Below are 60,948 nucleotides of genomic sequence, written 5' to 3'. Positions count from 1 at the left end.
AAATTTCCTTCCTCTTCTGATCTATGAGATGGCCTCACGATTGAGTGGTGCTGCCATCTATCCGGGAGGTTCTGAGCTAAAACGTACTTTCACCCTTGCAGTACTGTCTTATCAAATAATTCCTGACTATTAATTCGCAAAGGACCAATAACTGAGAAGCTTGACTTGTCCAAGTGTCATTAGAAACAACAACATGAATGACGAAGAGAAGACGTTTAAAAGAAAATAAATTATTTACTATTTTACATAAGATTTATTACATAGATTGAAAAATTGTATTTATACATCACAAATAGAAAAAATCATTAAAAAGTCGAAACATGATTTAACCGAACTACGCATATATTTCAATTTGTGTATTTCCAGAGCAATACAAAGTTTAAATAACTTCAAAGGACCCTAAAATTAATCAATGGACATTTAAATTAATAATAAACTAACTTCCTAGCCATTCGCATTTTATGTTTATCCATAACTATACTAAGTCGTTGTTACACTAATCATTTAAAAGTAAGTTTGTGAAACATGAAAAATTGAATATATTCTGAACTACTGATAAAATAAATATTTATCATAATTAATAAATATATTTAGTAATTTGATGCATACAAAAAGAATTAATAGCTTTTTATGAAATAATATGACTTAAACAGGTTGAGAGTATAATGATAACACAAAAATAATAATAAAAAAGCACTTTGTTTATATATTTCTCATTATTAAGCTTTTAAGATATCTGCGTCGATGCTTGTCACAGGTTTTACTCAATTAATCTAATGTAAGGACTGTGAAATACTTTGTTTATACGAAGCTGTTATCAGAAAGCACGCGAGGAAGCAGATGTGATGAGTTAACTAAAAAATAAACTGATAAATGCGGAAAAGAAAGATAATAAATTATTCTACTTTCGCTTTCAAAAGACACTTTGAATTTGATATTTGCCAGAGTAATTGTAGTAACGAATTGAACAATCGTAATTACTATTCATAATTTCTCACACACAATCATTAAAGATTTTTATTTTTTAAAGAAACGTTTATATTTGCAAGATGGGAAGTAGCATAAAATAAAAATCTATTCGGGGTATGCAATTCATTTATAAGCATTTGAGAATTTTGATTAATTCTAAAATTTACTTCTATTTTTTTTTACTACAAATGTAGTAATATACGAGCATCCCTATATTAATATGTATGTAAAACAATTTTTAAATTGAAAAAAGAAACACAATTTTAGGAATATTACATTGACGCATTTTGGAATTTTTTTCTGTAGGTTTTATTAAATTAAATAAGCTTCTTTAGCTCTAAAAAACATCAAATTATTAAAAATTGAAAAATTATTTTGTGTTAAAATTAGGAGGAAAACGTGTTGCTAAATCTTTTATTAAGGTTTCTTTGAAATTATTACACTTGTGTTTTAGACACTGAGGAGGATTCTAATTCATAGAACCGATAATATGGTGAGCCGATAATATGGTGCGTCCATTAATGCACCCTTATTCATGTTTTATTCACGTGACGCCTTAAATGTCCATGGGATAATTGTTACAACGTAGTTAACCATATGACACAGTAGATGAAAAACTATGCTACTTTATCTTTCAAATTCATTTTAAGAATCAAGGAATATCTAACGTTATTATTGCGTTTTTGTTAACGCTTATTTTCAAAGCTCAGTCGCCAAGGGAAAAAAAAGACATAGTTTAAGTGCCTTATACTTGAAGCAATGCTATGATTTTAAACTATCTATATAATCTTGCCGTGAAGAATTATCTGGGCTTTAGAACAGACAAATAACTTAAATTAATATTTTTTAAAAACCGCCAAGTTTGCAACATTTTCTCTCCTAGATGAAAATTATCAAAATCACTGCATTATTCTCAATTTTTGCAAATTCTTGGAGTAAGTTTTTAAATTTCAAAAAATTGGGCCATAAATGCCTTTTATGAGTGCTGTGGATTTTATCCATTTTGAAGTTTTGTGCCATTTTCAAAATAAGCGTAGACAGCGCTGGTTTATATAAGGCTAATCCTGACCATTCCAGAACCCAAACCCAATTCAGAACACAAGGGAACTTCTGAATCAAGTATTGGGAGATTTTAGCCTTCGTGGTGAACTTTTTGATGGAACTACAGTGATCTCTCACTTATGCACCACCTCTTTTATGCGCCTTTTTCATTTATACGACGATTTTTATAGGTCCCAGTACATTACATAGGAAAATTATGATAAACGTCCTTCGTTTATGCGTCGCTCTAAAAATAAATTTTTCAATTATGCGCCGAAATTTTAGGCTAGCATTTTAATTCTTTAATCCTTTAAATACTTTTTCTTTTTAAAAATTTTTTTTTTAAATTAAAAATGAAGAAAATGAGTAATCCTTGTTACAGATAAAAAGAAATATATGTTGTTAGATCCTATTGAATTTGCTTCCCCCTTGACCTTTTCATTTTTGCTGTTTCTTTAAAGACATTCTTTCTAAAATTTTGAATAGGGTGTCTTATCTGTTACACCAACAACAATGAAAGCCCATTGATCTTTTAGAAAATGACCATTCCTCTTGTCCAGAGGTTGGTTTTTCTCCCATGCTGTTTTCTAGAAAAAGAAGACACCTGGAATACGAAAGATGAAAGAGACCGCGATCACTTACTTGCAGTCAGAAGGACATTATGAGTACATAAAAGGAGGGGATCTGTTTAGTGAGGGAAGTACTTGAACAACTTATTGTGCAGCATATTATGACGTCAAGTATTTTTCTTAGAAATTTATCATGTGATGTTTCACCCCCTCCCACAAAACTCACATTTTTTGTGAAGAACTGTTCATTTATATCTAACTAAAACTTGTGAATGATGAGAACGTGGTGGATGATACTGACGAGATGCTAAAGTTCCTCCAAATCACACAGCAGTATTGGAAGCTTTGGACACTATTCCTGATTATTTACACTTTAATTTTGCTTCTGAAGCTCCCCCTTATCCCATCTATATGAACTGGAAAAAACTGCTATTGAATAACGTTGGCAAAAACAAATACAAACATGTATTAAGATTATTTTGTAAGAAAATAAATTGTCTTAAGGTATGTTAAATTTTTTCTTTGTTTAATTATAGAAAATACCAAAACAGTATAAATATTAACATTTTATCTTTAGAAACATATTTATTCATATTGTCACCGCAATTTACGTTGCGTTTTAGAATTTTGAAGTTTTTCACTTATGCGCCTCTTTCACTTATGCGCCTCTTTCACTTATGCGCTTTTTTCTCTTGGCCCCTTACACCGGTGCATAAGTGAGAGTTCACAGGCATTTGCGTAACATGAAGAGTAAAATCACGAAAACCTTCCACGGTTAACCTGAGTTGTCATTGTGATGGACTAGGGTTTGGTCCTTAGCGGTGGATTGAAGCTCACCCAGCTTCAGATCGATGGGCATCAGCCTGTCTAGGAAGTAAAATTGGCCTGTGTACAATGTTGACCTCGTAATTGCCACAATCATGCTGTTGGTCAGGAATAATAAAATTCACTATTCCCCTGTCGTCTCAAAGGAAATGCTTTATTTTTTATATTTATTTAAAATATGATTCTCTTAGGCTCAAACACAAGATTGTTTAAGTTTTAATTATAGTTATTTCAGACAAAATGTCTTCAGGTAAATCTTTTAAGGATTAATTTGTTATTGAACCCTTTGTTTTATTATACATATAATATAATATAATATAATATAATACATACAATTATTTTAATTCCTAAAACTCATTTTCATTGTTATCACGTGTTTATTAATTGAATTACGTGATTACAATACATATCTTAAGAGCGTCTTTACAATTTAAAAAAAATCTTAATCTGAGTCAGATTAACTGTTAATAACTCCTTGATACAATAACTTATGTTTTGGAATAAAATGTTTCGACAAATACATGAGGTACTTTGTATTTCTGGAGCCTGCGTTAATTTCTTTTAATCTGTTTTATTTTATTTTTCAAATTAATCTTGCATTGATAGAATTTTTTTTAAAGAAAATATTGATGAAAACAAACTTATAAATAAAAACATAGAAAAAATTAATATCAATAAACACGATCTCAATGTCGCAGAAAAATAAATATTAAAATTTGCATGATGATTATTATTTGTAATCATTTAATATTTTTTTTCTTCTTTTATTAGAAAAAAATTAAATTAATACTTTTTTTTCCACTCTTTTATGAGAAAAAAATTAATTAAATTACTTTTTACTGATCAAGATATTATCAAGAGATAATCATACAAGGTTCTTAATAATTTTAATTTCTAATCTGCGTTGGCAAAAATACTGTTGAAAAAGCGTGAGTAGATTATTCCGTAACGCCTTTCAGAAGAACGCGACTGACGAATCGCCCTTCTGAAGAAAATAATATAACAAATAAAACACCACGACTTTATGAATGAAAGGAGTATTGCGTCATTTTACGCTACCACGTGGCTACTCAGAAAGCGGGAAACGTAGAAAACAGGTAACTCGGCGTTCTTGGTTGTCTTGGGAACAAGCCAGGGATGATGTCATATCCGGCGCCTTTAGAAAGACCAAACAAAATGTCTAATCACGACTGCAAAGTTGCTTAAAACAAATAGTGCGACTTTGAAAAGTATCTTTTTCACCATTGTTACTTCATGCTCTTTGTTTAACAATATTGATATGTTTCTAATTATTAAACAATGCCTTTTTCACTCAGATCGTTAAATAAAAGAACATCTTTTTGAGAGGCTCTGAATGCTCTTCCGCCGCATTTAAGTAGTTCGCGGAAGAATACTAATGGAGTTTGCTTCACAGAACCGGCTTGAAGATGATAACAGGAGAGCGTGCAATATTTCTCAGTATTTTGTCATTGCGTAATATTTGACTACCTCCAAGCGCTTTTTATCTACGTTATATTCAGCATGCCTTCAAATCAAAACTGAATTTTGCGGATGCTAGGTGACAAATTTGAATCGTCTGCGGTTTCATATAAGAATTCGAATTTATTAGTTGATCATCGATACGATTTTATTCGAATTTTATAGCGTGTCAACTTAAATTATTTATTTTAATTTATTTTATAAAATTTAAATACCTTTAAATAAAAAAATAAACAAAAACCGTGGTTAAGAATAAAAATTACAGCAGACGATTTGTGTTTTTAACCGATATTTCCTGAAGGAGTTTGTTTACTTTTTTATAAAGTAACTCTGTGTGACAACTGTCACCAAGCAAATATTTTTTATACATTTATTTAGAGAGCACCGGAAGTGTAAACAGAAAAAGTCACGTGCCACCTTTGTATGAGTGGGTTGGCACACGGCGCCTGATCCCTCCTCGAACAAAACCACAAAACAAAACGAGCATCAAATTCGTCTGCCGTGATTTTTCTTCGAGCTGTGTGTAGTTTGTGGTGAGATTTTACAACTCGAATGCTACCGGCTTGAGCCGTGTGTGTGACCACAATGCATCTGCCCGCCGAGCCGGTCAGTACTTGCGGATACGGACTCATGAGCGGCGGCGACTCGAGCCGTCCCACCGCTGTGAAATCATCTCTGGCTTCTGTTGCCGAGACTGTTACAAGCGGCGAGGAACTTGTGAAAACGGGCAGTCCGTGTTTCATGTGTACAGCTCTACCGTCCCACTGGAGATCGAACAAGACCTTACCGGTAGCCTTCAAAGTTGTTTGTTTGGGAGATATACCGGACGGAACGGTGGTGACTGTGTTTGCGGGGAATGATGAGAACTTTTGCGGTGAACTCCGTAACTCCACGGCGACTTTCAAGAACAGGGTCGCCAAATTCAATGATCTGAGATTTGTTGGCAGAAGTGGAAGAGGTAAGCAAAAATCTCTATTATAAGAATGATTACTAATAATTAATTTTATGTATTTGTTATATTTTTAATGATGTATTAATAACAGGGAACCCTTATATTTTTAATACAATTAATTATCCTTATTAATTACTATATAAACAGCCACGTAGCTGAGTAGTAATATTTGTGATCCAAATATTTTTTTTATGAAAGTTCTAATTATTTATATATACATATAATAATAATATTATTTGGGGGGAGGGAACCCCTCAAACCCCCCTCAGCTACGTTCTATATATAACTATTATATTAATTCACTATAAATTTTTTTTTATTATTATATTGATTCTCTTATAGTTTTATGTATTAGAATTATGAGTGATGTAATAACTGTTACAATTAATGATTTTAATCATTAATTATGTAATTAATTTCTATGTATTGATATTGTTATTAGTAATTCTATGAGTAAGAACTATTTTTTGCGATGCAATGTCAACAAGGCGTACTTATGCTTTTAAGAATTTTTTATTCATTTTTTTTATTTTATTACAATTATGAATTATTTAATGCATAGAAATGAGATAATGTATCCATTTAGTGATATTATTTTAACGAAATATATAACTTCTATAAATTTAATTTTACATAAATGTATAATTTTTCAATTCCATTAAGTACCATTAAATATCTGTTTCACTCAGTTCGATAAAGTTTGAAAAATATTATTAAATTTACAATAATCTTTTTATTAATCAAATCTGTGATGGAATTTATATAAATAAAATTAAATATATGCTATATTTTTCACTCAGTTTGTAACATGTAAATATAAATTAAAATAATTAATAAAATTTTAAAATATTAACATAAATATTGAATTTAAAATGTGTTTAGTTCTTACTGTTTTGTTATATTTTTTATTATTATTGTTTTTTCGAGCATTAGAAGCTTTACTATTATCAGCTTTTTTTGCAATCATAATTAAACATTTTGCAACTGTTTATTGAAATATAGATATTAGGATTATACATAATTAAAATAATGGGTTAATTTTTTTTAACAAATGCAATATATTTAAAAAAAATTGTAGTAAGGTTTTTGTAAAAATTGTTTGGAAGATATTGCTAAGTCTTTATGAACACCCTGTATATCAAAAAAACGTTTTCAGATATATGTGGCTGTTCTCAACTTACTTGAAACTCTTGTTGAAAGAAGTTATAGTTAATCTGATAATGAACATAAAATGAATAAAGCATATTATGTAATCTATATATTTTTCTAGTCACTTAAAGCCATTTTATCTCCCCAAATAAAGAAATTCAAAATGGAATCATTTGTTACAAGAGAGATATCAATTATCAGTGATTCACTATTTAGTTCTACTCTCTTTATATCAAGTAATTCGATTAAGTTTATTAAGTTATTGTTGAGAACTAAACTATAATTATGAATTTTGCCTCTACCTAATGTTAAAGTATCTTAAACAAAATTTTTCCTTGATGTTAAAACAATGCAATTTTATCCTTTAATATTGTAATAATTTATATATTTTTTTAATGTTTAAATAACTCATATACTTTCTTTAACGTTAAAGTATGTGTAATATGTTAGATAGAAAAGCATGTTAAAATTAGCTCTTAAGTTTTGCTTAATTTATGCAATTTAAAGCAATTATGGCAATTATTTATTTAGCCAGAAAAGATTAATATTTGAAATTAGTAAATGATTTTTTGTTTGTGATTATATTTATTAACATACCCATATTTATATATTAAAATCCCGAAGGATGACAGCTGACAAATACATTGCAATTATTAATACAACTACTATTTCTATAGGTTGCCCACGGAATAAGAAAATAATCAGGAAATTTTTTCAACCTAGAAAAAATCAGAGAAATGTCGGGGTATTAAATTAAAATTCCCTAAAAATCAGGGGAAATGAATTAATTTGAGTTTGAGATGTATATAATATCAATCCAATATTTTTTTTAAAAAATAAATATAATAAATAAAAAATAATTAAATAATATTTTAAACTCTTATAGCAAATATAAGTGTTTCGTAATAAAATTAATATTTTATTACGAAAATATTAAGAATAAAATTAATATTAACATTTATTACCTGATAAAAATTGAAGAAATTTGATAAAAATCAGTCCGGAAAAGGCAGGTTTACTACTAATTATTTGTGACCAACCTGTTGTAACAAAATAGCCAAAATTTAATTAACCAAATCTTATATTTAACTTAATAGTCGTATGAGCTTCACCACTTCATGATCCAGATATCAACACGATGGTATTCCTTAGGCCGATAAAGATTTTGTTTCATGACCTCGTATATGGACTCAATGTTTTAATGTTGAAATATACTGTAAAAAAAATCTATACTTCTGCACTGTTGAAATATACTCCTGCTTAATTCAATTAATTTCCATTATTTAAACTGCATTTAAAAGGCAGCTATGGTTTACTAGTTCGGGGAGTGTTATTTCATATTTTTATTTATTTATATTTATTTATTTTTCCATACAAAAACGAAAAAAAAACTTGCCTTGAATTGTGTGTTACAATTTGCACACAGAGTGCCAGATACCAAGTTTTACAATGCAAAACAAGATTCTTCTTAGATCAAAAACAAGATCTATCTGTCAAATACCACACATAATGAGGGGGAAAATCTTTACTTAACATCAATCATAATTTGAAAACTAAAATTTTTACTTTATCACTAAGTTAGTTTTAAGTTGAGCTTTGTTAGTATATCATTACGACCACTATTATTACTTAAAAACTGCATTGTTTGCACCGTTTTGCAGTATAAAGTTTCTGCAACCTTAATTGGGGCTAAATTTAATGATCGTACTTCTTAAAATAGATTACTATATATATTCTGGTTTAATTTGAACGAAAATATGATTCAATTTCGCACCTTATTAAGGTCTCAGCAAATTTGCATTGTACGAATATAACGGTATAGGTTAATTTGAGTTTTCTGAGAGTATTAGTAACGAATTACAATATCTGGGAAAATAAAGTTATTGCTCCTCACAGGTTAAAAAGGTGCAAGTCTATAGTCTACTCCAAAACGACAAACCCTCAATAGCATGACTGGAAAGTAAACAAATACGAGGTTTTTAATTAAAACACCTAATATAACTTTATGAATGAAACTATGATTTCAAATCTTTAATTTTATGTAATTTGTAAATTTAAATATCCCTCTAATGTATTCTTTTTCCTTTCTTAAAAAATTATACCCTTTAAAATTTCTCTGCTTAATTTTAAGTTATTTTTTATGCTATTCATGTAATTTTTTTAAATAAATTATCCTAAATTAGTGAAATATTATACGAATAATTTTAATTAAATTAACGATACCAACTATTAAATAATGAAGTTATAATCGCAATATTTCACTCTTTGAAAATTCGGTTAATCAAAATATCGTTCATTCGGGATTTGTTGAAACAACGATAAAGTGTTATGTTTATTCACTCTATCCAATTTAAAAAGGATTACTTTCAATAATAATATAATTAAACAGGCTCCAATAATTTTAACAATATAGATTCAGTAGATCAACAATTAAATTGAGAGTTTTACTTTTTACAATTTTATTATTATTATAATATTTAAATTTTGAACCAAACAGACTAACAAAGTGTTATAAGTTCTATTAGAGTTATTAGACAACATATCATGATTACTAATTATTTTTTATCAGACAATTTTAAACCTGCTTATGTCACTCATTTTCTCAAAGTTATTTGGTTTTAGAAGCAGTATTCTATATCATATGATTCATACTTTTTGATTTATTGTTAATAAATAAATAATATTTCAGTATTCTCATTATTACTTTATAGATATTCTAATAAGACCTTGATGTGAAAATTATATTAATAAATCACACACTTTATTAAAATTATTATATAATATATAATTAATTGATAATAATATAAATAAAAATTACATTAATAACTATAATTAATTATTAATTGAATCGTCATTTGTTATATTTAGTAGCCTTGTGACCGGTGGTGATCGTTAATTTTGCCCTGTACATTTTCAATAAAAAATATTTTGCGATTAGTTTTCAAATTTCGCATAACATACAAAAAAATGCTATGGACTAATTTCTTACCCCAAAAAATACATTCTTATGCGATATTTTATTTTATATCTGAAATTAAAATTTAAAACAGTTCTAAATTCGCCAAGTATAAAATTTAGAAATTAATGCATTGAAGTTTCAAAACTATTTGAATACGTTTAATTTAAAATGAAATTTTTTGTATTAATTTTTGTATAAGTTTCTTGAATTACTATTAAAAACTAATTAAAATGTGTATGAATTAAAATTATTATTAATTTGATGCTCAAATTGTAAATATCATATTAACTAAATAGAAGACACTAGTTGCTGTTTAGTTTTCATAAAAACTTTTGTTTCAATTAAACTCAAAGAATTACAAGTTAGGAAGATGGGGATCATTCTTTCAAGTTCTGTAATTACTTAAAAATACTCAAGCAGAACTGTCTTTATTCTTTTATTCTTTATATCTGTTAAAATTGCTGATTGTCAATGAAATACAATTTCCTAGAAGCGTGCTAACAATTTTATAAAAAAAAGTAATATTGCAGCTGATAAACTATAATAAAGTGTCATAAGATTCATTTTAAAATGCTGCATTAAAAGTTCAAAAGGTATATCACGAATGAAATTGAATAATTATATTTAAAACTATTATTTTTGAACGAGAATAATTAATAATAAGCTATTTGTAAACATCTGGGTTATATTGTTCACTGATGATAAAACTAATGATAAAACTAATAAATGATAAAACAAATTATATTAAAACTACTAATTTTGTTTTGTTTCTAATCTGGCATATATTATTAGTTGAGTGCGGTGATTCTAGTTCTAAACCTTATTCCAATTTTTCTTTTGAACTAGATAGAAAAACTTTTGATTTATTATACAGATTTTAAAAGAATGCAATTTAAGATAAATTTAGAAAATGTATTTAAAAAAAAAATTAAAATCAGTAAATTTTGAATTATGGAGATTATTGAGAAATGCGTATAGGTTTTCAACTTAGCTGGAGATTTGAATGTGTTTGTTCTGGAAAAATTTTGAATAATAGTTTTATATGTTAATTATAAATTTTTTGTTCACTAAGTCAAAATTTTACTATAATGTAAATTTTAATATTACTGTTTATTTTTCTATTAGTTTAAAAATAAATTTAGAAATGCTTCCTTTCTGTGGGAATGCTTCTTTCCTTCGTTTAACGATAATAAATGTTGTTTATAAAATTGTAATTATTTTACCTTCCAAGTATATCCTATTTTTTAAAAACATAATAAGTATCGAAATCGGATTTCAAAAATCATTATGATGGGCTCAACATCAAGTGCAGTAGACTAAACCTTAGAAGGAGCAAGAATTTTAAACAATTTAAATATTTCTATGCAATACCCTTCAAATTACAAAATAAATAATAAAATAAAATACATTTGAGTAGAAAACAACGACAAACTATAATAAATAAAAAATAGGATTTTTTTTCTTACAATTTGTAAATAACAAATGATTATTTGCAAAACAACAAAAGATTATTCACAAAATAGCAAATGATAAGTCTCAAAATAACAAATGATGATTGCCATTGATGAATTTCGTAAAATACTTGTGTGCCAATTTTTGATTATAGCTTTGAGAATATTATAAGCATCTTTAATTTTCAAAAAAAATTTACTACTTAAAATGTAACAGAAGAAGTATTATTAATACCTCTATTATATAGTTATAAATAGAAGTATAATTATTAATACCCAGTAAAAGATACATTTTTGGGGTTCATTATTGTATTTAAAACATAACGCTTTTGTATAGTTTAATATGATCAGGTAAGCAATAAATAGAAATATATGATATTCAAAGTTAGATAATCTTACAGAAGAACCAACTTTTTCATTTCACTTATTTTACAAGTTTGTTCATTAAAACTTAATTTTTGAATCAAAATGAATGTTTTATTTAAATATCTAATTTTAAAATGAAATTTACTATCATTTAACTTTTTCATTTAAATCAAATTTACTTATTTAATACTGAAATAATGAGCAACAACATTTATACCAAATTTGCCGTCTGTTAGTTTAAAAAATTTATTAAAAATCAGTCGATAATTGTTATACATAGTCTTTTGTGCATTGATTCAATTTCCTTAAAAAAATAAACCAATAATTTTAATTTTAGTAATCAATATTTTTTTGAAATTTTGAACTTTCAAATATGGTGTAAGAAGCCTTGAATTATATAAATCTATTTTGAATTTAGTAAATTAGTTTTCAAACTTTGTGCAAAAGGCTGACCGAATACAAATAAAAAGTATAAATGAATGATTATACAAGTGGTGGTAGTTATTAATTAAAAACATTAACTTATGTTTATTTCTATTTTAGTTACGGTATTCAATTTTAATTAAATAGTTGTATACATTAAAGTATCTTGCAAGTCTGTGAGATAAATACACATTGTTATAGGCAAATAAAACAGTTCATGAGTCTACAGAGTTAAGTTATGTCAATACAATGGTTAATATGAGTACAATATGAAATAATTGAGTTATATAACCGGAAAAGTTTATATTTAAATATGCTGAAACTAAGCTTAATTAGTATTGTGCTTATTTGTGTGCAAATTATGCTGGAGAAAGCTTATGAATACTAAATATATAAAGTATTATTTATGAATTCTATTTGCAAAAACATAATTTCTTTTCAATTTATGAATTATGTGTATTCAATTTTCAAAAAATTTAAATATTTTTTTACATTTTTTACATTAAATTTGAATTTTCTTAAAAACTAATCATCGCATAAAAAAGTTGTGTTTAACATTATGAATTAAAATGTAGTTATAAATAAAAAAAGATTTTTTTTTAATTCTTAAAAAATGGTTATTTTTAAGTCCAAATATATTGCACATTATTAAAACTTATAAAAAAGAAATTAAACTTGAAGCTGGCATACATTTTTTACACCTTTAAAAAATCATACAAGCGTTAATTTCTATTTTTACAATAAATAGTTATTACAGTATAATAACTTAAAAATGGATAAACGAAAAGTTTTATTGTGCGTGCTAAACTTTCTAAAAAGAAAAAACTTCTTACAACATTATTAAATTCCATTTTTAAAAATACCCAGTTGGCAAATTTTCCTAGTTTGTTTGCTAGTTTAAAATGTATGCAGAAAATAAATGTCTCAAAATGTAACTATATAAAATAAAATTTAGAATTATGAACAGGAATAGGAATTTATTTGAAACTAAATCATTTTCGAAAAGAAAATTAAAGAAACAATGATTTATTTTAATTAACAATGATTTATTTAATATTTTGCTTGATTTAATATCAAATAATGAATTATCAACAAAGCAAATTCAGTCTGTTGTCGATGTATTCAAAACCTACTTCCATTTTAAATTTATATAATATTGTAAAATTTAAAGGAAAAATATAACCATTGAAACTTCATTTCGATTTATAAATACCGAGATATTTATGAATTTTTGGTGTTTTCCCAAATTTATAAATATCCAAAAAGTTAAACTTATAAAAATGAATGCCTTTAAAGCATTTCTATGATACTCGTGGCTTTGTTTTTAGTTGCAATGTTTATGTGTACTTCCTCAAAATATTTCAATGCTTCTACAAATTTTCAAATAACAATGTAGTAAAAGGTTTCAATTTTGTTGTTGCAAATGTTGAATTTTTTTTTAAATGTTAAAAAATTTTCTACAATTTTGCAAACTTACAAACTAAAACGTGGCGGAAATAACTCTTTTAAAAAGATTTGAAGCTTATCAAAGCCAAAATACTGTAGTCCTATATAATAGAAACATTTGGATATTATTAAAACTGACTTTAGAGATAATATGAAAACTGACTTTAAACCTCATTGTAAAATTTAGGTTATATGCATATTAATACACAGAGAAAATAAATTCTGGTACAAACACAGTACTGGTATGGTAAAAATATTTCTGGTGAGAAAAAAATATTTTGCGAATCAAACCAAAATATACGGTGTTTAAACCATTCATTTTGTAATTTTTCCTTTCCTATGGCAGCGATTTATCGGTAATTCTTATTTTCAAAATTATAGTTCTTATACCACACATTTAGTAAAATATAGAAAACTGAGAAGTAAATTTAACCGAATGAATAAATTTTTTATGCCATGCTCTAAAATTTGATAAAATTATCAAACTTTACCAGTTGCCAAATTGTTTCACTCTTCATGAAACCATATTTAATTAATTTTACCATAATCATTACTAAAGCGTTTCGGTAAGAAATAATAGGTTGTTTGGTGTTCCCATAGAGCCAGAAATACGGTAAAATTTACCATATTCTAGTAATTTGAGCATATCTTTTTTCTCAATGCACAAAACAAAAAGTTGAAATAAAATCCAATTCTGTTTTAAAATAGTAGTATGGAGCAATTCATATTTTGTATTGACTTGAAGCTAATATGTTCCTAATTAGCTTCCTTTGATAAATTTTCGTTATGTTTTATTCCTATTGAGTCGGTGCCTATGAGTTAATAATTAAATTAATTTTTTTTAATCTTTTTCGATAAAGTTTAAGACACTGGTATACTATACAAACAAATCAATAAAAATGAGTCTCAAATACAAATTAGCTTTAAAAACTTAGATTCTAATTATTATTAATTTATTTGTCTAATCTAAAATTGTTCATAATGTATCAATGTTAAATTAAAATAATTGAAAAGATATAGATTTAGTGTTGGAGTTAAATATTTTTTTCTGAAATGAACACTCCTAAACTAAATGAATTTTCAAAACTTTTCATAAAGCATCGCCTAAATCAGTAATAACTAGGAAACATCATATTTATTCAAATATATTTTAATTAAAATTGAAGTATAATTTAATATTTCAATGAGTAAAACATCCTAAAATAATTAGTCGAAAGAGCAATTTAGCAGTTGAAATTGTAATTACAAGTCTTGTTATGTCTTGTTCAGTCTATGTCTCTTATTTTATAGCATAACGCATTTAAAATTACGCAACTCAATTTTCGCAGGTTTTTTTATCTTTTTTCATTATATATTTTAATAAAAATATTTTTGTATTAATATATTCGACGCATTATTAATTGTGACCTATGCTCTCTCATTAACTTCGTATCTTTAATGTTTATTTGCAATTTTAATGCTAAGGCAATTATTTTGGATGAGTAACGCAACATATGTTGTGTAAAATATAAATGTCGCTATTAGAATCGTTTATTATTATTAATCTTAGAACTGAAAAATACTCTAAACATTTTTAGGTGTTGATAATTTATCAATGTATTTTAGAAAAAAAAATTGTTATCTATTTACAGTTTTAATAATTCTAATTGGAAGTCGAAGACACGAATATAATTAGAAATATTATAGTATAGTACGAATACTTTATTATCAATTCATGCCGATAAGATATGTTTTAAATAAGTCATAATGAACATAATTTGTTATGAATTACTCAAAGGAATTTCAGTAAATGCATTTTGTATTTATTAAAAGTTTTGTAAAGTTCTTCACTATTGTTAAAGAGTTTGTCCGTTAAAATACTGTTGTACTTAAAAAAAAAATTTTTTTTTTCATTAGTATTTTCTTATAAGTATGTAACTTCTTGTAAGAATGTAACTTCTTGCATATGTTCATAATAGTAACCAAGTTTTGCTCCTTATATTCATTGTTAAAAAAATTTGTTTTTTAAATTTAAAGCTGCTATATTTTTAAATTCCATCAAATATTCCTCCGCGAAGGATAGTTTGTTTCAATGCTTGATCCAAGAGTTCCCTCTTGTCCTCTGGTTCAGGTTCAAAATTACAAGGCTAGGGATTTAAGTATTGATAGCATAAAACTCAAAGATTGCTCAACGCCGGTAATGAAATAAAAAAGCTTTATAGTATGAAATTATCCATCTTTTCTATCCACTAAAATTGATAAAAGACAGATAATCATCTAAATTGTTGTGGAAGATATCAATTGATGGCATGATATAAGCATATACATGCAATAGTTACACACGCATATTCACATATTTGTAAGAATAAATCTTTCAAATATTAACTTTTAAATATTTAAAAAGAGTAAAATTGACGAAAATGAAAAGTTATTTTCTTATAACCGCAAATTAAAAGGCATACTGATTACTCGTGTAGAAAACCACCGATTTTTTTCAATTTTGTCGCTGCATTGAGACCTTTTTTTTTTTTTTGTTCATCATGTGTGGTTTCAAAACACACGCTTCGTAAAATACAGTAGTATTTACTTTAAAAACCCAAACTGAAAATGTGATTGTTGGAACCGCATACAAATCTATTATGCTCACTTACTCTATTTACCCTAACAAAACCGAGATAATACAATGTGTTTGTATACTCACACTTTCATTTAAACTGAACCACTGCTCACGGCTTCTTCGGTTTTCAAAAGGGTTTCGCATGTGTATATATAAGGCGGATTATATGCGTAATGTAAATCATTTAAACATGTTTGTTGGTGAATGAAGTAATCTTACCCGGTAAGTGTAAATATAATAAAGTAATGCAAATTAATTCTTATCCGTGTGTTTAGTAAGCAAGTGAACAAGTAAAAGTGAAATACCAACTTTAGTGCAGAATATTGCAATTTCATTTCACCTGAATTTGTTTCGATTTAATGTAAATTGTAAAAAATATAATTTGCTAATGACTGCTCGGAAAAAAATTCTGGTAAAATTACCTTATTTTATGGTAATTATATTTCTGTTAAAAAATATTTCAATGCTTCTGTAACGTTCAAATGACAATGTGGCAAAATGTTTCAATTTTGTTGACGCAAATGTTAATATTTTTTTTTCAAATATTAAAATTTTTTCACAATTTTGCAAACTGAAACGCTGTTGAAATACCTTTAAAAAAATATTTGAAGCTTATCAAAGATAAAATATAGTAGAAATACATAATAAAAGACCTGCAAATAATTAAAGAAAATCACTAATTTTAACAATACAAATAATATAAAAACTGACCTTTAACTTTATTGTAAAATTAAGGTTTTTATGCATTATTATACACACAGAAAAAAATCTTGTACTATCACCGTACGGTATGGCAATAACATATCGAGTTAAAAAAATCATAATTATGACTAATGAAACCAAAATACACGGATTTTAAAGCATTCATTTGGTAGTTTTACCGTTCACCAAAAATTCTGTTTTTCAAAATTATTGTTCTTATTACCACACATTTAGTAAAAAACACAAATTAAAGTTAACCAAATTTTAAAAGTAAATTTAACTGAATAAATGGTTTTTGTGCCTTGCTTTCGGGTGTTGTGATAAAATTACCAAATTTTATTACGTTTACAACATTTTATCACACATTATAAACCATATTTTTTGTTCATTATGCCAAAATCATTACCAAAGCGCTTTGGTAAAAAATTCCAAGCTTTTTAATGTTCCCATATAACCGGAAACACGGTTAATTTCACAATTCTCTAATATTTTTTAACATATTTTTTTCCTCGATGTGGAGATTTGATAAATGCTTTTAGATATTTTTACAATATAATTCAGATTTTTTTCATTTATATTTACTTTGTGTGTTATCTAAAATAAATATGTAAAGTATTCAGCTATTGATTAAAACCATATTTATTAGCATATTATTATGTAATTATATATTTATTAAAAATAGACATGTAAAGTATTCAGCTATTTTAACTGTTAAAAAAATTAATTACTACTTAAGTTATATAAGACGAATTTAATTTTCTTCTAGAGATAGATTTTAAATTCGACCAGATTAATAAATTTTTGGCTTTGAATAGATAGAAACTTTTTTTTTAAATAATATTTTGGAAAGTGATGTTCTACGAGCATAAATTGTGTACTCAAAAGGTTTGTTTAATTTTTTTAATATTTATTTTATTAACTAGCTTATAAAATGACTGTACAAAATCGGATCTTGTTGTCCGACAGAATAATGCAGCTCAGCCGCAATTAAATCAGCCGCACTTAAATCATCGTGGTCCCGACTCTAAAGTTCCCCAGCATGTGCGGTTGTAATCAAAAATCAAGCCACATTTTCGTCCTTTTCTTAAAGTTGTGGAAACTGTTAATAAACTAAAATCTAAATTTGTTAATTGGTTAAAATTTTATAGATTTTGAAAAATATATATTCATTCAAACATTCTACGAAATATTCAACAAGAAAAACAGTATTTTTCAAAGTTCATTGTTGGCAAAAATCATGAGTTTAACGAATGAATACAAAAAATCGAACCAAAATTTACCAAACAAAGCTGTGATGAAATGTATTAATAATACTTAATATTATTCAAAAACAATATTATAGTTAAAATATTTTTTACTTACTGCTAAAATGGTTAAAATTATTATTTATTTACAGCAAACTAACCACTGTATAAATAAAATCGTGTTAATTGTTATTCAAGCTAAGCACCCCTATGAATTGTAATTAAATTTCATTACTTATAAACACTAACTGCATATTTATAAGTTTGAAAGTCACTTAAATAAACTTTACGTGTTATTAAATGTATTTAAATTAACTTAAAACTAAATGGGTAAAATTGAAACGTGTTAATCAAATGGTCAATGAAAATTAAATGAAAAAATTCTAGTTTCAAGCTACTTTTATCCACTTTTATATCTTTTATTTATGAGTTTAATATGAACATCAAATAATAATTTGTATACACCTCTTTTTATTATTTCTGAAGATAAAAGGTTCATTATAAATAAAATCAAACTAAAAAAATTGGAAAAAAATTATAACCTTAAGAATACACTAATAAATTATGTTGTCTACAAAATATTTTCCACTTAAATTAATGCTATAAAAAGATATGTTACTTGAATCAAAACATTTTTTTAAAAAAAATAAATCCAGTGATTTAAATTATACCCACCGTGACTATGATTCTCCCAAAATGTACTTGGCTAAACTGTTTTTTCTTTTATTATTTTATTTAAATTAATTGAATTTACTTAAAAAAATCAAATCTAATTTTAAATCTAAATGCTAAAATTTTCATTAATATTATTAAAATTATTTCAATGTCTTACCCTGTTAAAAATTTTAAATTTAGAGGACCGTGTCATGAACATTAAAAATTTGAAGGGTTTTAAAAATTCTTCTTATTTGTCCGCGTTTAATTTTGATTTTTCCAGGAAATAATTTTTGTAATTACCTTAGCTTTATTTACTTTTTTATTATTATTTATTTATTTTGTTATTTATATTTTCTTTTATAAACAATTCTATTTACTTCCCTTGGTAATTTCAGTAAGCAAATGCTCAATCGTATTATTTGTTTCGAACTGAATCCGTCATTTTATAAAATTGTATCTGTAATAATTCTTGTATATTATTTATTTTCAGGAAAGAGCTTTAATCTGACCATTCACGTTGCAACTAACCCACCACAAGTAGCTACTTACAACAAAGCAATTAAAATCACAGTAGATGGTCCCAGAGAGCCTAGAACAAAATTACGTAAGTGATAATTTTAAAAATTTTTTTAAACACAAACTATACTATGTTTAAAAGGAAGTTATCAAAATAACATCGTTACAATATTTAAATCTCATCCCTTTTTTACATAAAATAATCTATATAAAATATTTAAAATTTATTAAAAATTTAAATCAAAGCTTTCTGATGAAGACTGGTTATCATGGACCACATTATGTTGAATATTATAAGTGAGAAATTATTAAATTTGAAAGTAATCAAAATAGACTGATCTAATGCAGGGCTAAATTTTATAAAAACATCTCTATACAGGTTTGTTTTTAGGTAGTTTGTAAGAAGTATAAACACTTTTTGGAAATAAAAAATTCAATTTATAATATTTGGCAAAGACTTTATTTTACTTTTTTTAGATTTATAGATTGTTTGTTAACCAATATTCTATAATTTTATTGCTAAAGAATTGTCTAAGTTTTATTTTTACAAAAGCAAAAACGCACACGTATATAATCAAGTTAAGTTTAAATCTTTTCTATAATATAATAAGTACTATTATATAATAAGATGTTTTATGTATATAAGATGTTATTTAGCTATTGCAAAATTGCTAATAAATCTAAAAAACCTCACTCAGGGAATTTTGTACATTAATTTTTCCGTTTGTGTATTTAAACTTTTCATCTGTTAAAAACAAGAAATTATTAACTTTATTACGTTTTACAGAAATCTTATTTTACGATTAATTTTGAAATGTTATTCAACTAATTTTTAATGTAATTCAACTTTCTTTTGTTTTATTCTGAGACTTTTGATTAAAGTGTATATCAATTATTGAGTTTAAGTTCATCCATTTACATGATTTTTATTTATATTCGATGATTTTTATATGTAATCAGAAGTTCATCTATCTCTGCTAAATTCAGAAAATTTATGAAAAAGTTAGATGAGAGATATAAAAGTTTCATGTTTCTAACTCAGTTTATAACAGCTGAATTCGGAAAACTTTTGAAAATAATTTCCTTGGAAATTATTTTAAAACTGAATTTTGTAAGGCCTTAGAACTTTTCAAGAATCTCTTAATGTGTTTGTATTGAGCTTTCTCAAAGGAGCATCTACGTGTGTAAAAGGAATCTTTTTCGCCCATTTCCTAGAAAAGAACTTTGAGTTCTTAACTTGTGTTTGTACATGCTGTTTTTCATGCCGGAAGCCATTTGGCATAAAAATGCTGGTACTTCTTCTTTTTTGGAAAGGTCAAATTAATGAGAAAAGTTAAGTTTATACAGTTGAACAACTATTAAAAATCTCACCAAAATTTATAGGTAATTGGAAAAAATGTATTTTCTCTCTGAATTTAGTGTGTAATATTAATAAGTAGTTTAAGTTGAAAAATATGAAATTATATTTTTGGACAAACCCTTTTGTTAGAAATTTCCGTGAGTTCCATGATTCAGATATAAACATAATAATAATTATAAAAACAAAAAATTTTAATGAGATAATCTATTTTGCTTTTCTTGTTTTTAGTTTTACTTTCCTATTTATTTTGTTAAATTTAACTCTGATTAAGTATTGATATCGTAACCAAATATTTCAAAACAAATTATCATAATTAAAATAGACATAAATTTATATCAGAAATAAAGCGTAAATATATTTTTTATTATTGTAAATGAGCTTGAGAATAAAATTATTATTTGAAACTGAAGCCAATCACTAATATAAATTTTAAAATAAATTCAATAAAATAAATATCTTTAAAATTAACTTTATAAATTATTTGTATTTGCTGAAGTTTCTATAAGACTTCTCAAGTATATGTATTATAAATAAGCAAAAGTAAGTTACCTTTTTGAAATCCCTTCTCGTTTTAGCTTCTAAGTAAAAATATTAGAAAATAATTTTAAAAACTAAATTTTTAATAATTTAAGATCAAGGCATTCCATAGTACTTATATAAATAGAATATTGCTATATTAAGTAAATTGTTATTCTTTTTAATTTTATGTATTTATTTTTCTTCGCCAATTAATGTATGCATTTTTTAACTCGCAATTATTTTATCAAAAATATTTAATTAAGACAATGTAATAAATTTAAAATCGACTTTTTCATAAGGCAAAAATGTAGGCTTAACTTAACAAAATTCATATTTTAGCACCATTTTTATTGTATAAACCAAATTTATATAATCATATGCTTATGATGTTCCTATGCTAGGGCAAAATTTTGCCTCTGGCCAGTAACCTGTTGTAACATTTTTACGTGTGACCACTTTTTCAAAAATTAAAAATTTTAAACAATTAAAAAAAGTGTTGATGTTAATAATGTAAGACATTTTTTGAAGCATTTTTCAAAATATGGTAAACAATTATAAGATTCTAAGCAAAGAAAATTTTTAAGAAATAATCGTGAAATTTAAGTAATTTTTAGAACATTATAAAATATTTATGATAATTCCTTATATTTTTAAAAAATAATAATAATAAAATGAACTCGGGATGGGGTGTATTTTCTATGAAAAAATGGCCCTCGGGTAGCACTGGCAGACAAATTTTTAATCACTACCGTAAAACGGGGCGAGTCTACCCATTTTTTCAGTTTGTCAACTTTCAAGTGGTCAAACTTTTGTAAATATTAAAGAAAAAGGGCTTTTAATAGGTGTTTTGGAATCGCTATTTATCCCTCTTTAAAGCTGTGAAATCGATTTTAGAAAATATTAACAGTTACGCTGTTACTGTATATTTTTATAGAACTGCTGACAAATCTCTCGTATGGGGCGAGTCTACCCATTCTACTGAAATGAATGTTAACATTGTAAATAATCAAATTTTACTATTAAATTGTTATTTTAGTTACTGTATAGGATATTTATGAAGTAAAATTCATAACTTTATTATATATTTTATTTTTTTATTCATGAAATAACACAAATTGAGTATTTGATCGATTATCACATTTTGATCACAGTTTTGTTTTAATAATCATTAACATTATAAAATAACATTTTTTTCTGATTATTGTTGATAAAAATAATTTAAAATTAATATAAATTTACAATTAAATAATTTCTTAATAATAATAATTAAAGATTATTAACAAAATCAAAATTCAAACATTGGGAATCATGAAAAATCCTTTTCCCATTCTTTTGGGAGGTAATAATAATTTATAAATAATAATTTATTTAACTTGCATTAAATAAAAAAAGTTAATTTTTTAATATAAAAATTGAAAAAATAGGTAAAATAAACATATTTTATATTTACATTTATATTTAACCTATAAATTTTCTTATTAATGATAAATTTATCAATGCAGAATTAAAATAATATACTCAAATTCATTTAAAATGACTTAATTTTAATATAAACAAAGTTCTAAATTATATTATTATGCTTTATTAAAACTAAATACGAATGGGTAGACTCGCCCCGCGAATTCTGGCTTTTTGTTTACAACAGCAAAACTTGCTTTCTTTTTGTTTTTTTTTCATATAAAATTAATGTAATCTTAGTCTTAGATAAGTTTATCACTTAACCAAAGTGAAAATAGTAATAATAATAATGTACTTACGGAGCACCAACTAAAAGTTTGCTGATTTTCAATACAAATCTCTGAAAAGACGTTTGAACAGGTCGGTTAAAAAGACACCAAATAAATAAAAACGGATCAAACTACTACAGCGCCATCTTCCTTAGAGTCTGAACTAAGTCCTCGGCCGGTTAAAAAAATTTTATTTGCAATTTAAAATAGTGAAAATTAAATAAAACTAAAATGGGTAGACTCGCCCCTGGATGGGTAGACTTGCCCCGGTTTACGGTACTTGTTATATTTAATCGTCCTGAGGCTGATGGCAACCATTAATTTCGTCTTATAGTATTAAAATGTTATATTAAATTTCATGTTATTGCATTCTGCAATATTTATAGTTATAATAACTTATATGACGCAGTCACTATAAAATCAGTTTAAGTTGGGTTTTTTTAATGTTTCACACAAAACTATAATTTAGAATGGGATTAAATCGTATAATATACTACTTATCTAAATGAATTCGATTGAATTATTTTTCTATGATGTTATTATATATTTTTTCTTCCGCTTAATTATTTTTCGAGGCTGAGTTGAACCATTATTTTCAAGAAAGAATTAGAGATCTTGCACTTCCACATGTGTGTTGTCGCCTTGTTGGCGCGGAGTGTCGAAAATAAACTCCGTCAACTTTTCCGCATGACTCAAATCTCATTCACAGCTTCAAGAGTGTTTTTATTTCTCTCTCTCTTAATTTTGTATTTGTTCTTTCTTTTGCATGATTCGGGGTTGAATGTTCTTTATCGGTAGCAACAAAAAGGTGCTGAAAAACAGCTAACTTGTAATCTCTAGGTGATAAAAATAAAATATAATTTCAATATACCGGGGATAAATCTTATATGCTGCATTTATGCGTTCGTATTTTCATTCGTAAAATTCCCAAGATACAAACTTTTATGTATGATTTTAGATTTGGTACTCCTTGGGCTCCTAATTATGAAAAAATAAAGCCGGCAAATAAACGAGCAGAATTTGCCTTTTCTTTAATTCCTCTCAGTGAATGATTTTTTTCCATCATTTTTTTTGGGGGGGGGGGGAGCGTTTAGCGAAATGTGCAAACATCTTGTTTACGTGGTAGCTTAGAGAATAGAGCTCTCACCTCCCAATGAAGTGACACGGGTTCGAATCCCATAGATGGCTAGTTGATAAGAATACCTCGTGCTGCTCGCACCAATCACAGTGTTAACGTAAAATATCCTCAGTGGCTCCTATTGCTGTCTGGCTAACCGTGGGATGTTTTCGTGATTTTCCTTTTCATGCAACGCAAATGCGATTTAATTCCAACAGAAAGTCCTCTACAAGAGCCTAATTTCTCCCAATACTTGATCCAGGGGTTCCCTTGTCTTCTGGATTGGGTTCAAAATTGCATAGGTGTGGAAATGAGCATTGATAATCGTAAACTCAAAATTGGGTCTGGGTCGGCTGTTCAACGACGGTTATAAAATAAAACGTCTTGTGCACTTGATAGTCTTACAATTACTCGCCATATTTATAATTTAAAATAATGATCATTGTGATGGTTCAGTTAGGAGTTTATGTAAAAAAAGTTTTTTGCTGAATGAAAACGTATTCGTCAAGTTATAACTGTTTCACACGAATGCTATTACGACGTTGTCAGACGATAATGTTTATTTTTCTAGAAAACTTAATTTTGTACTAATATCTTAATCAGAAATAAATATATTTTTACGTTTCTTTTACATATTCTTTTTACATATATTAAAGAGTTGCTCTGTAAAATTTATACATTTGAGAAATTATATACAGGTTTACCAACTCTGCTGGAAATTTATTTATAAAATACTGATTTTTATAGAAATAAAGAAATACTCCGTAAAGTTTCTGTCATATTTATTATGTATTACGAGATTCTAATTTTCCTATACCGCCTATAACAATTTCTTATTTCTTCATAATTCTCTACATTTTTTTCTTGTTCTTTTTTTCTTTTAATTCTTTTTCAGTTATATTTTAGCTTATAAAATAATGTTCTATTTGAATGACCATCGGGTTATTTATTTTTTATTATATCGTTAGACATTTTTTTTTCAAGAAGTTTTTAAAATTTGTTATTTTCGAAAATAGAAAAAAAATCTGATTCAGATAATCCATAGTGTTACTGATTATTCCGTTTCGATTCCAAGGCAGATAACTATTATATAAGTAACAGTTATGCGAAGAATACAATGTTAATCAGGAAAGTTTAAAACGTACTCTAATGGAATGCAGATAGGCAAAACAATTGAAAGAGGTTTACATATTGAAATAACTTCTGAATCGATAATTTCGCAGAAATGCTTATCCTTTGTATACTCTAACAACTTCTTTGCGCAACCTGATTAAATATCTATAAAAAAAATCTCCCTTTATAGTTGAAAACGTGATAAAATTTATCTAATTCCCATTCTCATCAAATGTCTTAAAAAAATATTAATTTTCTACTAAGTCCAGCGATTTCCAAAAGAGACTGCTGTTTAATATTAGCAGCAACAATATCAAACATAGTGTTCATATTGTTGCTGCTAGTTATAGTGTTCAGCGGAACCTTAGGGTTCCGTTTAAGAGTTAATAATTTAATTAATAATTTTCTTGAGTTAATAATTTAATAATCAGTTTTAAGTTTTGGTACCTCGGATTATATTAAGATCCAACCTATGATTCGTAATTTATTTAATCTTTCGATTGCCTTGCTGAAATTATTTCAAGTAAAATGCCAAAGGAGCATAAATGGCATTTTTGAAAGAAAATATAATACTATAATAACAATATATTTAAGAAATTATTTAATGAACAAGCATTTATAAAATATTGCATTAGTATTTCTCATTACGCTTTTTAAATCAAAATAAAATAACTAATACCTTTAATAAAGATATATGTTTCCCTAATAACTATTTTCAACGTTTATCGCAGTTATTTTAAGTTTTCTTTTCGAAGTAAACCATAATTTGTCTTATTTTGTTCATTTCAACTTATGTATATACATCAAACACAAATTTATAATTAGTCTAGATATAGTATAAGGACTGCATATTCAACTGACGTATATAACATAAAACATAATTTAAGATTATTAATAATAGAAACAATTAAACATCTACATACTTCTAATTATATATTTAAAAATAGTCTTTTACTGGTTATAACGTTCAAAATTATCTTAATAAACTTTATTTATTAAGTCAAATTTCACCGAAAGAAAGGTTGATTATTTATAGTTCTGTAGCCGAAAAAATTCGAGAACCACTGCACTACAGACCGATTGAAACACCACTTAATTGAGAATACAGACATTAATATCGTTTTATTAAATTATATAGAATAATATATTTATATGGATATGTTACCGGCAAAGTTTGAAATCCGGCATTCTATAGAATGCCTAGGCATTGTATATAACTAGCAGGTAATGAATGAAACTATTTTTATTTCACACATTTCCTAGGCATTCTATAGAATGCCAAATGAGAAATCGGCAAAGTATAAAATGCATCATCTCCAATTCGTTTCGTAATGTAATGAAATGTAATTCAAAATGTCATTCAATTCAATCATGTTGCAACAAGTAGGTTAATTTCTTATTTTTTTGTATGAAAATTTTGTTTCCCTTAATAAGAAGGGCATAAATTATGTTTTGTACAACTTTCATTTTTCTTTACGGATTTTGAATAAACTTTTTTTAATGGCACTCTCATTTTTTTTTTTTTTTAGAATAACATTTTTGTTTTTGAGAAATGCACACCATTTACATAAAAACCTCATCAAGACGTTTTTTTCATACTTTGCCTAAATATCATTTGCCATTCTATAGAATGCCTAGATATTATATACAATGCCTAGAGAAAGTATGTAATACTTCTCATATTTCATACCTTGCCTAAAAACATCCGGCATTATATACAATGCCTAGGCCAGTGATTCTCAACCTTTTTTTTTGTTGCGGCACACTTTTAACGATTTCGAAATTTGACGGCACACAATGAAAAAAATTAGATTAAAATTTGTTTAATTACCTATTTTACACTGTGTTAAACAGTTTGTGATAATAATTTTGAATGTGAAATAAAATAATATGTACTACAAAAGCACGTTTATTAGGGGATTAATTATTTCTTTCGACCAATTTTTTATTAGTTAGTAACAGTTATTTATTTTTTTGCTAGTTATTAATTGTTAGCTTGTTTTCTGTAGTTATTAACTGTTATTTTTTTTTACATTAACTGTTATTTTTTTGTGATTTCTTGTTAAGTAGTTTTTTTTGCTAATTATTAATTGTTAGCTTAATTTTTGTTAGTTATCCTTTGTTAATTTGTTTTTGATAGATTTGTTTTTTTTTGGTTATCCTTTCTTAATTTGTTTATTAATTGTATAGCTTACTTTAATGATTAGTTCTTACAACATTTTTTTAAAATTATGTGTCATATACAATTTAAACACTTCCATCTTATTTTAAGATTGTCAGAGACAATACAATCGCCGACAAAGATGTTCACGTGGTTAAAGCGTGGAAAAATTATAAAAAGTATATATATATATATATATATATATATATATATATAATATACACTTTTCTTTAATTTAAACTTTACTCATAATTAAAAGAAGCATTATAATTTTTACTGTATCATTTCTAATATTTGACGGCACATTTTAAGAATTTGGCGGCACACAAAAGTGCCGCGGCACAGTGGTTGAGAATCACTGGCCTAGGCATTCTATAGAATGCCGGCGGTTCATACTTTGCCGGTAACAGTTATATAAGTATGGCAGATTTTTTGAAAATATTTTTTGATGAATAAAATTCGATTAAATAAAATCATACTAAGACTTTTCGAGAAAACAAAACGGATGGAAAAAACAATATCGTGATACTAAATTTTATACTAGTTTCCCATTCATCAATGAAAATCTTCTTCACCCCGTGTGTACTAACCGTGTCATGAAGAATATTTTACAGGCGCCAATGTCTCTTCATCAAAAAATCACAGGATCCACTTTATTACATTGTTATTCATTTTTGCTGACTCAACTGACTAATCTCATTATGTTTTTAACGTACGATTAGGCATTTCACACGCCTCATCTATTGTCAGTTATAGTCTAAAGTCGCGATTTACTCCCAATGTTTGCATGATTGCCGAACTAGGCTGAGAGAAACGCGTTCTTGCAGCGTCGACGCGCAATCGTTTTGTCTTGTCCGACGACTCGCAGTCGCGCTTTTTTCTGGGATCCTCCCCGGGTTAATCGACTTAAAAGTGATATTTAGATTTTTTTTATCCTTTCATGTTTAATTATGTTCTTGTTTTTAAAATCGGCGGAAAGATTTGAGGAAAGATCGCTTCGGGGTGGCGTTGACATTTCTATTTGGCGATTGCGGTGGATGTGTTATAAAGGGTGCAATACTTTTGTTTGCTCTTGTGTTGAATGAAAGATATTTATACGTTTTCCTCTTTTCTTAAAGAGTTTATATAAATTGTATTTGACAAGAGGGAATTTTCTTTTACTTTAGTAATCTGTATCTTTCTTTTTACAGTTTGTCTGAATTTAAGCTCGTGCAGGAAATGTTTGCTTAATGGGAACATTTATTAAAATGAGATTTTAATTTAAGTAGATAATAAATATTTAGATTATTATATTAATAAATGTAAAATTAAATATTTATACAAAAAATATTGAAATTACAATAGTTTTGCTTTGAATAAATGTTTGTATTATTATTAAATTTTAATAATCTTATTATTTAAATTTTTTATTTCATTATTAAATGTTTTATTTATTAAATTACTTTCTTATCTATTAATTTAAAATTATAATGAAATCAGATTAAACTCGTTTCATATTGATTCATATTTTTTAAATATTAGCGATCAGAACTCTAAAATTGTTATTTTTTTTATTATCTTAAATATTTTTTTATTAGTTATCTTTCTAAGTTTTTTAATGTACAAAAAATCTCAGAATATTATTATTTCTTTTTCTTTGTGTGAATTTTTTCTTTTAATACGCGGACCAAAGAGTACACTATAATTGAGTAGATAGCAATTGAGGACTAACAAAAAAAAAAATTTTTTTTTAATTCTTTCGTAAGTGAAAGTGAAAACGTGATCTAGATTTAGCAGTTCTTGCTCTTAAAAATTCAGTTGATTGCTTAGATGTTTAACATGGGATTTAGAGATATTTTTAACTCTGTTAACAAGCGTATTTCACGCATTGAAAATCAAAAATATATATATTTTTTTTAATGCGCGCACCAAAGAGTATACTACAATTGAGTAGATAGCAATTGAGGACTAATAAAATATTTTTTTTTTTATTCTTTCGCGAAGTGAAAGTGAAAACATGATCTAGATTTAGCAGTTCTTGCTCTTAAAAATTCAGTTGATTGCTTAGATGTTTAACATGGGATTTAGAGATATTTTTAACTCTGTTAACAAGCGTATTTCACGCATTGAAAATCAAAAATATATATATTTTTTTTAATGCGCGCACCAAAGAGTATACTACAATTGAATAAATAGCAATTGAGGACTAATAAAATATTTTTTTTTTTATTCTTTCGCGAAGTGAAAGTGAAAACGTGATCTAGATTTAGCAGTTCTTGCTTTTAAAAATTCAGTTAATTGCTTAGAAGTTTAACGTAGTCAAAAATATTCCTTACGAAATATTCAGTCATGTTTTCATGAATTTTTTCCCATCCCAAAACACCAACAGATCAATCTTAAGTAATATAAAAACTAATAAAAGAAACATAATAAAAAACTGTTAGAAATATCAGAGCAAGGACCTGAATTTAAAGATCAAAATCTAAATGTTGTGTGAAATTAAAAATTTGATAATGCTGCAAAGTTATGAATAGTGGAAAAAAAAGATGCTATAGAAATTTTAAGAAAATTATTTTATTTTATTTTTTATTTAATTTTTCTTTTTACAAAATATGGCTAATATGATAAATGCAAAAAATAATAATTTTACAAAATTCTATTTTTGCAATTTTACAGTTCATTCATAAGAGTTGGTCTATTTTTTACGGAATTGATTTCTGTAATTTATAATGTTATTTATGATTTTACTTTTCTCATATTTTACTCATTCTAAATGAACTTCACTTAACTGAAGCATGTTTAATAGTATTTTCTTTCCATGAAAAAAAAAATTTCTCAGTTATATCTCTGCATTGATCGTATATTTACGAAACGTCTTAGTGGACTTAATTTTACAAATTTAAAATTATATTTCATTGAAGATTGCAGCTTTTTACCTGTCGAAATTTATATTTTGTAGTTTTTTTACATTAATATTTTGTAATCTTCACTACATTCACATTTAATTACGTATAGAACACTTCAAGTTTCATAAATTTAAGGACTTACACCAGATTTCAATTCTGATATCTATCAAGTTTAAACCAAAATTCTAAAAATTTGAGAAAATGTAGTGGAATTTGATTTGATATTTTAGCAATTTATGCAATATTTCAAATCCCTATAGAATACGCGAAATTTTAATTACAAAAATTCTATGCATTTATTTTTCTTTGTCAAAATTTATTCATTTAAAAATTCCATGACTTTCTTACTTTGGAAGGTAAAGAGCCATGATTTGATATCGCTAATTTGGATAAAGATTTCTCTTATTATAGCATTAGAAAATTCAGTAGTAATTTTGTTGAAGATATTGATAAAAAAACAATGTGATTTTTCTATGGAATGGTTCTGAAATTGTTTTATTCTACTCTTAATTTGATAAAATAAGTAAGAATATTGCCTAGGTATTTCGTGATTTAGATCAATAAGGATACAGTGATTATAACACTATCGTTATATTTTTTTCAGCTTTTACCTAATACGTACTTATCTGTTCCATGGTTCTAATTTCATTGTTTCTTTAGAAAAAACATTTAACGAACACATCTGGCAGAAAGATTTATCTGAAACCGCAGCTCACTCTACTGGCGAATCCAAAATATACTTCATCCCAACGATCAAAATGAAATCCTTTATCTCTTTACCCAAAGCTAAAGGTATCCTCCTCAAAAGTCGCCGCCGAGTCTTTAATTAACCTGGCGCATGCGCATTTCTCCCTTCCTTTATTATAAATCATTCCCCTCACGATCTAATAATTTGCCGATCAACATCTTGCTTTTCTTGGAACAAATATGTTGCTTACAAATCGTGCAAACTTGCTTCTTCTGTTTCTTCCAATTTCTTCGCTATGCATCCTTTCATAATCTTCCGTTAAAATTGTCCTCTATTATTTTAATGACGCCAAGTCGCCAATAAGACTGTAAACTTGCTTGAGAAGAGTTTTGACGATTCTTGAAACTCTTCTAGATATAGTAAAGAGGATCATCCTCGGGTGGGGAAAATGATAATTCAACCTTAATTAGCTTTACCCGTGATTTGCTTCCCGTGAAGGGTGTTTTTCAATGCTTTTTCACCGAAACTTTTAACTATTTCCGCTACCTTGTTAAAAGATTTGACTAGACTTCGAAATTTACAATTACTTTATTTTTTTTTAAGAAATAAATCGCCAATTTGGCAATACTTCCAAATATTTCTACCTGAATGAAATTTTTTAAAATCGATAACAGATTCTAAAATTTTTTTTTTTTTTCTTTTTTTTTCTTTTTTTTTTTTTTTTTTTCTTTTTTGTATTTTAAGAAGAACTCTAACAATGCAGTAATGGATTTTCTATTCAAATTTTTTTAACCAAAAAAAGAAAAAGAACAAAGACGCTTTTATTTTTAAAATACTAAGGTTTTATATAACCGACATTTTAATCCGTTTCATGATTAGCATAAATAACGCAAAGGAAAAAGGTGAAATTATAATTCAAACATTGGTTCAATGCATTTTTAACTAAAAATGCTTTAAGCCAATGTTTGAATTATAATTTCACCTTTTTTTTACCTATGTGAAAGTGAAACTGCTATTTGCTTTCACTTATTCTAAAAGAAATGTGTAAACGAAAATTGTAAAAGTTTACTAATATAGGTAATAATAATTGTTTAAATAATAATTTAAATTAAAAAAATTAAAACGTATTTAAGTAATGATTTTAGTCTCTGTTCGAAATCAGTTATTCGTTATATATTATTTATTTTAAGTTTGTTACAATTGATTACTTACTTTAAAGGATTTTTTTTAATGTATTTATTTATTTTTTGTCAAAATACGAATGTACGAGTTGTTAAATTTTGCTGTTTATACACATTATATTTGAAAATGTTTCTAGAAAGCCATGACTGTTGTAATAAAAAAATACTATATTTAAGCGTTTTTTTTTTCTTTTTTAAAGAAAAATTGTATTAACATTAAGCGCATAAGCTAGCTGAAGCTATCTTTTTCGCATTTCTCATATTTAAGCAAAAAAAAGAAAGTTTCCTTTCTTGTTTAGAATTACTTTCCTCTTTTTAAAAATGAATAGAAAACTTATTTCAGCTACTCTATTAATAAAAATATTTGCTAACATTGGTTTCTTTCTAATACATTTTATGCAAACTATTTGCGCACTGATTAGTTCATCAACAAGAGATTAATCATAATTAAATTAATATTATTTTACCGTCATTGCCATAAATTAATTATCATATGAGGCAACGTGTTTTAATATCGCGAGCGAAACAGTAAAGCAATGATTTGCGCGGAAAACAATCTCATACTTCTAATTTCCCGCTTATGAGTTAAGTTGCGGAAATTTCGTGTCATCACTTAAACATTTCGGGGACCATATCCAAAATTCCAATTTGCATTTTCGTTTCCTTATGCCACTAAAGCTGTTGTATTAATTCTTCCTTATTTAAAAAAGCTCCGCTCCTTTTTTTGTGGTCGATTCATCGTCCTTGTTACATGACAAAGGGCGGAAGCTTATTGACTCATTTTTTTTTGTTGTAAGTTTATTTTTTTTAAAGGAGAGAAATGCTCTTGAACAATATTACCTTTCAAGAAAATTAGCTTACCCGATCAACTTGATGGAAAATTAGATAAAAAGACTGACTAAGCTGCAAAATATGTTCGTGTGCATTTTTTTTTCATTATTTATTTTATTTATACTAATAATTGCTTACATTTTTTCTGAAATGTTTTTGTGGCTTTTTTTTTCTTTTAAGAAAAACTTATGGGAGATAATTTAAAATTGTTATTTCCATATCCGAATCTTTAATCAGAGAAAGCAGCATTTATTTTTTGTTGCTGTTTTTAATATATTAAGTATATATTGATTAATTTATTTTTGCTTGATTTTATTTATCTTTTTAATTTATTTTAGTTTAAACTTTGAGTAACAAATATGATCATGCCGCACACCATAAACTAATCATATACTTCATCATCTCTAATTTTTATTTCATAATCACGTGATTTATTTCAAATGTAAAAATTTTAACTTGGATGCAAGTGAACCTTTTTTTAAAACGATGATTGGATTGGATTTTATAAAGATTTTTCGAAATTTGCTTTTTGAATTGACTGTTACTAACATGTATTATTATTATATTGATTTTAAAAAATCGGCTTAGTTTTTTATGAATTCTCTAAATTTAAAAGCACACATTATTTTAATAGTTGGTCCTTAAAATGTTTAAATCCTTTGATGCAAATGAGACACTGGTGTACCTTATATATATATTTTTCCTAACTCTCTAATTACAAGTAAAAATATCTTTTGTTATTTTTTAATTATAAAAGTCAGTCTAATTGTCTCTAAAAAAATCTGTTAGATTATCAGAATTAAATTTAATCTAAAATATTAAATCCGAAAAAGTAGTTTGAAAAAACTTTATTTTCATTGTTGTTGTCATCAGTGAGCCGTGTTTTCAAGATTTTATTAAAATATATTTTTCTTGTTTTTTTCATTATTTTGTATTAATTTAGATCAAAATAAGTTAAAAATATTATATTCAGCATTTTAATAATTTATAATTATGAAATATAGCATGAAACACAGATGTCTTTTTTTCGTGTTTAAGATAAAACTTTCTAAGCACGGCATACTTCCAACAAAAAAAAATTTCAAATTCGCACTTATTTGCAGTTATTTAGATCTAAGAGAAACAATTACTCATTATTGAAATATCTTAAATTTTCAAAATAAATTATTGATACATTTTTGAATACGAATGAAAAAAAAATTTCAAACTACTTTTTTTTTTAGATTTCATATTTTAGTACAAATATTAATCCGATAATCTAATAGATTTTTTTAATAACTTTAAGACTATTTTTTAAGATTAAAAAAGCACTAACAAAAAACCCATCAAAATAAACTTTTTCTTGTAATTAGAACCCTAGAAAAAAATATATTTAAGAAGGGGGGCGATGTCCCATCGGCGTCCCTGGAGTAAGAATATATTTTCTTCACCTCCCATGTCAACATATGAATTCCTTATCTATAAAGTCACTTATTTATATTTTTGAATAGTTTGTGTTCCCTTTTAGTGTCTAAAATCTATTTTATTGAACTTAATTATGAAATTAAAATTTTCAACACTCTAAATATTCCTGAATTTATTAAATTCTAATATCATAGCTTTATTGAAAATTTGAGAACGTTAAGAATCACTTAAAGCTCTAAATACAAAAAATTAGTAACGTAACTCCATAAAATATATATTTATCAATAAAATAATATAAAAACTACTCCAAAAGTATTTGTTAGTGATATAGACTGAAATTGACTTTCATACAGTTCTTAAAGATAAACGTTGGACATAAGAGTTAAAGAGGATATCATTTGTATATGACCATAACGGAAAACACTTAACGCTTTTCAGTTAATTTATCGTTTGTTTGACAACACACAAAATATGCTACCCCCTGCGCTGTCCTTTCCGCGAAAACCTTACCAAAAATTCACCCAAGTGCAAGGCCACCTTACCTTCAAAAATTTTCCTCCACACCTTTACCGCTAACCGGTAAAACTGCCCTTCACATTCACTTTCATGCAATCCCCCACTACCTGAATTAAGGTGAAATTCGGCTCAAACGACCCGCAAATTTCTTAATGTAAAAAAGTGGGCTGGAATCCTAAGCATCTTGCTCGCCGGAAATGACTTCATAACAGCCTTGCCTTTAACGTCCTTTTATAGAGAGGCCGCCTCGCTGTGGATGTTGCAGTTTTGTCGCCTTAGGCTACATGTGTTGATTGTTTAAAACTACCTTCTTGGCATTCCCAATAGAATTTTATTTATGCATGCATTGCAATGTAGATACTAATTCAAGTCATCTTCCGGGAATCGTTCTTTGGCTTGTAAGACTTGGCGCGGTGTCTTCCTGTCTTTAGTGCCATCTTTGTTGAATATTCGTGGTCTTATGGACTGTGATTAGTCTATCATTTAAATTATGTCTAATATAAGAAGAAATGTTTAATAAAGTTCACCTGACCACAAGCAAATGCAATGATTTCTATGTTTGATGAAATTTTGAAATCACTTTTGAAATGTTTGGGATTTTTACTTCCTCTGGAAGTTGAGCAATATTAATTTGAGTTGAATTAAATTTAAATCGTTTGTCAGATCTTAATATTTATTTCTATACCAAAAGTATTTTCAAATTCAACACTTGTATTTTAGGGAATAATGTGTGAATTGTTTATTTCATTTTCTGTCTCAATTTACATATTTTCTTTTGGGGAGTTTAAATTTTAGATTTTTAACTACAGTTAAAAAGCATGACTAGAATTTTTAGTTTTTTTTTTCAGGTAATGTTGTTTTTTTAAACACATTTTAAAAATTACAAGCTACGGAAATGGCTATCTTAACTCTTCGTTTACGGAATCAAATTTTGACATAATCAGATTTTTTTACTTTAAAATAATATTTTTCTCAAAATTAAGACGTAGTACTTTTTTTTGACGAAAAATGTTTTTTATTTTATTATTATCAATTAAAATTATTTTTTTATTTTTTTTATGATTCAAAATTTAAAGCTAAAATTCATTTTAAAAAATTCATTTCAATTTTACTGAAATAATTCTCTTTTTTTCAAACTAAGATTTTAACTAAAAATATTAAGGTCTTAATTAAATAAACAGTATAATTCCTGTAAAAATACTTTATATTTTAAAAAACTGCATAAATAAATCTTTTTAAATAACACCTTCACCCTGTTCTTTTCTTAAAAATTAAATAACATAAATCATGCCAAAGTATTTCATTTCTTAGAAAAACACGTAACTCTCTCTAATAACTATTTTTATCCCATTCTTTTACCAAAAATGAATGGCAATAAATTAATATAATTATTTACTATAATTCTCAGTTAGATGCGTGTATGGGAATAATGTAAATAGATTTACATAATATCCACTTTGGGGAGAGGAAGATGTAAGCGTAACAGACTAAATTACAAGGATGTAAGCAAAACAGACGAAAAGAATATTACCGATTTTCCTCACCGTGTGCTTTTTGGTTAAATAAATGTTTTTTTTTTTTTTTCTTCTCATAATTTTTTCATTTTTTACAACTCTTTTAAGAAAACTTCTATTGTGAAAATGATGCTTCGAAATAATCTTTGTGTTATTTCGAATTGAAAAGTTAAGGGGATCCGTGAGTCCATAAACTGTGTATGTTTTTGCTTTTGACTATCTCGATTACTTTATCCTTTTCAAAATCCACCTGCCTCGGTGTTTTTAACCTTGAACAGCTGGTCTTTGTAAAACGCTTTCTAAACACCTAACCTTTCTTCTCTTTCAGTTCTCTCTATTACCTAAAATTCTTTTTGTGTTGGACAATTCGAAGCACAAGAGAACAATAATTATTTTAATTTCATTTTTCTGAGTTCCTTTTGCAATTGAGATAAGATTACATTAGTCATTTTGCTGTCACGTGGCTGGTCTCACTTTCAATTTAAAATCTGAATTGTTGTTCTAAAACTAAACTTTACGAAATTCTTCATTTGTAATTTTAACAAAAATTTTAAATTTTGCACAAAACTCAAACTATTAACTTAAAATAATTAATTGTCAGGATGTCCCATTTGTCCTTTCTCGCTTTTTCAAATCCCTTATATTATTTAAAAATATCTTATTATTAATTATGAACACGTTACTATAATTTCGAATTTGTCTCGTTTTATTTTAAAAAGAAAACATTATTTAATTGTGTGTGAGCTATAAGCTAGAATTTGTCTCGTTTCATTTTAAAAAGAAAACGATGTGAATTTCAAATTGCTATTACGATCTCATACATAGAACAAGTGGTGTAAATGAAAAGCGTTCTGTTTTCTTTTACAAAATGGAATTAGAATTTTTAATTAAAATAAAAAATGACAGAATATTGAACTTTTTGATAGTCTCGCAATAGTTATAACTTCATGCATGGTATTGCTGCAGCATTTTATTATTTTTAATATATTTATTGTAACACCAATTAAGAATTTGCAAATCTTTGTAATAAAGAAGTGTTAATGTAATTTGTAATGCAATTAAACCGATTCGGTTTAATAATGAAAGAACTGTTGTGTAAGAATTATTTAGTTAATTAATGTAGGTTTTTAATTATTAACTTTTTGTTTTAAGAGATTCATTCAGCAAATAATCCCTTTTCTCTAATTCAGTAGTTTAAATTTTTTATAATGGGTAGATTTCCTTTCAATGTTTTTTTTTTCTAAAATTTTTTTAGGTTTTCCACATGTACAGATGAAAAGTGTGTCTTCTCGCAGTAGTCGAAGTCGAAGTAGTTCTCCAAACGTCGATTCACTCTTTAGAGGTGGCTCTGAACCACCCCCGCTCCCTATGCTTCTACCCGAATCTTCTTGGAGGGATCCTTATCCTAAAAAAGAAAAAGAGCGACAGTGGAATCCTGTCGAACTCCCACCTCAGGTGACGACAACACCCACTACAACTACAACAGGTAAGATCCATTATTTATTATGTATAAGTTAAATCATATTTTGAATAATTATTATAATGGTGTGATTGCTTCTCCAAAATGCTCTGCAATCTTTTCCAAAACTGGATTTTGATGAGAACTTAATTTATTTTAACAAGCGTTAAAAGAAAAATTTTTTGTAAATTTTGCCTAGCATACTCTAGAATATACATTTTAACAAAATCACTTCGAATATTACAGTAAAATAATAATTCCCACCCCAAAAGTAGTTAAAATAAATTATCTTTGTTAAGTTTGTTAAACAGTATATCCAAAACAGGATTTCAATCTGTCACCAAATTATTTTAGCTGTTTTTCTATGTGCTGTGCGGTGCCTCTATGATTGTAGTCTATTACAACTAATAATAATTTATATAACAGAGGTGATTAAAATGAATAATTTGTAAGTTTTCAACATTAAAAGTGGCACAATTAGCACGACACTAAGTAACTTTTATGTTAAACTCATTTCTGCTTTGTTAATTTCCAACATATTTAAATAAATTTTTGAAAGTTGAAAAAGACGCAATAATAGAAATAAAAGAAGTATGATAAACAAAAATGCCTAAGAAATTTAACTTTTTTGCAATTGGCGAAACTCTTTTTAAATAAATATTCGTCAAATATTAAAACATAAGATTAATGTTTTTCTAATTATTTTCTAGTTTTCTTCTTTTTTAGTTATTTTCATAACTAAAGAAATGATTTATGAAATTTATTTATTCATTTAAAAAACCACATCTCCAATGCTTAGTACCTCATAGTAGTGTTCCGTATAATATTTATCTAGCTATTACGTCTTATAAATGTCATTTTACAACTCTATCAGTTTTTTCTCCGAAATCATAAAATAAAACATTGCTAAAATGAAAAAGAGAACTAAACAAATTCCCCTTTCTTTTGTTTTTTTCAAATGTTGGCGACTTTTTATCTGTATTGTTCCTATTTGGCGAGATAACACAATCTCGTTAAAGACCAAACAAACTCTTATGAAGATAACAGGAAAATGAGAAAAACAAACGATGATCAAAACGAGAGAGAAGAGCGGAACGCGGTATGTCATATCCGGCATGCAAACTTTTGTGGGCCGTGGGTCAGCGATGCATTGTAATGTCAGCCCACGCATTTAATACTTGAATCATCCACCGATCGCAACCTTCAGAAGGACTTGATTGATAAGGGGTGGAGCAAAAATTGACAGATAATTTCATTGTTTAAAGTCACTGTTATTTTTAAAAGAATCTTGTTCATTTTTTACTTTGTTAGTGTCGAATATATTCTAAAAAACTTGCTTCTTTTTCTTTTTTTTTAATTTCTTACACTAACTTTTTTACTTTAAAATGCTGTTGAAACTTTTACTTTATCATCCTAATTTTCATAAATATTTATGTTTTGACTTCGCATTTAGATATATTTTTTTACTATGTGTTACCTGCACTGCTTTCTGTCACTTCATTGAAAAATACTGTTGTTCAATTCTTTTAATTTAATATTTAAATATTCAAAAATATGCTGTGTAATTAGTTTTTTTCTTTTCTTTTTTTTTTTTTTTTTTTTTTGTTCTGGAGAAGGAGTTCTTTTTGTCAATTTTGCAAAATCCTCTTTACTAAAAAGAAAAAGAAAAAAAAAATTCATTTTCTTTTAAATTAATATTCTAATTTTCAAAAACACACTGTGTAATTTTTTTTTTTTTTTTTTTTTGTTATAGAAAAAGGTTTTTTTTTCTTTTTTAATATTTTTATGTTTTGATTAAGGTCGAAACTAGATATTTATATATCTATGAAGCTGTATATTTAGTGAATCTTTTACAATATTGATTTCTTTTATCTACATGTACTATTACAATTTACTATCGTTCTAATACATGTATTTCAAATAGATTGCCTAAGGTAATAAAGATTTATAACAATTAAATCACATAAAATTATTTGCTCTATATTGTAAATTAATATTTTTTTTTGTTTTTTATTTTATTTAATATTTCAAATAATCTTAAATTATTACACAAATCAATTTCCACAACGATTGAAACATTCTAATTTTATTTTTACGATTCTTAATTAAACTTATTATTTGTTGCTTGCGTTAAATTTTAAATATTCTCTTGATTGAGACCAAATTTCATACCAACTTTCCCATTGGAGTAAGAAATTCGGGAGGATTTTTATCATCAATTTATGCAATTGGTGAGCAGGATATTAGTTTATAAAAATAGTGGCAGAAGTATTAATTTAAAATTTTAAATTATTATACAAATTCAAATTAGACATAAATTTTAATTTAAACTATATAAACTAAACTGTATGACGATTAGACCTAAGTCTAAATTTTAACTTAAAATTTGAAATTACTTTATAAATCCATTTAAACAACGATTGAGACATAATAAATTTATTTTATTCTCAATAAGGCTTATTATTTGCATCTTGCATTAAATTTTAAATGCTCTGTTGACTTGAGACCAAATTTTATACCAACTTTTCCATTGTAGTAAGAAATTCGGGAAGATTTTAGTCATCAATTTATACAATTTATGCGCAGGGTATTAGTTTAAAAAAATAGTGGCAGAAATATTAATTTAAAATAAAAATATTGGGTTTAAAATCTTCTCTTTCATTTTTTCTACCGTTAAATTGTAATTTTAAACCCAACTGAGATGAAGAGGAATCTCTTAAAATAAATATTAATATGATTTCCTAATTTATGAAATTAACTGCATTTGCATTATTCAGAAAGGATCGGTAACGTTTCATGATTTTTTGGAGCAGTTGTCTTAAAATTATTCTTTTAATCACTTTTAAATAACAAAAGCTGTAATTCTTTAAAACATTATATGCCTGACTTCATTTTTTTATTTTTTTTATTATTTTTTGAAATCTAAATAAATTATAAATTGAACTCGATCGTCTGTGAGAAATAACCATCATGTGACTCTTCATTCAGAATCTGATATGGTATATCCTGGTGTGATGTGAACTTATGAATAAAAATTGTGTAGATTAGATCGTTTACTCTGCGAAAATAATAAAATAAAGCAATCACATGTATAAAACAATTAGCAGCTAAATTCGTCGTAAGAGTTAAAAAAAATGCTAATGAACTACTTGAAAGGAATCAAATCAATCTTAAAATAAAACTTGTTGAGTCATATCCATTTATTATTAAGGATTCGTTAGGAATCATTTATATTTTCCTTCTTTCACTGAATAATAAGCCGTACTCATAATCCATGCAATTTCTCTCGCAGTCCGGGAGTAAAAAACCCACCTGCTTGACCTAGATATCTCAAAATGGAAAGTAATCTCTTGCCAATCAAGCAAGCAAATTCCAAGAAACTTTTTCGCCACTGGACTTATTGCCACTTGTTATCCTCATTCCCTTGGTGATTTTCCTCACCTGTAACCCAAAAGTGAGTCAGCTGTCCAGTATAGAAATCATCTTGCTCTTGGCGACCTTTTTTCTTGGGTGTGTCAATTACCCCTTTTTTTATTTTATTCTTTTGGCGAAAGGTCGATCATCGTATGCTAACGGAGTGGAATAATTTCTCTGAAATGCAGATGACCGCTTCCACACTGAGAATTGACTAAGATTTCTTCTATTGGTTCAACATACCGGAAATAGCAGTTGAAAACACGGATGTACTCGTTTAATAGACGGTTATCTTTCTGTATTTTCGGTAAATGTGTATATGATGATGAGAAAGATATCTTAGCAGAAGTTTAAAAAATTTTGGAAAAAATATAGCTTTTCTTATAATTTTTTATCTGAAGTTTTCTTATTAAATTGTATTATTTATAATAAGATGCTAAAGAACAACTATTTCTTTAATGAAACTATTACATCAGAGGATTAATTATTAGAGAATTGGAATTATTAATTAGAATGTTATTACTCATTTTCCCCCTTCTGATTCAGTTGCTTTGAATTTGGTTTTCACGTGATAGTTTTCACTATATTTTTTTATTTCCCTTTTCGCTAGATATATGAATAGGCATAACATTTAAAATTTGCTTGTAATTTTATGCGATAATAAACTCAACAATTATTAAAAAGTTAAATTACTCTATTACGCATTACTTCAGGTTAGGTTGTCTTAAATCTTTGTTTAAAAGTAATCAAAAATCAACCCTTTAGTTAAATTTTTTAATATTTTTTCTTTTTTGAAAAAAATAGTTAATTATTTCTGAAATTCAAAAACAAATATTTAATTAATTTAATGGATGTTAATAATTTTTTTAAAAGTTTAGGTTTAATATAGCATATTTAATTTTTAAATAATTGTTCTCCGGCAAGATATTTTTTTTCTTTTTATTAAACTTGATAATGGTATATGTAATTTTACATATCGAACATTTTTGATATTATCATTCGAAATCCAAATATTAATCAATAAGTTTTTTTCTCTCCCAAATCTGATCAAATACTAAGAATTGGAGGTTTCTAATTTTTCAACATATTATTTTATGTAAACGCTTTTTTTCCTATTATTATTATTTATTATATTAATATTATTATTATATATTATATTAATATTATTTATTATAGGTATTTTTTAATCTATTAATAGAGATACTAGGGTAATTAAATTTAGGTAAACTAAATACGAGAGTTTTTAAATTTTATTTCTTGTTGAACATTAAATGGATTAGAGCATTAAATGGATTAGAGCATTAAATACATACATACATACAGAACATAATAGAACATTAAAGTAAACGCATATATTTTTCTTTCTTTTTTTAAAATGTTAGTATTCTTAGTTGGTTTTTTTTTTTTTAATTTTACTATGTGATACAGAAAGAAAAACAATGTAAACTGGTAACTGTGTTCCTGATATATCTGTTTTTGACGAAAAATTAATTTACTTCACTTTTCAAATAATTTTTAATTTATAACGTTGTATTATATTCCATTTCTCCATCTTTAAGCATAACATTATCAACTACATTATTAAATTGCATGCTTTTAAGTATTTTCATTTGTGTACAACAAATTGTAATATTTCATCCTTTGTTACCCCCCCTTTTTTTTTTAATGCAATTTCTTTAGTTACCCATGAGCAAGTTACTTAATTTGACCCATTCCTTCTTACCCAGAAATTTCTAAAAATGAAAAAAAAAAAAAAAAAGCATGTTTTAGAACATTAGGGCTCAAGATTATTATCGTTTGATACTGATCATACGAAAATAGCATTCGCTTTCCAGATGTTGCTTCTGTGAAAAAGTTGGAAATAGATAAAATTTGACTTAACATAGGGCACGCGAGCTCAATTTTCAACCGCAAGCCACTGACCACTCCTTTATGCTCAGCTTTTGAAGCTTTGTCTCTTATTTTTTTTTTCTCACTTGAACAATAAATATGTCCTTGCGCCTGACGCGTGCCGTTTCATCCTTTTTGCCAATCAGGCACACAGTGTCGCGACAGGTGCGGACCCAGCATCTGCGTTAACGAGGGACCGGTTTTTGTTTTATTTGTCTTTGTAGTTCATAGAAAATATTAAAAAGGACATTCGAATGACCTTTTGATATTACCAATAACTAAGTTTTTTTTATTTATTTTTAGAGTAGTAATGATGTTATGGTAGATAAGTTTTATCGCTGCGACAGCTGATCATTGAGCATCCATGTATCTTTAGAAACAATATTTTAGGATTTTTTTTTTTAGAAATTCGAAGAAAAAGGAACATTAGTATTTTTTTTAGATTGGTTAGTGATGAACTGCTCTTAGTACTTGCTTCAGTTACTATCCCCATTTATAACAGTATATGAATTACACTTCTAGAAGGCGTGCGATAGTTTTGCAAAGAGTTCAATATGCAATGGACAGAATTACATCTCGGTGACTAGTGAGGGTGCAATTAATAACAATCAAGCATCCTGGCTATGGGCTTCTACCTGGTTAAGAATAATATAATGAAACTTATTATGCCAAGATTAAATTTGAGATATTGGAATCTGGATTAGATTCACAACTAGAATATATTTATTACATAAATAAATTATGCATGGCACTTAACTACGTAGGGTATCCCGGACAGTGGCTCTTAATCTTAAAAAAAAAACATCAGTGATACTTGGGCATTTGCAATACTGAGCAATGGCACTTACATTAATCCATACATAACATTAATCCAATGGGAATTTAAATTAAGTACGATCCCTTGTCACCTTACGAAGAACGAAAACAATTTTATAGTTTAAGTTTGATTTTTATTTTAAAATTACGGACATGAAGGAAAAAATTACGATAAATAAAAATTGCTGTTAATTGGAAATGTCATAATTGACGAAAAAATGGGGTATCACTAATTGACCTATCCCCTCTACTACACCTTTGCTTCCAGTAAGCATTGCTGGTGATATCAGAAAATGTTTTACTGCATGGTTTAAACTTTAAAGGAAGCGGGATTGTCTCAAGGGTTGTTTTGGGCACTGTTGCCCAACATAACACACATAAGTAAAATATGCTTTTATCCTATTTTAAATATTATTACAATTTTCGCATCTTCTTTAGAAGCTCGAGAAAAAAAGAATTACTAATAAACTAAATAGGTGAAGAACAAAAAGTATTGTTACTGGTAATAATTTTTTTCGTCAACTTATCTCTTAATTTATTCTCTATGCAATATGGTGCATTAAACTTTTGAATTAAATTTTTGTGCTTCGTTTTGACACATTTTATTTCAGAATGCAATATGGTTCAAAGTTATTACATTGTAAGTTGTTATCGAGCTACCACAATAGTTATGAATGCAATACAATAGCTGTAACTGATTTGTTTCTTTTTTAAAAAAAAAATGGGGGATAATTAAAGTTACTTTAAGATATCCCTTTTCATGAACTTCCTTCGAATTTTTTTCGTCAGTCAAATCTTAAACACAGAATTCGGATTTGAATTCAGGACTTTCATTGTTAATAAAAAAAGTAAAATTCTTTGGAGGTATAAAATAAAATTCTTTTGAAGGCATTAACATAAAAAATTAATGCTGTAAAAATATATTAGAGTCCATACCTATTCCTGCACAAATTTTAATTTATTTTCCACGAATCCTATATCTTGCATAGAACTTTTCTAGTTATTACGTTAATGATGAGTGACAACAAATATTAGAACCAGAAACTACGAAGTAATTCTTTAAAAAAAATATATTTTACCGAAATTTACAGCTTTACTGAGCCACTAGTTGATAGGTTCCATGTTAGAGTTGTTAGCCACATGTTAGCTGATAGTCATTAGGTCTTAAAGTTAGCTCATTATTTCTGGAATAGAAGTAAGTAAATGAAAATGTGTGTTATTACCTGTGGTCAGTTTATTTTTCAAGTATTTAGAGAAATGGTTATTAAAAGTATTCTTATAACTCATCCTAGAGCCTAGATTGCTACAAGTTAATGAATGATTTCCCGATCTAGTTCAGCCATCATTGAAAATGCTGGCAGTCGTTATTACAATGTTGTAGGAATATCCGGGTACATCCCTTAATACCTAAAAATAAACCCATCTCTTTGAAGATCAAGGTTCCCTGGGCACTTCCTTTTGGGAGAACTAAAGGGTGCATAATAATCTTACTGAGCCAACTCTGCTACTTGCTTACAAGTGAACCGTTTCATGTTTCAGCCCCCACGGATAAAACAACGCCTATTTAAGTGAGGCTCCAAACTGGCCGATGGAATACGGAGAAAAACAATCGCAAAAAAGCCATTTCCGTTTCTATTTTTTTTTTTCTTTTCCCGCCACTGCCCTACCGCACGAAACCGCAAAAATCGCTAAAGAAAACGAGCTTCGAAGTCGAGGAAGAAAATATATATAAATGATAGACAGGTGGGGATATTGTGAAAAAGAAAGAAAAAAATGCATCTTCTAAGGGTGTATCTACAAATGATACTTCAAATATGATTTTACAAAAACAAAAAGTGGCGTGCGGTTGGTATGTTCCGAAAAGGTTACTTAATTGCAGGAAAAACGACGCCACTGAAGAAAGGGTTCGGCATTAAATGCAAAAAAGAACGATTTTTCCTGATTCAACCTCCGTGACGCATAGTAAGGTTGATACTTCATATCAATGTGTCAACATCTTGCTACTAAATTACAGGATACTGAACCGACTCTAAATGATACCTCCATAGGGCGGATGTGATTGCTTGGGCTTTTGCTACAAGTTGCTACGCTTTGTTTACTAATTTTTGTTACAGAGTAGATAGGAATCGTATTACCTAAATTGATGTAGGAATTAGCTAATAAAGTTTTTATTCAAATGAAAGAAAAAAAATAATATTAACAAAATTAGAACTAATCTTAACAAAATATGTTTAAAAGACAGTTCAAGCTGATGTCTTAATTTTTCGTCAAACTTCTGTTTCAGTTTTTTTTTTTTAAATAAATTATGTTTGTATAGGTTTTTTTAAGTTGTTCTTGTCATGTATATTGTATGTTCTGCCTATCTTTATTGTATATTTGCTTAATCAATAACGAGTGCATCTCATCAATTCAGTGCATTTCTCTTTACACATCTCTCTCTTCACAAGTCTGTATATGAGCTGAAGAAAGATACCTGATTACCTATTGCTTTCTAATGACACTTGAACTTATTACTTTATAATGACATTTTATTCATTATCTTATACGAAATATAATCTTATATTACTTACTTTCTCTTTGGTACTACAGTTATATGATTAACCATGTCCTCCCTAACAATTCTACTCTAAAGAAAATCTGTCTCGTACCTTCGCTTTTCAATTTCGTATTTTCAAGATCTCGAGGTCTCTTTTAACTTCATATATCCATCTCCTCCTCAGTCTTCCCTATTTTCTTTTACTTTCGCGTTGTTCATTAAAGATTTTTTTTTTTTTTGCATTGGTTATCATCTATTCTCTTAGAAAACAGGTAAATTGACTTAAAGGTGAGATTAGGAATAAGAAATGTGTCCTGACCATTGGATTTGAACCATTGATCACAACTATTGAATCTAATCTATTTAAGATAAATTCGGGGCATTATATATTGCGTCATTATTTTATAACATTTGTGAAAATTGCATTTTCACAATTTTTAAGATCCTTACCTTTCTATCAAACAACTCATTGGGTTGAATAACTTAGTCTGCCTGTAGAAGTTGATAGTTTAAATGCACTATATTTTAAACAATACTAAGTAACGGACTTTTAAAATACCATCCAACTTATGTAAAGAAACTTTTGATAAAAAATGACTTGATTTTTCATGGATCTTGTATTTTTCAGGAGCTTCAATTAGTACCACATCTGAACCCACAAGTCTTCCTGAAATTCCATGGAATGATTTACCTGTTCCACTTTTTCCAACGCAATTGACACCGTCTTCCGTATCGGGAGGCAGCTACACATCGCAATCAGAAGCCGATTTGCATGCTCTTGTTACATCATCTAGCACAGGTAAATTTCAAATTTCTGTTTACACGCACTACGCCCTTGCTATTTCTCTTATGAGCATACTTGACTAATTTTTTTCATGTCTATTCTAGTATCTACCAGTCCATTTGGCTCGAGTTCATTTACAACTCCATCTACAACTCCTCAACAGCTGGTGAGCAATATGTCGCTAATGGATTTGTACTATGACCCTCTTTCAACTGTATCTGGATCTGAAGACGTGAAGCCGTCTTTAAAGTTGGATTTAGAACCACAGAAACCTTTCCATTACAGTCTCCCACCTGTTATTAGTAGTGTGACGTCATTGTCCACAGCAGACTTTAAATCTCCATATCCAATACCAAGTTCCTCCAACATGTCTTCAGATTTCCCTGTTACCATTTCAAATCTCAGTTCTTCAACAGAATACCAGAGTTTATATTACTCAAGCACCCCATCTTTCGATTTAGACACTAGTGAATCTGGTACAGCTGCATTAGTGTCTTCTAGTGTGATGAATCGGACTGCTTCAGCAATGACAACCCTACCATCGTACTCGTCCTCGTCAAGCTTTACTGCAACTTCTTCATCGGGTTTTCAGATGCCTTGTTTAGAATTATTATCACCCACAGACTATAGCCCTGGTCCTCTATCCATGGCTACTAATATCCTGTCTTCGCCTTCATCAAATATGCTCACATCGTTTTCGTTGGACAACTTGGATGCTGATTTATCAACGCCACCTGTGACGCCTATTTCATTATCTTCGTCTTTTTCATCGCCAACCTCATCCAATATGCTGCGTGATCAAACTTACAGTTCTATGTTGCAAGTTACGACTGCAAGTTCGAGCATATTTGATTCTTCTGTACCTGTAACTACGATTCCGTCGTCGTTGCAGTCTGATGTATGGAGACCGTACTGAGAAAGTATTAGTGCCTTTGTTTAAAATAAAAAATCATTTTTATTTTTTGAGCTTTTACTTATCAGGTCGAATTTCAAACCTGATACTTTTTTAACTAGCATTTAAAGAAGGTACTAGTGACTGATGTATTTCTTAACCTCAGCACATTATAACATGAAGCATTTAATTGCAAAATGTGAGATAAACATTTTCATGGAAATAAAGTATCCTTTTTACAGATAAAAAAAATATTTGTACTCATTTTTTGAACAAAAAGAACTCATCTGACTTAACGGGCTATGTTGCAGATGCAAGTAACTGTTTTCCAAAAGCAGTAATTTCAGCAATGTTATTGACTGTGATTTGGAGCAGCTTTGCGAACGTGTTCCCGGTGAACAGTGCTGACTTTGTTAGTTTGAGTTGCATAACACGTACAAAGAAAACGCGATGCCAAAGCAAGTACAATTTCTGTGAAAATAGATCTGACTCATTAGGAATTTTTAGTTGAAAATGAGATTCCTTTTTTTAGATTTTAGGCTTTTATTATTCAAGAGCCTCTTGTTACATATCGCAGTTTCACTTACAAGCTTTAGTAAAGCTTTGGAAATTTTTGAATTGTATCATAAATAAAATGAAAGCTTAATAGATTATCGATGCCTTGATATTCTTAAAAAATATTCAATGCAGATCATGAAAATACTCATGACAGTAGATATGATTTCATAGTTTCAAAATATAATTGAAATATTTCATGTTGTTAATCAAATACGAAAGTTTTAAAAAAAACTATTAAAAACTGTTTTTGTTTTAAATATTTTACAAATTTGGTAGCAGGTGATAAGAAAATATGAATTTTTTTTTTATTTTGTTCCAGAAACAAAATTATTTATATACCTTTAAAAATATTAATTGGGTAATTTATTTTGTTACACGATGATTATTAGTGAGATCATAAATTTTTTATGCTGGGAAAATAGTAATTTTTCTTATTTTCTGTACTTAGAATTTAAAGAAAGACAAAAAATTAGTTCTATACATTGTTTCTAATTATTGCAACATTATAGTAACACTTATTAAAATTTTTTAATCATTATGTACCCACGAGTTTATATTGACAAATTTATAAAGTTGCTATAATAAAAAAATTAATAAGCTACTCTAATGAAAATTAACGGTTTAAATCGTTACTACAGGAGCAAATTACTGGACCAACTTCAACTAAATTTGACGATCTTTCTATGTAGAATACGACAGTTAAATTAACAGGACACTCCCAGAATAAAAAATAAAAACAGTTATTTCTAGAAATGAAAAGTTTTAAAAATTAGAGCTCTAAAGTAACTTTCTAAAAGATAAATATTAAAAAAAAATTGAAAAACTGCTATCGTTAAAAATTGAAAGTGTTTTACATCAGCATTAATTTTCTTTTATGAGTTAATTTTAATTTTTCATGACTTGTCTATGGCGCTCATATGAATTTGTTATAATATCCTATACATATTGAAACAAAATATTATTTTTAACAGAATTTTAACTGTGCAATCACGTAATTTATTAATGAGTATTCATCAATCAATGCTCTATTCGCAGTGTTTCCCAAACTGTGGTACGCGTACCCCTAGGGGTACGGGAACAGTTTACCGGGGGTACGCGTTATTATGCAAAATATCTTGCAATAAGCGAAAATTTCACTTAAAAACAAAGATAGCCAAGAAAATTTACGATTACGTATTTTTCTATTGGCTATTTTGTGCAGAGTTAGCAAATAATAATTGGTGGTGTCAACAGCCAGTTGTGATTTTTAACTTTTGTGCTATTTTTGATAGTAAAAAATACAAAATTTTTTTTTATTAGTGGTACACAGCGTTACGAAAAATGTAGAAAGGGCACACAAAAGTCATAAATTTGGGAAACACTGCTGTAATGGAAATCCCAGATGTTCTTCGTTTGATTAAATAAATCGTTTTTACAGAAAAAGAACATTTACCACTGCTGGGGTCGTATCTTATGTAATGCCGATATATTGTGAACATCGTGGTAAAGATATTTGAAAAATTATTCTGACTATATATCGTGAATTCATGTCCCATATCTTTGCAACAATAAATAAAAACTATAATATCGCAAAGATTATTGATAACGATAGTTTTACCCTAAGATATAATCGTGAATGTTGGTAAATTTCATTAGAGAAACGAATATTTTTACCAATGTAAAAATATTATAAATAGGTTAAATTTAAAATATATTTGTAACTATCAATATTTTCGGATGCTATTTAGATATTTCGTTACAACACATTAAACAATTTTAAAAGTTTTTTTTTTGTTTTGTTTTATTCATATAATGAACGTCAAATTCTTTGTATTTGATCCAGTAACAATGCCAATGTGTTTTGATATAGTATAGCAATCTAAACACTTGAACTTGAATTTCAACTTAGTGATTGCTAGTTCACGCCGCATGATTTAAAAAAAATCATATGATCGATTGATATAAAAAGGTCAATTATAGAAACTAGCTTATGTAGGTGATAGATAAATTTTATAGTCATGAAAAATGTGTTTCCCAGTAATAAATTTTGAGAATGCAGGCGTTCTCAAGTTCAGAGATAAAATCTCGAAAGATTTTTGTTAAACGTTTTAAAAACTGGAAAGAAATATCATTCAGATTTATTCTTTGCAATCTAAAGCTTTCATTTTAATCTTTATCTTCAAAGTACGATAACATTTATCAAAGTATTTGGAAAATAGGATCTGTGATGAATTTTTATCGAGTTAAATAAATATTAACAATTGCTTTAGTCAAAGAAATCTTGTGATATTTTTATTTCATTTTGAAGTGCTGTTATTTGCTTTCTTTTTTTTTCTTTATTGCTGCGTCATGTTACATTTGTGAAACACTTTACAGTCGGCAATATGTAAATTGTTTTTGTGTGTATACAGCACTTATGAGTTTCAGGAGGTCCGTTGCAGTTCTAAGAAAAAATACTTTTGGACAATTTAACAAATTTATTGTGTTGTATCTATCAAGTGCAATTATCTTGAAACTTGTGTTTACACGGATACAAGAAATCAATATTCTTGGATTTAGAATGCAAATTTTTTGTAAACATTCGTATAATTTCACAAGAATATTAAAATGAAAAATACGCATTGCTCTTGTTTTATGTTATGATGGTTATATCATTATTTTTGATGGTAATTACATAAAACGTAAACTATTTGAAAATTACTGTTGTTAATTATTCGTAGTACAACAGAGCCTTTCTATTTCAAATGTATTGTTTTGTATCCCAGAAGTGCAATTATTTTGGAACTTATATATACAAGAAATCCACATTCTTTAGTTTAAAATGAAAATTCTTTGTTAAAATTCTTACAATTTACCTAGGAATCAGCAACTTAAATGGAAAATTGGAGTTGTTTCTGTATTGTGCTATAATGAACAACTTAATTTTGATGTTGGATGGATAATTAATTTATAAGTTTAAATTATTTAAATAATGCCTACAAACACTTTAAAATGATTTTACTTTAAAAAATTTCTTGTATTTTATCTACCGAGTACAATTAATTTTAAACTTACATTTATACGGATACATGAAGTCAGTATTTCGAATGCAAATTTTGTGTTAAAATTTCACAAGAAAAATAAAAATTTTGTGCTATAAAATTATTGTAGTTGATGAATCGTAATATTTTGAAATCAGTCTATTTTAAATGTATTACGTTGTATCAGCGAAGTGCAATTATTTCGGGAAAAAATATACAAGAAATCTATATTTTTTCATTTAAAATGTAAATTCTTCGTTAAAATTCTTATAATTTACTAAGAAATAGACAATTAAAATGAAAAATAGGAGTTGCTAATGTATTGTGTTATGATGAATAGCTTAATTTTAATGTTACTTCGATAATTAACGTGGAAATTTGAAATATTTAAATATTCTCATTAAATGATGCTTACTTTAACAAATTTATTGTATTTTATGTAGCAACAATTATTTTGGAACTTTCATCTATACGAATACAATAAATAAATATTCTTACATTTAGAAGGGAATTTCATTGTTAAAACTCATGTAATTTCTTAAGAACTTAAACTTTTAATGAAAATAGGAGTTGCTTTCGTCTTTATAAACAGTTTATTTTTTTAGTGTCATACTGAAAACAAATATTGAAATTAGTTTAAATCTATCAAGTACAATGATGTAAGAACTTGAACAAATATTAAAAATAAACTTTTAGAACTCAAATTATTAGTTAAAATTCGCATAAATTCATACTTTTTAATGTTAATTAATTATTTTAGTTAATGTTAATGTTAATTAGTAATTATTTTAATTATTTAAGAATTAATTCTGTTAAAAAAAATTGGAATAAATAATTGTTGGTTAGATTGAATATATATTATAATTATTTGATTAAATATTTGCTGCATGTTTTTATTATTGATTATCATTAAAAATAAATAAAAATGTTAATTAAAATGAAATTACGACTTCTATGGTATCTAAAATTGCAAGTTACTGTTTTTTTTCCCCTTTCATTTTATTGTGATCTACATTAATTTCGCTTTTTATCGTATTTAAGCAATGCAAATTTTCCAACAGATTAAAATGAAGATTCTTATTTCTGTTATATATATATATTAAATATTTAAAATGGTGAAATCTGTATAAATCCGCAAACATTTTTAAATAACAAAAATAAAAAGAACTGAATTCATTATTGATTGATTGAAAAAAAACTTTATTATAAATTTTTCAACTTAAAAAATGATTCATTTTGTTTTAATTTGTTGTAACAGTAAAACTGACGATATTGATGAAAAAATATTTCATTTTATTTGAGTTTATTATACATTTCCTTGTAAACAATTTTACTAATTTTAATTTCACTAATTGTCTTTAAATTTTTAATTTTTAATCAACTGAACTATTATCGATTTTACAAAGATTTTTTATTTTTATATTATGCATAATTATAAATGATCAAAACTAATACAAATTCATAGCACATTGCATTTTGGCATGTTTGCTTAAACGAACTTTCAGTTTTGTTTTCAACATTAAAATTAATAGTATTTGCTGACATCTTGCAAATATGTTTAAAGAGTGAGCATTAAAATGCATAATTAAAGCATAATTTCTGTATTATACATTTCATGGTCTTGTTATTTAAATTTCATTATGATATGTGTTGTTATCAATGGACATCATTTTATGGAAATTTTAGTTGTTGTTTTATTGTATTATTTTTGTTTTATGAAATTTATTATATGTATTGTCTCTTTTGACAAGTTAAAAGAAAAGCTTATGTTGTAGCTGTTTTGTCAGCCTTAAAATGTATTTATAGTGACACTTATTGTCACAATTAAGTTAATGGCATGAGTAACAACTTTGTGTTTCTTCTTTGCCAAAACATTTGTGGATTTTTGTAAGTTTATTTTTGTAGAGAATGAAACAAATGAGGAGAGAATAAATTTTTTTAAATAAGTAAACGAGTTTGTCTGATTTTTAACCTCAAAACTCAGCTTTTATATAAAGTTTTCTGAAGACCAGTTTATTTCACAAAGTTCTTAATGCTAGGCAGAAAAACATCGGTCAACCTTTTTTTCTTTATTGTTCGCGTTTTTGTAATGGACTGTTCACATATTTTCAACATAACCTGGTGAGGGTTTGAAATTTGCTTGCAGACGTGGTAGAAAGCTGTTAATGGTAATTTCATTTTTTGCATATTTCGACATATCTTCAGAGCTAATGAAACGAATAATTTTTTTTTTTGCAATAAATAATAATGCGTGTCTATCCTAATATAATATCTAGCAAAAAATTACTTTTTGTAAATGTTGCCAATGGTCGAATTTTGAGGTATACAAATTATTTCACTAATTCAATGAGAGTATAGTTTTAAATGTCAAAACCAAAAATTTGAAGAGAATCGGTTGTATAGTTCTTGAGAAATAAATTTTAAAAATGCGACGTTTTTGCGGTGGCGCATTATGCACAAGCTGAAGAGGTCCAAACATTAATCCGCTCATCTGCCTAATTTTTCAAATTGCGATTGACCCTACTCCCATTTGGGGGAGGGGGGGGGGTAACCCTACTCCCATCGTAATCCGTTGAGGAAAAAATGCTATTCCAGAGATAATACGTTTTTATCTAAAATTTCATAACTTAATTATCTTCACAAATTACCCAACATACTTAAGGTTAGACCCAAGAACGAAGAAAAATGAGTCCTAGTTTGTAAAAATCCGATTATTGGATCGAAAGTTATTCAAGTTGTTCGAATTTTTATTTTTCTCTTTGTATAATCGTCCATTTCTAAAGTTCATCTTTGCGTATTGAATTGGGCACACTTTAATTCCTTTAAATTAACAAAAATAAAAATATAATTACTAAAACCTTATACACCCATAGCAACCTAGAGATTTTCGTGGGCAACAATTTTAGTAGTTAAATAATATTTTATCAGAAGCTATGTATAAACAGAAATTCTGAAAGAAAAAAAAATAACTCTTTACAGAAGAAACTTGAATAATAATTAACATTATTAATATCATGTTAAAAAAAATTATACTGATCAGGAAATTATATGCTATATTTCCCTTGATGTATCTGGGGATTCAAACCTGGGTTGATAAATCTTTTCACAATCAAAAATTTTTTTAAAAATAAATAAATAGAAAGTTAAGGCTACAAACTATTAAATTAAAAATAAGCGCAGAAAAGCGAATTAGGAGCCGTTAGTGAAGGTTTTGACTGATTCCAAATTTTGTTGTTGTAGTTAATTTACGTCGCACTAGAGCTGCACAATGGGCTATTGGCGACGGTCTGGGAAACATCCCGGAGGATGATCCGAAGGCATGCCATCACAATTTCGATCCTCTGCGGAGGGGATGGCACCCACGCTTCGGTAGTCCGACGACCTGCACGCGAAATCGAGCACTTTACGGTAGCACAGTTTAACGAGGACCCATACCGCACACCCTCGGTCCCTACGCAGACTGATCCAAGTGGTCACCCACCCGCACACTGACCGTAGTCAATGATGCTTGACTTCAATGATCTGCTGGGAACCGTGTCTTAACGATCAGTCCACTGCGGGACGATTCCAAATTTTGATCGCATTGACTCTGAATATGCGAAATTGATAATGATGATTGGTTTTTCAAAGACTCCGTGTTTACGCATACCCATACCCGGGCACTACCCCAGGCTCATAGGAGGTCCTTGAGAATCCTACTTCCGAAAAATTTAAACTTAAAAAAAAAATTCCTTATAATTTTATTAAAAGAAATACGTTTTATGGAACAAAGTGTCTATTTGCTTTTTCTTTCTACAAATAGCGATTGATTATCATAATTGAAATAGCATGCTATCAGGAAAGATTAAGAAGTAGCCCGAAATTAACTTTTCTACATTTCAATAATGAAGTTTTTTACATACTTAACTCTAATTTCCTTTCCGATTATTTTCTGTCTTTTTTTTTATCATTGTTCTAATCTAAATGTAAATTTAGATTAGAACAGCAACAAATTAATGTAAATTTTAGGTTAACTCATATCCTTGTCCATAAAAATGCGTCACCAGCGCTAAAAAGACAATGAAAGTTCGCAAAGTTTATTTAAAATAATTTATTAAAATTTTGCATTTCGCCTGATTATACCTTTTATTTATTTAATAAATTTAATTAACTTCTAATTTATATTATTTTAATTTTCTAATTTTATTATTCTGTAGTTTATAATTTATATTTGTTTCTAATTAATTAGCTTAGATTTTTGAAAATTATTTGAATTCTACTGATTATTAATGGTTACCTTTTTAAATTTTTTAAAATTATAACTTAAAAATGCTTTATTTTATGTATGTGAAACATTAAATGAAGTTCGAGAGAGCAAAAAATATTTCTTTTCTGTATGAGAGGGACTTCTCTGTCGTCAAATAAAAGCGCTTTTAAGTGAATAACAAGCTATACTAAATTTTTCATGAATGTTACGTTAAGTTTTATCTTTAATCAGCACACTCTATTCTATTTATGAAATCGAGGCAAAATGTCAATCTGAAGAAAATTTACAGTTATATAACAATGGAAAATGTATGTTATCTATTTTTTTTTCTTTCTTCAATATTTAAATAGTTACTGCTATATTGCATTATCTCGGTATATTCATTGATTTTTATTGAAATCAATTGAGAATTAGTCATTGATTCTGATAGATATCTTTTGAGAATTATTCATTGATTTTCCTAATTTTTCTTTCTACTAAAAATCTCGCAAAATTGGCGATTATTTTCTTTAAAAAATTAGAAAAACTTTTAAAATATTTAAGTTATTTGGCTGCCATGAAAATTCGTTACAATCAGATAATATTTATAGTTCAAAATATGCTTAGAGGTTAAGTGAAAAAACTACATGATCTGTGGCTTCTTTTATTTTCCTTTACCGGAAAAATATTGAAAAATTTTTTGAAATAAAATTACTTGCTCCTGCGTAAATAAAAATTTGCTTTATGCATGTTATATTAAAGTTCTGTATTGTTTTCTTACTTTTTTAAAATTTCGTTTCGAATTTTTCTTAAATAAAATATTGTAAAACTAAACAAGCTAATGTTATGAATATCGCAAGAACTTTTTGCAACGTGACATCAGGTGTTGGTAAGCAGCAACGAGTAGAAGGCGGATCCCTCTAGTTTTCATGACTATTCTTTTGAAAAGCCATACAAATTAAATTTGTGGTGCTAAAATTTGAATAAAAATTTAAATGAAAAGTTTTATTTTTCAAGTAAAACAAGATTATTATAATAGATAAAACGATAAAATAAGCTTTTGATAAAGTTTCAAAAAAGTTAGAGCAGAGCAGTAGTGATTGAATTCTAATTTTATTTTCTTATTTACTTATTTTTTTCTTATTTTTTTAAATATGTTCTCTGGTTGATATTTTAAACCTCAAAAACAAATATGATTAACATTGAACTTCTGATTAAATCGCATAAAACATATTAATTAAATATTCACATTAAGTCAAGTAATTGCAGTTATTTTCAATTAATTTGCTTTGTATTCTAAATACTTAACACATAGTATCGCTACTAATATCAAATCCTTATTATAAATCCACTAATTTAATTGATTAGCAAATCGAGCAAGGATAGTCCGTGTTGACAAATATAACTTATCACTAGAGCCCGGATTTTGATGACCTAAAAAATCTCAACTAATGCCCTTAAAAAGTGCAAAAAATGCCCTTAAAAAAGGCCAAAAATGCCCTTAAAAATGCAAAAATTGCGCAAAAAATGCCTTAAATAAAGCAAAAATATTGAATTAAAAAAATATTTCGGTCTTTAAAATTATTATGAGTCATTTAAAAAATATAAAGCAATGCAATACTTCATTGAAGTTTAAAAAAAATGTTTTATATCCTAAAATAACAAAAAAAGGAAAATATATTGACACCAAAATATTTTTATTTCGTTTAGAAACTTTAATGGATATAACAACTTCCATCTCATAATATTACTAAATATCAGAATTACTTTGGATTATTAAATTTTTTCTGATAATTTGAAATATAAACGAGCGTCTCTTGTCTGAAAGTAAATTTTCATTCCTGCAGAAGCTTCTTTCAACGTCTACTGATGTTATAGGTGCGTACTTGAAAAAGACGGTCTCACTTACTTACAATTCTTCTTCAATTTGAAAAGATTTTGCTTCACCTGTTAATATTCTATAGATTTTCTTCATTGTATGGAAGCCAGTGTAATAATGAAAATTGATAAAAAATAGTAAAAATTGGAAAAAATTAACAAAAAACTTTAAAAAATGCATTAAAATGCAAAATACGCTCCAAAATTTAAAGAAAAATGCCCTATAAATCTAAAAAAATGCTCTAAAAGACAAAAAATGTCCAAAAATGCATAAAAATGCAAATGTCATCAAAATCCGGGCCTTACTTATCACCTTTAAAAACCTTGTTTATAATTCTTAATTTTAAAAAATAATAATATAAATGCAGAACTGAAAAAAATAATAATTTTTTGAAGTTTAATATGTTTACTTCCTTCTGAAATAGTTCACTCTCAATATTTAGTTACCTTATCAATAAATAATAGTGAAATTTAAAAAAAAACCATTAAAAAAATTTCTTCCGAACTTATTTTCAAGGAGCTGAGAGGATTACCAAGAGCGCCATCTATCTTGCTAAATATAAACAAATCTTTTCTACAGATTGTTTTTATATTTTGCGGGATCTCCTAAAATTAAAAATTTGCGGGACCTTAAAAACTATAATTAAAAGCAAAGTGTGAAACTTCACTAGTCATAATGTCCATAAAATTAAATTAATGCAAGAATCGAGATGACTGAGACGTATTTACTTTTGCAGCTTATTATTAATAACAGCCATCAGATAGTTTTACTAATCCATAAACCAAAATATTACAAGAATTAACATGAACGCTCTGTTTTAAATTTCTAATGAAACTTTAAATTATAATACTGAAAATGAATATTTATTTGAATCATATTGGATTATAATAAATAAATTAATTAATGTTGTCCCGGATTATGTTTTCAAAATAATTTACATTGCAAATGTTAACTTTTTTCAGCATAAAATTTTTATATTACATTCCAATAAATTTCTCACTATGAAATTAATACTAAGTAAAATAAGTGTTTCTAACATTTTTTAATTAAAATTTATAATTTATGTGAAATAAATAAAAATTTTATTAAATAAAGCAATTTTGAGACTTAGCTTTCAGTAATTTCATTTAAACAATTAAATCACATGAAATGATCTTTAATCAGAAAGAAGACATATTTTTATTTAGGAAAATAAAATTAATAAAAAATGAAATACTCGTAATGCTATGATATTTCACTCGACTACTAAACGCTGTCATAAATTTTGCTATACGTACCACATGCGTGGACCTGCATGTTCTTGTCTGTATTATTTTTAAATATTAAATAAAAGTTGTGATCGCCTTACTACGGTCATTGGTTACCCATTGGTCGAATGCTTTTTCATTCTGGATTGACTCTGTTAAACACCACAACATTTCAAATCATGAGTTGCAAAAACTGTCTCCATTGATTTTTGTCGTGGGATTGCTTTTCAAATCCTGCCTATGTACGTGTTTCAAGACAAAAATACTTTTCTTTCTTCAGCATTCATATTTATATTGAAATCACCGTCAAGCCAGTAATTATACGTTAATAATAAAAAGAATATAAAAATACTTTAAATTATTATTATGTAAATACATTAAAAATGCCTGATCGTGAAAATAAATAAAATAAAAATAAAAAAATTAGCAGTGGTTGCCATAGCAACGCATGCAATGACGACGCGTGCACACTGTTTACTATTACTCTTGAACACAGTTGAAAAGTGTGTGCACGCCATCAATTCCAAACTAAGACCCATTTTGACAATGGGTAAAAAATATTTATTTGACACGATTTTAATCTGCAAATTATTTATTATACCTGATATCATCTTAAAATACTTTAAGTTTTGTAAATGTTGTCAATTATGTGTTTTCAGCATTTTTTTTTTTTTAAAAAATTATGCTTGATTTTTGAAAAAGAAGCAAACGATAACTAATCTTCTTTAAACAACTTTATTTTTCCGAGGAAAGCTGGTTTCTATTGTAAAATATATAGTCAAATAGTATATATGTAAAGTCAATAAATTATCAGACTGTCATAAAATGAGTTTTTGAATTTGATGTATATTACAAGTAAATCATGTCTCGATATTTTGAAGTATTTTCAGCTTTTATTTTATCTAATTAAGCAATTAATTTGTATAATATCTATTTAAATTTGAAAGAAATCTCTAAAAACTATGAGGATTGTTGTAGCATAGCAAATAGAAATAAAGTTGCTAAAATTTTAAAAGAAAATCACCATATTCATCAAAGAATTAAAAAATTAGCACTTAAAAAAGTCGGGATCAAATTACTATAAGAAGTGCCGGCTTTCACGGTACCGGTATTTTTTTTCCGTAAACTCCTTTTTTAATAGAACATGTTATAGAAAAAAATATTATACACCGTAATTTTTATATTAATAATTACAGTAAAATCACTGAATCAATCTAATTAAGTATATATTACTGTAAAAATTACGGTATAATATTTTACGGATGTCGCACCCAAAGTGCCTGTACTTCATACCGTAATTTGATCCTGAATTTTTTACAACGTGTTCTGTGAAAATCATGTGCTTAAATAAATTTTTTAAAGTTTTAATTCAATTTGTTAAGAACACTTTAAAATAAAGCATTGTTAAAGCAAGTTAAAAATCAAAAGAAATATTGCTTGTAATAGATTCTCAGAAATAACATTTTAGGTGTAATTACAATACAGTTATAACAATATTTATAGCTATAATTATAACAATACAGATTTATTTATATTATTATCCAAATTAAAGATGCATAAAAAGTTAATCTGAACAGATTTTGAAAAAAAAATTTCTGAAAATTTTCATATTTTATCTTAATCTATTCACACAATTGTTCATTTTATTCAAAGTTAATACATGACACGGAACAGACTTTAACGCATTCTTCTTTAAAATACGGTCCCTTAATACATCCTTTTTCCCGAGAAAGGGGCATACCAGGAAAATGAGGAGCAATATCAGGTCGGAGCCTAACCCATCCAAGGAAGAGATAGGGCGGATTCTAAATGACCTCTTCCGATTTCCAGACCTCGGGAAACTCTCCGAGGACGAGATATCTCGGCTTGGAAATGAAGTTGGCTGGCTT

The 60,948-nt window shown here is 27.0% G+C and overlaps 1 protein-coding gene across 1 annotated transcript; it reads left to right on the top strand.

Moving 5' to 3' along the window:
• Window positions 1-4,933: 4,933 nt before the first annotated feature.
• LOC107440398 (uncharacterized) lies at window positions 4,934-48,814 on the top strand. The gene is made up of 5 exons (XM_016053305.4): window positions 4,934-5,841; window positions 19,319-19,432; window positions 37,616-37,846; window positions 47,104-47,274; window positions 47,364-48,814. Exons 1-5 carry the CDS (start codon window positions 5,469-5,471, stop codon window positions 48,173-48,175), a joined length of 1,701 nt encoding a protein of 566 aa, XP_015908791.1. The 5' UTR covers window positions 4,934-5,468; the 3' UTR covers window positions 48,176-48,814.
• Window positions 48,815-60,948: the final 12,134 nt, after the last annotated feature.

This window comes from Parasteatoda tepidariorum, chromosome 1 (genome assembly GCF_982258835.1).
Source record: "Parasteatoda tepidariorum strain Cologne lab strain chromosome 1, Ptep-v5.0, whole genome shotgun sequence".
In the NCBI taxonomy this organism is placed as follows: domain Eukaryota; kingdom Metazoa; phylum Arthropoda; class Arachnida; order Araneae; family Theridiidae; genus Parasteatoda; species Parasteatoda tepidariorum.
The sequence above is the reverse complement of the archived record's forward strand: the minus strand, read 5'-3'. Positions and strand labels throughout refer to the sequence as shown.

What these genes read in the sequence shown, in the direction of transcription:
- LOC107440398 (XM_016053305.4), top strand. Translation starts at nt 5,469, where the DNA reads ATGCATCTGCCCGCCGAGCCGGTCAGTACTTGCGGATACGGACTCATG. An exon ending in TGTTGGCAGAAGTGGAAGAG is followed by an intron (nt 5,842 to 19,318) that starts GTAAGCAAAAAT and finishes ATTTATTTTCAG; the next exon opens with GAAAGAGCTTTAATCTGACC. An exon ending in ACCCACTACAACTACAACAG is followed by an intron (nt 37,847 to 47,103) that starts GTAAGATCCATT and finishes TGTATTTTTCAG; the next exon opens with GAGCTTCAATTAGTACCACA.